At 40.2% G+C, this 72,089-nt stretch overlaps 1 pseudogene; it reads left to right on the forward strand.

The window, feature by feature from the left end:
- The window catches only part of LOC110297938 (E3 ubiquitin-protein ligase RBBP6 pseudogene), a 1,465-nt pseudogene extending 978 nt beyond the window's left edge, over positions 1-487 (forward strand).
- Positions 488-72,089: the final 71,602 nt, after the last annotated feature.

Here is a 72,089-nt window from a genome sequence, read left to right on the forward strand (position 1 = left end):
CAAACTGGTTATGCAAAGAGACCCGGAATACAGGTAACTCTGTCCCCACCCTCACTATCTCCACCAAGTGCACTCATTCAGCAGAACCTGCAGCCTCCTATGAAATCTCCCACATCAAGGCAGTGGGATCCTCTGAAGAATCCAGTGATATCTTCCTCAGCTCACTTAACTCCCTGTGTAACCTCATTAGCTTCAAATTCATCTTCCTTGGCTCCTTGGCCTGAAAGCCCATCTTCTTCCCCAGCTCCAGTACCTGATACAACTGCAAGAGTATCTATATTAGTCCATTCAGAAAAATCAGATGGATCCTTTCGGGATTCAGATAACAAATTATTACCAGCTGCTGCCCTTACATCAGAACATTCAAAGGGAGCCTCTTCAATTGCTGTTACTGCTCTTATGGAAGAAAAGCTTGGCCAGGTGCCAGTACTTGAAACTCAACCTTTGTTGGGACAGTCAATATTACATGAGCAGTTTATCCCCATAACTGGTCCAGTGAGAATAAATGCTGCTCGTCCAGGTGGTGGTCAACCAGGTTGGGAACATTCCAACAAGCATGGGTACCTAGTTTCCCCACCACAGCAAATGAGAAGAGAACAAAAAAACTGTTATAGAGAAATAAACCGCTGGCAACACTACAGCAAACCATCACAGAGGAGTCAAGGCAAATCATGACCAGCAACTACACTCTTTTTGCCTGTCCCATCACCTCCTATGCAACCTCTTCCCCTTCCTCTTCCTCTAGGTATACCTCCCCCACAGTTTCCTCCTCAGTTTCCTCCTGGCTAGCCTCCACCAGCAGGATATACTGCTCCTCCTCCAGGGATTCCACCAGCTTCTGCCAACACATCAACAGCTTGGGTTTCATCAGGAGTTCACACTGCCCATTCAAATACCATCCCCACAACACAAGTACCTCTTTTGTCCAGGGAAGAATTCTATAGAGAGCAAAAACGACCAAAGGAAGAGTCTAAATTTCCCTATAGTGGGTCATCATATTCAAGAAGTTCATACACTGACTCAAAGTCAAGGCCTGGCTCAACACATTCACACTCTTACTCTCAGTCCTTCAGCAGCTCACACTCTCACTCTCCTTCATGATCATCCCATCTTCCAGAAGAGGCAGAGGCAAGATCTGCAATGACCATTCATGGTCCAGATCTCATGGATATCGCAGATCTAAGTCAAGGTCCCCTCCCTATAGAGGATATCACTCATAGTCCAGATCTGCTCCTGCATTTAAGGGACAGTCTCCCACTAAACTCAATGTTCCTCGAGGAGGGAAAGAATGCTACCAGGAATGGGAGAGGAAGTACTGTGAGTGGTATGAGAATAGGCAAACGACAAGCAGTAGCAGTATGGTCTAGACCCTAGGCCAACAGAAAGGTCTTTTCTCCAGAGAGAATCTTACTTCTTAATATCAAAAATCCACCCTTCACAAGAGGGTACAGAGATGACTATGCTGCTGGACAATGTTGTAGAAATCAAGGAGGCAACTATCCAGAAAAATTTTCAACAAGACACAGTCACAATGCAAAAGATAATCCAAACTCAAAAAAGAAGGAGAGTGTAAATGTTCCAGGAGACAGCAAATAAACAAGCATATGTTGGACATCAATAGGAAGAGAGGCCCTTCCAGGAGTACCTTATAGAGGCAGGGGGAAGGGGGATAAGATAGGGGGCTTCTGGAGGGGAGACTTGGAGAGGAGAAAACTTTTGAAATGTAAATAAAGAAAATATCCAATCCCTCCACCTGTTTACCTGTATTTCTTTCAGTGAGTTATTGATACCCTCCTTAAAGTACTATTACCTTTTAGAGATGGGATTTTAGTACAGATTCCTTATTTTCAGGTGTGTTGGTGTATTTAGGGCTTGCTGTGGTGGGAGAATAGGCACTGATGATGCCCATGTATTTTGTCTTCTGTTGCTTATGGTCTTTAGCTTGCTTTTCTCCATCTTGATATCTCTTGTGTTTTTTGGTCTAGGTGACTTTATGGAGGAGTTTGCCTCTTTTGTCCCTGTGTTGTCTCAGGTCTCCTGGTAGGCCTGTGGCTCTGGTTATATCAGATCACTTGTGGGGCCTACCAACTGAGAGCTCTTCACTGGGGCAGAGAAGCAGTTGATCTGTTGGGTTGGCTGTAGTAGATCTCCTGGGAGGTCTTCAGACTGCTGGGTATTCAGTGGAGCAGTCCAGCTGTCGTCCAACTGCTCTGAGGGCAGCAGGTCCTCTAGAATGTATCAAGATATGTTGTCTTCATGGGAGCAAACCAACTAGAAGTGTGCTCAGCAACAAGGAGAGGGCAGAAGGTGTGGAAGTGAAGGAAGAAGAGTGGTATCCCGGAGGGTGTGGATTTTGGTTGGTGATGGTTCCAGAGTCTACCAGGCTCCCAGCAGCAGCAGCTCTGAGCCTTGGGAGTAGGAGGTAGTTGGGGAGGAATTCTTATCAAATGCTCTGAGTGCAGTGAGTCCTCTTGGATGGATCGGGAAGTGGTGTCTTCATGGGAGCTGACCAACTAGAAGTGAGAGCTTCCTGATCCCAGAGCTACTGAAGACTTCTAAGAAATCCAGAGACTCATCAGGGATTGATGAGACTCTGATAGATCCACTCTTTATTCTCTTTGACTAATACAGAAGGTGGTACTTGTAGTGGTTCTAGAGTAGCAGAAGTATAAAGATTAATCTTTTAAAAATCTGGAATTGGACTCCGCCGAACTTAGTCTGCACAGGTGAGAGTGAGGACCACAGAGGCAGACAGCTTCTGGGACAGGCGGGAGCCACAGAGCCACTGAGGCAGCACCCTTTTGGGGCCGCAGACATCCAGCACCCTCCCAGATGGAGGACAGTAGTCCGCTCTGCAGGGAGCACCATCTTGGCTCCAGGACTCCACCGAACTTAACCTGCACAGGTGAGAGTGAGCACCACAGAGTCAGACAGGCAGGAGCCACAGAGCCACTGAGGCAGCACCCTTTTGGGGCCGTAGACATCCAGCACCCTCCCAGCCGGAGGACAGTGATCCGCCCTGCAGAGAGTGCCATCTTGGCTCCGGGACTCTGCCGAACTTAGTCTGCACAGGTGAGAGTGAGGACCACAGAGGCAGACAGCTTCTGGGACAGGCAGGAGCCACAGAGCCGCTGAGGCAGCACCCTTTTGGGGCCGCAGACATCCGGCACCCTCCCAGCTGGAAGACAGTGGTCTGCCCTGAACAGGAGCCCTCTGCCTCAGGAGCAGGGAGCACATCTTGGATCCAGGACTCCACTGAACTTAGGAACTTAGTCTGCACAGGTGAGAGTGTGCACCACAGAAGCTGATAGCTTCTGTGACCTGCCAAAGCAACACAGCATCTGGGAAAGGTCCTGTTTTCGGCCTTCTTCTTCGGCCAGGAGGAGGTCCAAACGCCAGATATCTGTACACCTTCCCTTTAAGAGGAAAGCTTGTCAGCAGGGAGTGCTCTAACCACTGAAACTCAGAGGAGAGAGCCTGTCTCCCAGGTCTGCTGACAGACTGTACTCAGAATCACCAGAAGAACAACCTCTGAACAGAGACAACTATAACAACTCCAGAGATTACCAGATGGCGAGAGGAAAACGTAAGAATCTTACTAACAGAAACCAAGACCACTCACCATCATCAGGTCCCAGCACTCCCACTTCGCCCAGTCCAGGGCACCCCAACACACCTGAAAAGCTAGACCTGGATTTAAAAGCATATCTCATGATTATGGAAGAGGACATCAAGAAGGACTTTAAAGAACTACAGGAGAACATGGCTAAAGAGTTACAAGTCCTTAAAGAAAAACAGGAAAACACATCCAATCAGATGATGGAAATGAACAAAACCATACTAGACCTAAAAAGGGAAGTAGACACAATAAAGAAAACCCAAAATGAGGCAACACTGGAGATAGAAACCCTAGGAAAGAAATCTGGAACCATAGATACGAGCATCAGCAACAGAATACAAGAGATGGAAGAGAGAATCTCAGGTGCAGAAGATTCCATAGAGAACATCGGCACAACAATCAAGGAAAATGGAAAATGCAAAAAGATCCTAACTCAAAACATCCAGAAAATCCAGGACACAATGAGAAGACCAAACCTATGGATAATAGGAGTGGATGAGAATGAAGATTTTCAACTCAAAGGACCAGCAAACATCTTCAACAAAATTATAGAAGAAAACTTCCCAAATCTAAAGAAAGAGATGCCCATGAACATACAAGAAGCCTACAGAACTCCAAATAGACTGGACCAGAAAAGAAATACCTCCCGACACATGATAATCAGAACAACAAATGCACTAAATAAAGATAGAATACTAAAAGCAGTAAGAGAAAAAGGCCAAGTAACATATAAAGGCAAGCCTATCAGAATTACACCAGATTTTTCACCAGAGACTATGAAAGCCAGAAGATCCTGGACAGATGTTATACAGACACTAAAAGAACACAAATTCCAACCCAGGCTACTATACCCAGCCAAACTCTCAATTAACATAGATGGAGAAACCAAAGTATTCCACGACAAAACCAAATTCACACATTATCTCTCCACCAATCCAGCCCTTCAAAGGATAATAACAGAAAAAAAACAATACAAGGACAGGAACCAAGCCCTAAAAAAAACAAGATGGTAATCCCTCAACAAACCTAAAAGAAGACAGCCACAAGAACAGAATGCCAACTTTAACAACAAAAATAAAAGGAAGGAACAATAACTTTTCCTTAATATCTCTTAATATCAATGGACTCAACTCCCCGATAAAAAGACATAGACTAACAAACTGGCTACACAAACAAGACCCAACATTTTGCTGCTTACAGGAAACTCATCTCAGAGAAAAAGATAGACAATACCTCAGAATGAAAGGCTGGAAAACAATTTTCCAAGCAAATGGTATGAAAAAACAAGCTGGAATAGCCATTCTAATATCTGATAAGATTGACTTCCAACCCAAAGTCATTAAAAAAAGACAGGGAGGGGCACTTCATACTCATCAAAGGTAAAATCCTCCAAGAGGAACTATCAATCCTGAATATCTATGCTCCAAATACAAAGGCAGCCTCATTCATTAAAGAAACCTTAGTAAATCTCAAAGCACACATTGCACCTCATACAATGATAGTGGGAGACTTCAACACACCACTTTCACCAATGGACAGATCATGGAAACAGAAACTAAACAGGAACACAGTGAAACTAACAGAAGTTATGGATCAAATGGATCTGGCAGATATCTACAGAACATTTTACCCTAAAACAAAAGTATATACCTTCTTCTCAGCACCTCATGGTACCTTCTCCAAAATTGACCACGTAATTGGTCACAAAACAGGCCTCAACAGATACAAAAATATTGAAATTGTCCCATGCATCCTATCAGATCACCATGGACTAAGGCTGATCTTCCATAACAAAATAAATAATAGAAAGCCAACCTTCACGTGGAAACTGAACAACACTCTTCTCAATGATACCTTGGTCAAGGAAGGAATAAAGAAAGAAATTAAGGACTTTTTAGAGTTCAATGAAAATGAAGCCACAACATACCCAAACTTATGGGACGCAATGAAAGCATTTCTAAGAGGAAAACTCATAGCTCTGAGTGCCTCCAAAAGGAAACTAGAGAGAGCACACATTAGCAGCTTGACAACACACCTAAAAGCACTAGAACAAAAGGAAGCAAATTCACCCAAGAGGAGTAGACAGCAGGAAATAATCAAACTCAAGAGTGAAATCAACCAAGTGTAAACAAGAAAAACTATTCAAAGAATCAACCAATCAAGGAGCTGGTTCTTTGAGAAAATCAACAAGATAGATAAACCCTTAGCCAGACTCACTAGAGGGCACAGGGAAAGCATCCTAATTAACAAAATCAGAAATGAAAAAGGAGACATAACAACAGATCCTGAAGACATCCAAAACACCATCAGATCCTTCTACCAAAGGCTATACTCAACAAAACTGGAGAACCTGGATGAAATGGAGAAGTTCCTAGACAGATACCAGGTACCAAAGTTGAATCAAGATCAGGTTAATGATCTAAACAGCCCTATATCCCCCAAAGAAATAGAAGCAGTCATTAATAGTCTCCCAACTAAAAAAAGCCCAGGACCAGATGGGTTTAGTGCAGAGTTCTATCAGACCTTCAAAGAAGATCTAATCCCAGTTCTTCACAAACTATTCCACAAAATAGAAACAGAAGGTACTCTACCTAACTCATTCTATGAAGCCACAATTACTCTGATACCTAAACCACAAAAAGACCCAACAAAGATAGAAAACTTCAGACCAATATCCCTTATGAATATTGATGCAAAAATCCTCAATAAAGTTCTTGCTAACCGAATCCAAGAACACATCAAAACAATCATCCATCCTGACCAAGTAGGTTTCATCCCAGGGATGCAGGGATGGTTCAATATACGGAAATCCATCAACGTAATCCAGTATATAAACAAACTCAAAGACAAAAACCACATGGTCATCTCATTAGATGCGGAAAAAGCATTTGACAAGATCCAACACCCATTCATGATAAAAGTCTTGGAAAGATCAGGAATTCAAGGCCCATACCTAAACATGATAAAAGCAATCTACAGCAAACCAGTAGCCAACATCAAAGTAAATGGTCAGAAGCTTGAAGCAATCCCTCTAAAATCAGGGACTAGACAAGGCTGTCCACTTTCTCCATACCTATTCAACATTGTACTTGAAGTCCTAGCCAGAGCAATTCGACAACAAAAGGAGATCAAAGGGATACAAATTGGAAAAGATGAAGTCAAAATATCACTTTTTGCAGATGATATGATAGTATATATAAGTGACCCTAAAAATTCCACCAGAGAACTCCTAAGCCTGATAAACAGCTTCGGTGAAGTAGCTGGATATAAAATTAATTCAAACAAATCAATGGCCTTTCTCTACACAAAGAATAAACAGGCTGAGAAAGAAATTAGGGAAACAACACCCTTCTCAATAGTCACAAATAATATAAAATATCTTGGCATGACTCTAACTAAGGAAGTGAAAGATCTGTATAATAAAAACTTCAAGTCTCTGAAGAAAGAAATTCTAGAAGATCTCAGAAGATGGAAAGATCTCCCATGCTCATGGATTGGCAGGATCAACATTGTAAAAATGGCTATCTTGCCAAAAGCAATCTACAGATTCAATGCAATCCCCATCAAAATTCCAAATCAATTCTTTAACGAACTAGAAAGTGCAATCTGCAAATTCATCTGGAATAACAAAAAACCTAGGATAGCAAAAACTCTTCTCAAGGATAAAAGAACCTCTGGTGGAATCACCATGCCGGACCTAAAGCTCTACTACAGAGCAATTGTGATAAAAACTGCATGGTACTGGTATAGTGACAGACAAATAGACCAATGGAATAGAATTGAAGACCCAGAAATGAACCCACACACCTATGGTCACTTGATCTTTGACAAGGGAGCTAAAAACATCCAGTGGAAGAAAGACAGCATTTTCAACAAATGGTGCTGGCACAACTGGTTGTTAACATGTAGAAGAATGCGAATCGATCCATTCCTATCTCCTTGTACTAAGGTCAAGTCTAAGTGGATCAAGGAACTTCACATAAAACCAGAGACACTGAAACTTATAGAGGAGAAAGTGGGGAAAAGCCTTGAAGATATGGGCACAGGGGAAAAATTCCTGAATAGAACAGTAATGGCTTCTGCTGTAAGATCGAGAATTGACAAGTGGGACCTCATGAAACTACAAAGCTTCTGCAAGGCTAAAGACACCATCAATAAGACAAAAAAACCACCAACAGATTGGGAAAGGATCTTCACCTATCCTAAATCAGATAAGGGACTAATATCCAATATATATAAAGAACTCAAGAAGGTGGACTCCAGAAAGTCAAATAACCCCATTAAAAAATGGGGCTCAGAACTGAACAAAGAATTCTCACCTGAGGAATACCGAATGGCAGAGAAACACCTGAAAAAATGTTCAACATCCTTAATCATCAGGGAAATGCAAATCAAAACAACCCTGAGATTCCACCTCACACCAGTCAGAATGGCTAAGATCAAAAATTCAGGTGACAGCAGATGCTGGTGAGGATGTGGAGAAAGAGGAACACTGCTCCATTGTTGGTGGGATTGCAAGCTTGTACAACCACTCTGGAAATCAGTCTGGCGGTTCCTCAGAAAATTGGACATAGTACTACCGGAGGATCCAGCAATACCTCTCCTGGGCATATATCCAGAAGATGTCCCAACCGGTGAGAAGGACACATGCTCCACTATGTTCATAGCAGCCCTATTTATAATAGTCAGAAGCTGGAAAGAACCCAGATGTCCCTCAACAGAGGAATGGATACAGAAATTATGGTACATTTACACAATGGAGTACTACTCAGCTATTAAAAAGAATGAATTTATGAAATTCCTAGCCAAATGGATGGACTTGGAGGGCATCATCTTGAGTGAGGTAACACAATCACAAAGGAACTCACACAATATGTATTCACTGATAAGTGGATATTAGCCCAAAACTTAGGATACCCAAGATATAAGATACAATTTGCTAAACGCATGAAACTCAAGAAGAATGAAGACCAAAGTGTGGACACTGTGCCCCTTCTTATAATTAGGAACAAAACACCCATGGAAGGAGTTACAGAGACAAAGTTTGGAGCTGTGATGAAAGGATGGACCATCTAGAGACTGCCGTATCCAGGGATCCATCCCATAATCAGCTTCTAAATTCGGACACCATTGCATATACTAGCAAGATTTTGCTGAAAGGACCCAAATATACCTGTCTCTTGTGAGACTATGCAGGGTCCTAGCAAACACAGAAGTGGATGCTCACAGTCAGCTATTGAATGTATCACAGGGCTCCCAATGGAGAAGCTAGAGAAAGTACCCAAGGAGCTAAAGGGATCTGCAACCTTATAGTTGGAACAACATGATGAACTAACCAGTACCCCGGAGCTCTTGTCTCTAGCTGCATATGTATCGAAAGATGGCCTAGTCGGCCATCACTGGAAAGAGAGGCCCATTGGACTTGCAAACTTTATATGCCCCAATATAGGGGAATTCCAGGGCCAAAATAATGGGAATGGGTGGGTAGGGAAGTGGGGGGCGCTATGGGGGACTTTTGGGATAGTATTGGAAATGTTATTGAGGAAAATATGTAATAAAAATATTAAAAATTAAAAACATATCTGGAATTGGTTTGATAATTCACCAGCACCTTCAACTACTAAAACCTCTCCAGATTATTTCCCTCCTGGCATCTCAGAGAATATTGAAGACCCATGGTTGAAACTACATTTCAAGCTTAATGTAGCTAATTCCTTTGATTATGTTGGTGAATTAGGTGATTTGGTGTACAAAATTGTCTACAAGTTGGAGAAAAAAACCAGAAAATTATTTTCCTGGCTGGTTGTTCTTAGTATTTCCTGGGAAAAAAAACAATGAAGTAAAAGAAGGAGTTATATTATAAAATCAAACAGCTCCAGATGCAAGTAAGCAATCTAAAAGTTGCTAAGTGTGTCCTTGAAGAGCCTCTTCTGTCCAGCAGCCATAGAGGTGAAGTTGAAGAAAATCAAACTGAAGCTCTCATTATAAGGTTGACTGAATTACAGCCAAAATTATAGTCTTGGCCTCAGAGTACCTCAGCAGTTAAAGTAAGGGCATTAATTGGCAAAGAATGGGATCCTATGACTTGGTATGGGGATGTTGGGAAGACCCTGTTGAAGCTGAGAATTTTGAATCTTTAGATTCTCAAGGGTTTGTCCCACCTGATTAAGTAGTACCCTCAGCCCCACCCCTTGAAATAATGCATTTCTCACATGAGGATATTAATCCTCAGAGTCTGATAAATCAGCAGTGACTTTCACTGAAGAAAATGCCAAACGAGATAATACTGATATTTCTCAAGGCCCATCAATAGTTTCTTCTAGACCTATAGCAGACACAAGGCAAAACAGGCCCCTAGAGGGGAGGGAGAAAGTGTAGTCCATGAGAAAATGTGCTACACTACTAAGGAGCTTAATGAGTTTGCTAATTCATTCAAGCAGAAGTCTGGGGAATATGTGTGGGAAGAGATTTTAAGGGTGTGAAATAATGGTGGAAGGAACATAAAACTAGAGCAGGCTGAGTTTATTGACATGGGCCCTCTGAGAGGAGATTCTAGGTTTAATACAGAAGCTCCCATAGTTAAAAAAGGTGTCAGAAGTTTGTTTGAATGGTTGGCTGAAGTGTTTATCAAAAGATGGCCTACTGAGAAGGAGTTGGAGATGCTTGATATCCCTTGGCTCAGTGATGATGAAGAGATTTTTAAGACGTAGGGAAATTGCAATGCTAGAATGGATATATTGTGTAAAACCTTATCCTCCACAATGGGAAGGTCCAGAAGATATGCCCTTCATCAGTCCTATAAGACACAAACTGGTGAGAGGGGCAGCAGCACATTTGAAGAGATTTGTTCTTGCCCTTTTCCTTGTGCAAGACCTTAGGGTTGGAGATACTGCTGCTCAATTCAATGAATTTAATTGGGCCCTGAGGTAACAAGGGCCAGGTGGCAGCATTCAACTGCCAGAGACCAGGTGATCACATGTCTAATAGACAGCTTACACAAAACAATGTTTATAATGACATAGCCCGTAATGGTCAGCACAGGAGAGGTGAAATTTATAATGGCATGACTCTTATGAACCTTTGGTACTGGCTAATCATTCTTGGTGTTTCCAGGCATAAAATAGATAGGAAGCCTAATGCATATCTGTTTGATCTGTACAAGCAGAAAAATTCTCAAACGAAAAAAAGGCTACATTAGATCACAGCAAAAGGCAATCTCGACCAGTGAATTAATTTCTAGATTTGAACCAGTTTGCAGACTCAGAACCCCCGGAATGAAGGGGTGGCCAGGTTCCCCTGAAGAAGGATTTTGATAAGACACCTGAAAGTTTTGCTGTTAGCCTTTCTCCAATTCTTCTCCAGAGGGACCTATGGCCTTTTCCAAGGGTAACTGTATACTGGGGGAAAGGAAATAATCAGACTTTCTGGGGTCTATTGGATACTGGTTCTGAATTGGCACTGATCCCAGGAGATTCCAAGAGATACTGTGGCCCTTCAGTTAAAGTAGGGGCTTATGGAGGACAGGTGATTAATGGTGTTCTGACTGATTTCTGATTCACAGTAGGTCCAGTTGGTCCCTGAACACATACTGTGGTCATTTCCCCAGTTCCAGAATGTATAATTGTGATAGACATACTCAGAAATTGGCAGAATTCTCATATCGGTTCCCTGAACTGTGAATTCAGGGCTATTATGGTTGGAAAGGCTAAATGGAAGCCTTTAGAAGAGCTTCTGCCAAAGAAAACAGTGAATCAAAAATAATATCATATTCCTGGAGGAATTACAGAAATTACTGCCACTATCAAGGACTTGAAAGATGCAGGGGTGGTGGTTACAACCATATCTCCCTATAACTCTCCTATCTGGCCAGAGCAGAAGGCAGATGGATCATAGAGAATGACAGTTAACTATCAAAAACTAAATCAAGTAGCAACTTCAATTGCAGCTGCTGTACCTGGTATGCAGCTATTGATCTGGCAAATGCCTTCTTCTCAGTACCTGTCCATAAGTACCACCAGAAGCAATTTGCTTTCAGTTGGAGAGGCCACAGTATACCTTTACAATTTTGCCTCAAGGATATATTAACTCTCCTGGACTATGTCATAACTTAGTTGGAAGCGATCTTGATCATTTGTCTCTTCCACAAAATATCACGTTGGTGTACTATATTGATGACGTTATGCTGATTGGACCAAGTGAGCAGAAAGTAGCAACCACTTTGAACTCATTGATAACACATATGCATATCAGAGGATGGGAAACTAGTCCAACCAAAATTTAAGGACCATCTACCTCAGTGAAATTCTTAGGAGTACAGTGGTGTGATGCATGCAGAGATATTCCTTCTAAGGTGAAAGATAAGTTATTGCACCTGACCCCTCCCACCACCATGAAAGAAGCACAACATTTAGTGGGTCTATTTGGATTCTGGAGACATCACATTCCTCACTTGGGTGCGTTATTCAGGCCTATTTACCAAGTGACTCGGAAAGCTGCTAGCTTTGTGTAGGGCCTGGAACAGGAGCAGGCTTTTCAACAGGTCCAGGCTGCTGTGCAGGCTGCTCTACCACTTGGACCATATGATCCAGCAGACCCAAAAGTACTTGAGGTGTCAGAGGCAGATAGAGATGCTGTTTGGAGCCTCTGGCAGGCCCCTGTAGGTGAATTAAAGAAGAGACCTTTGGGATTTTGGAGCAAAGCTCTACCATCATCTGCAGACAACTATTCTCCCTTTGAAAAACAGCTCTTGGTCTGCTATTGGGCCTAAGTGGAAACTGAATGTTTGGCAATAGGACACCAAGTTACTATGCGACTTGAACTACCCATCATGATCTGGGTGCTGTCAGACCCTCCAAGTCATAAAGTAGGATGTGTACAACAACAGTCTATTATCAAATGGAAGTGATATATGTGATTGGGCCAGAGCAGATCCTGAATGCACAATCAAGTTACATGAAGAAGTTGCTCAAATGCCTATGGTTTCTACTCCTGTTACAGTGCCATCTGCTGCCAAACATGTGCCTATAGCCTTATGGGGTGTTCCCTATGATTGGCTGACTGAAGAAGAGAAGACTAGGACCTGGTTTACTGATGGCTCTGCACGTTATGCAAGCACCACCCAGAAGTGGACAGCTGCAGCATTACAACCCCTTTCCTGGACAACCTTGAAAGACACAGGTGAAGGAAAATCTTCCTAGTGGGCAGAGCTTTAGGCAGTACACATGGTATTACAGTTTGTTTGGAAGAAGAAATGGCCAGATGTATGATTATTCACTGACTCATGGGCTGTAGCCAATGGATTGGCTGGATGGTCAGGGACTTGGAAAGATCACATTAGAAAATTGGTGAGAAAGACATCTGGGGAAGAAGTATGTGAATAGATCTCTCCAAATGGGTAAAGTATGTGAAGATATTTGTGTCCCATGTAAATGCTCAACAAAAGGTGACTTCAGCTGAGAAGATGTTCATTAATCAAGTGAATAAGATGCTCCATTCTGTAGACAGTCAGCCTCTTTCCCCAGCCATCCCTGTCATTACTCAATGGGCACATGAAAAAAGTAGCCATTGTGGCAGAGATGGAGGTTATGTTTGAGCTCAACAACAAGGACTTCCACTCACCAAGGCTGACCTGGTTACAGGTTGATTACATTGGACTACTTCCCCAGGGAAAGGGCAATGTTTTGTTTTGTTTTGTTTTGTTGTCTGTGTTTTTGTTCTTACTGGAGTAAATATTTATTCTGGTTATGGATTTGCCTTTCCTACACATAATGCTTCTGCCAAAACTACCATCTGTGGACTCACAGAATGCCTTATCTATCATCATTGTATTCTACCCAGTATTGCTTCTGACCAAGGAACTCATTTCACAGCCAGAGAAGTGTGACAGTGGACCCACGAACCTGGAGTTCACTGGTATTCCCATGTTCCCCATCATCCTGAAGAAGCTGGTCTGATAGATAGGTGGAATGGCCTTTTGAAGTCATAGTTACAGTGCCAATTAGGTGGCAGTAGCTTGGAGGGCTGGGACAGAGTTCTTCAGTATACATGCTTTGAATCAGCATCCTATATATGGTACAGTTTCCCCATAGCCAGGATCCATGGGTCCAGGAATCAAGGATTGGAAAAGCAAATAGTTCCACTCATTATTACTCCTAGTGACCCTCTAGGAAAATTTTTGCTTCCTGTCCCCACAACTCTAGGTTCTGCTGGTCTAGATGTTTTCGTTCCAGATGGGGGTGGGGAGTGCTCCTACCAGAAGCCACAACAAACATTCGATTGAACTGGAAGCTCCTGGTCATTTTGGTCTTCGAATGCCCTTAAACCAACAGGCTAAGAAAGGAATAACAGTGTTAGGAGGGGTGATAGATACAGATTACCATGGGGAAAATGGATTGCCTCTCCACAATTGAGGTAAGCAGGATTATGTCTGGCGTGCAGGAGATCCCATAGGGCATCTCTTAGTACTACCATGTCCTGTGATTAAAGTCAATGGGAAACTACAACAGCCTAATCCAAGCAGGATGACAAAGGATGAGACACATAAGGAATGAAGGTATGGGCCAATCACCAGGAAAAGAGCCAAGACTGCTGAGGTGCTTGCTGAGGGTGAAGGAAATACAGAATGGGTAGTAGAGGAAGTAGTTATAAATACCAGCTAAGGCCACATAACCAGTTGCAGAAATAAGGATTATAAAGTAATATGAATGTCTTATTTTGTTAAGAATACATTTGTCTTTCTTCCAATTTCTTTAACATCAATTGGTATTTAAGTTGAGACACTGAAAGAGTGTTCCCAAGGGGCATTGCTCCATTGTAAATTTACAAATGGGTTTGCAAATATGTGAGAAATAGTTATATGACGTTAGGTGTCTTCATGACCTTGTTATTGTTTTTCATGTGTACATGAGATATTATTTGTGTCAAGATGACAAGGGGGTAGATTGTAGTGGCTATTCCTGGTTGTCAACTAAACTACATCTGTAATGAGCTACAATCCAGAAATGGAAGGCTCAACTGTGATCCTAATCTGTAGACAGAGAGATACACGTTTCTGACCTGCATCTTAGCATGAAGATCTTGAGGCATAGTGGCTATGAATTCCAGAAGATTAATAAGACAGAAAGATCTCTGAGTTCAAGGCCATCTGGGATTAAAGGCATGGTGGCACACACCTTTAATTTGGGCCATACCTTCTGCTGGACTCAAGGACATTGGAAGAAGGAAGATAGACTCTCTCTCTCTCTCTCTCTCTCTCTCTCTCTCTCTCTCTCTCTCTCTCTCTCTCTCTCTTTCTCTTTCCCTGTTTGCCTTGTGGGACTGAGCGACTGCTAGATCCTTGGACTTCCATACACAGTTGCTGCTGACCATTGTTGGGAGTTGAACTACAGACTTTAAGTCATCAACAAATTCCCTTACTATATAGAGACTACCCATAAGTTCTGTGACTCTAGAGAAATAGGATAGGATCCTGTTATCAAAATGGGAAGTAAGACTGTTATTAATTATATCATTCAGGTCTTCTCTATCCTGTCGTTGACCATTTGGTTTCTTTTGTGCAAAAAACTGTTGTAAAATTGTGCCTTTCATAACATCTTTTTATCTTTGTATCCTGGAATATCATGTATTTTTGCATTATAAATGATATTGCTATAATTTTATGTAAGGGTGTTCATAATTGTATTAGAATTAATCTAAATAGTAGACTTTTGCCTTAGGAAAGTTTTTGAATTTCATTTTGTTTTTACTCCTTTAATTTCTTCCCCTGGGGGAGAAAGTGCCTCAAACAGCACAGGTTGGCCTTGAATTTACTCTTTAGCTGAGGTTAGTCCTGAACTTCTGAACCTACTGTGTCTGCTTTCCTGCTGTTATGTCACGGGAACCTGCTAGCGAACCCAACTTTAGTTTTACATTCTTTGGTATGAAATCAACATCATATCTATAGTGTTGCTCTCATTCCCATAGTATACGTTTGACCTTTGTTTATAATTAATCTATATTTTCTGAATTGATTTAAGCTGTCTCTCCAATTTACAGATTTAACTCAGACTTTCCTTGGCAGCTAACTTGAAAATATTTTTCATTTTAATTGGTAAAACCCTTGGAACCTCCCCTTGAGCTGGATCCACTTTGGACCTGTCGATAGACCTTCTTTCCCTCAAGGGTCTTCTTCATTTCCATTCCTGTAATTCTTTCAGACAGGAACAATTATGGGTCAGAGTTGTGACTGTGGGATGGCAACCCCATTCCTCACTTGATGTCCTGTCTTTCTGCTAGAGGTGGGCTCTATAAGTTCCCTCTCCTTGCTGTTGGGGCATTTTATCTAAGATTCCTCCCTTTGAGTCCTGGGAGTCTCTGACCTCCCTGCTCTCTGACACATTCTGGGGAGTCCCCCCGAACTTCCTATTTCTTGAGGTTGCCTGTTTGCATTCTTTCTGCTGGCCCTCAGGGCTTCAGTCCTTTTCCCTCACCCAATACCAGATCAGGTTTCCCTCCCCGCTAACTCCCAACCCATCCACTTTCCCTCCCAGGTCCCTCTGTTCCTCCCCACTTGTGATTGTTTCTTCTCTCTCCCAAGTGGGACTGAGGCATCCTTACTTGGGCCCTTCAGTTTGTTGAGTTTTTGGTGTTCCGTGGACTATATCTTGGGTATTCTGTAAGTTTTATTGTTTTTCTTTTTCTTTTTCTTTTTGACTAATATCCACTTATTAGTAAGTACATACCATGCATGTCCTTTTAATTTTGAGTTACCTCACTCAGGATGATATTTTCTAGTTCCATCCACTTGCCTGCAAAACTCAGGATGACAGTATTAGTGAGGCTATGGAGTACTCACAAAAAGGGATCTATCCCGACCTCCCGCCAGAAGACCCAGCAAGCAGCTGAAAGAGTCACATGGATAGAAGTATCTGAGTCTCTGTTGTTGAATTAGGGAAAGCTGAAAGAAGCTGAGGAGAAGGGCGATCCTGCAGGAGGATCAGCAGTTTCAATTAATCTGGACCCCTGAGATCTCTTAAACACTGGACCACCAAACATCCAGCATATACCAGCTGATATAAGGCCTCCAACACACATACAGTAGAAGACTTCTGGGTCTGTGTTCACTCAGAGATAATGCACCTAACCCTCAAGAGACTGGAGGCCCTAGGGAGTTTAGAGGTCAGGTGCGGTGGTGGGTGGGGATATCCACGTGGAGACAGGTGGGGTGGAAAGGAGGTATGGGATGTGGAGCAGTTGGAGGGTAGATGGGGGAGGGCGAGGTATGGAATATAGAGTGTAAAAAATAAATTAAAAATAAAATTAAATTAAAAAATAAAAAAACTCTTATTCACATGGAATAAAAACTTCAAGTTAAAAAACTGCAATGATTATATCTAAAATTCCTAGTGTAATGATTATGTCTAAACCACCTATTACAACTATTAAATATGTTCAACTAGTGTGGATTTAAAAGCTAAGTTGGACTTCTGTGTTCCACAAACCTAATATCATCTAAGGGTGAGGGAACCCCTTACAGCTTAGTGAATAGGAGTATCTATGATTTGTCTGCCTGTGTCTGTGTATCTTCATATTCACATTTGAACTGTGCTTTGCAATTCTACCCCAGTAGTGTGAGCCACCTGGCAGATACACAGCTTCTTCATATACTCCCTGATTATGCCATTTGCACACACACCTCCCTAGAGCCCTGGGCCTGAGGTAGGAACTCAGGAACTAGATGCTGAACTAATTAATATGCATATAACTCAAAGGAAGGAACCTCTTGAAAGCAAATCATTTTAAATTATGTGAGTTCATAGTTCCATTCAACTGTGAAATGGAAGATAAAAATCTTTTATCTATCTTTTGGCTCAGGAGATACCTTAATTGTTGCAGTGCATCTGTAGTTTTGTCTACTACAGTTTCCAAAATCAAACCCTGTCCAGCTATGAACCCAGGTGTGTTTAACTACATGGTCTGTGCTTCTACCTTGAGCTCAGATCTCATCTTAGTTGAAAATACTTAAACTGTTGCCCAGAATCTTCAGTCTCCACCTTCCCATCATGCTTCACATCCTGTTGCCTAATCTGGTAGTTTTACCAACATAATTGCCATTTTTAATGAGCCCCACACATTAGGAATGGTGTGGGTTTATTGGCTCCTCTGAGAAGCACTAGGACCACTGGCTCGAGACTGTGCTTCTTGATATTCTTTCTCCCAGGGCTTCGAGTTCTGCTTTTATTTCCAGAGAGGAATATAGAGTTTTTAACTTTTATTTTTTGGATCATTAATTTCACTAAGTCATCAGAGAGCTTCCTCAACAATTTAGTTAAAGGGTCTTTGAAAGGGCTTCTGCCGAGGCTTCAAGCTCTGAGCCGAAAGCTTCATTAGAAATAGCACTGTCCATGGAAGAGTTATGAGTCAGCTATGGAACCAGGAATGAAAGATGAGACAGGAACTCTCACAATAGCACAGGTGGAATCAGCTACCTTTCCAAGTGCCGTGAGCAATGTTTGCAATGGGAAAACGCCCTACAAAGTTCATCAGAGTATAATGGGGAGTTTGCTATCTTCCTGCACAAGCCTTATACACAGCTAGGAAGACAGAATCTAAAAAGAGAAATTGTTTTCATCAGATTTGCCTGTAGACAAACTGGGACATTTTTATTACTGACTGGTGTTGTGTGGGAGAGCCAAGCGTACTGTGGATGGTAATATGCCTAGGCAGGTAGGCCTGGCTATATCCAGAAGTTGGATGAGCAAACTCAGGATCAAGCCAGTAAACAGCATTCCTCCATGACATCGGCTCTCCCTCCTGTTTCCGGGTTCCTGCCTCAAGTTCCTGCCCTTATTTCCCTGGATGATAGACTATAAAACATAAAACTAAACAATCTTTTCCCATCTAAGTGGTTATCACAGTGTAATGGCTGGTTTTGTGTGTCGATTTGACACAAGCTGGAGTTATCACAGGGAAAGGAGCTTCAGTTGGGGAGGTGCCTCCATGAGATCCAGCTGTGGACATTTTCTTAATTAGTGATCAGGAGGGGAGGGCCCATTGTGGGTGGTACCATCTCTGGGCTGGTAGTCTTGGATTCTATAAGAAAGCAAGCTGAGCAAGCCAGGGGAAGCAAGCCAGTAACATCCCTCCATGGCCTCTGCATCAGCTCCTGCTTCCTGACATGCTTCAGTTCCAGACCTGACTTCCTTTGGTGATGAACAGCAGTCAGTATGGAAGTGTAAGCTGAATAAACCCTTTCCTCCCCCAACTTGCTTCTTGGTCATGATGTTTGTGCAGGAATAGAAAGCCTGACTAAGACACACCCCAACTGGGTGTTTCTAAAGTAGTTATTTGACTATCAAATACTTATTACTTCAAATATTTATAAAACACTGATTAGTAAAGAAATTTAAGAAAATGCCTCACTTGATAATATTGCTATACTAAAATAATATATGTAATACTAAATTTGTAATACTAAATTATATATGTACAAATTATATAACACTAAAATATATTATGAATATATTTAAATATTTTACAAATATGTGTTTAATATTAAAATTAATTATAATATTATAACAGCATTTTTAATCAGCATATATATTAAATTCATGACCTCTTCTTGCATTGTTATTATTACAATACAATTAGTAAATATGTATATCTATATATCTCTATATAATATATATAAATATAAATAAAGCCTGTGGAGCTCATTTAGTGTTGCTTATATGCATATGTGTCTAGGGCTGACGACTTGGGATCAGATAACCTATCAAAGGGTTTGTCTCAGAAGAAGTCTGATTTTGCTTCTCTCAACAATCTTTAATAGCCTGAAGATCTTCATGTAGGAATGGGTCTTCATGAGATTTCCCCCAATCATCCTGACATGGCAACTCACCTTCTCTCTCTCTTTTTATTTTTGTTAGTTCAAGTCCTTACTCTCTCTTTTTTTTTATTACCTATTTTCCTCAATTACATTTCCAATGCTATCCCAAAAGTCCCCCATACCCCCCCCCCACTTCCCTACTCACCCATTCCCATTTTTTGGGCCCTGGCATTCCCCTGTAGTGGGGCATATAAAGTTTGCGTGTCCAATGGGCCTCTCTTTCCAGTGATGGCCAATTAGGCCATCTTTTGATACATATGCAGCTAGAGTCAAGAGCTCTGTGGTACTGGTTAGTTCATAATGTTGTTGCACCTACAGGGTTGCAGATCTCTTTAGCTTCTTGGATACTTTCTCTAGCTCCTCTATTGGGGGCTCTGTGATCCATCCAATAGCTGACTGTGAGCATCCACTTCTGTGTTTGCTAGGCCCCGGCCTAGTCTCACAAGAGTCAGCTGTATCAGGGTCCTTTCAGCAAACGCTTGCACTAGTATGCAATGGTGTCATCCTTTGGAGGATAATTATGGGATGGATCCCTGGATATGGCAGTCTCTAGATAGTCCATCCTTTTGTCTCAGCTCCAAACTTTGTCTCTGTAACTCCTTCCATGGGTGATTGTTTCCAATTCTAAGAAGGGGCAAAGTGTCTACCTTCTCATAGTTCTGCTCCTGTTTAAGAAGTCACATTGTTGAGAGTTAGTCCTTAGAGAGGAACCTGCCAGCTCAATTCCTCCACAGCCTGTGTCTGAAGTGTGTGATGGCTTCAGTGTGAAGGTCTTACCTTCAGCTTCTGGAAGGCATCCAAGGCCAAGAGCAATCGTTTACAGTGTCCTGAGAATCTCTTGGACTTGAATGGCTTATGTCTGGCAATAGAGTTTTTGTTAATCTATGCTTCTGATGGGGGGACATTATCATTCCAAGAGACAAAGTTCATTTTAAATACATATTTATTTTAATACACACACACAAAACATACATACACAATATACTTGCTAATAACTTAAAACTTGTGTTCTTTATAATTATAGACTGTATTTATTTTCTCATGTTAACCCCTTTATTTCTCCTTTATTGCTTTCTTTCATCATAACTGGATATTTTTGTGGTTTGACAATCTTTTATTTTGTGAAGATTCTTTTCACTGCTTTTTTTTTTTCACTTTTCATTACTTTGGCATGTCTAAGGTATGTCATATATAACCCATCTTATCCTGTCTTCCTCAAGTTTGTTGTGATGCCGTTGCAACTGTAATGGGAATATTGCTGCTATACTGCTCTATCCTTTCCCTTCTTTGGGGCCATTATTGTTATACTCAATGTATGTAATATATTATGAATTCTTCATGGCAACAGTTTTTAATTTAATACGATTTTCAGAAAAGAGATTAATATAGGCATGTTCAGAGAACTTGTGATTTTTTTTAAACTTCATTTCTCTTATTCAGTGGTTTCTAGTAGTCCACATCTATGTGTGTTTCTGTGGGCCCAGCGTTGCACTGTGTCTCTTGAAGGCAGCATTTTCTTTTCTTAGTTCCTGTTGATCTCTGTGTTCTGAGCATAACATAGACTCTTCTGAACTCTCTTCAAATTTACTGAAATTTATTTTTTTTCTTCCAGTATGTGAAATCTAACATTGAGTCCCACAGGTGAATTTTCCATTTTAGTGATTTTTACTTTTAAAATATGGAATCACAAACAATAAAAAGGGACTAAGAATTATTTATGTATACAAACATAATATAAAAATAATGATAAAAGAAAATAAGCTCATCCATTTGGGAGGTAGATGGGAATATAGGAGGGATTTGGGGGAGAAAGGAAAAGGCAGAATAATTTAATTATATTTGAATTAAGATATATTAGATAAGATTTGGAATCTCCATTTAGTCAGTTATTCATCTCATTAGAGTTGAAAATATTTATGCTTTTAATACATGAACCTCCTGGAAAAACACATCAAAACTCTATCAATTTTTAATTTGTTTACTTTTTGAATATACAATTGACTGAAAATGTTCTCTGCTAAGTTGACAACTGGACTTCTGACAGCTAGTTTATATTGCTTGTTTATGTCTCATGTTTTGTGTTGTTTTTTAATATGGAAAGTTTAGATAATAAATTTTAGAAACTCAAACTTTCTGCAAGCCAAGCTTGCTACTTTGTGTGTGTGTGTAAATATAGAATAATAAGGGAACTTACAGAGTGGTAGTTTGTGTTCTCTGGCTTTCTTCTTTGTACAAGTTCCTTATTAGAAATGACTAATGTCCATGAAGTTAGGGCATCATCATTCTCAGCCTCTGGTACACCTCTCTGCTTTGTAGGTGAGGGCTGTATGGTAAGGACAGAATCAGTTTATTTCAGCCTGTGCAACATGGATCTTGGAAAGGGGTGCACAATAAGAAAACCTGTGTTTCCGGAAATTACTATATTTCACACATGGAACTATGGGAAGGAGAACCACAGATCTGGGTTACATCTTTCTAGGTAGAATGTTCATCCTGGAGTGATGTGAGTATGAGATGGGAGGAGTTATAATTCAAAATACAGCCTCACCAGTCCCACTATAGAGATCCCTAGCGTGCTTCCCCTGTCTTTCTGGAGATTTTCCTCTGGCTGTTGTCCTTTTAATAAACTAGAATTGGTTTCTACCAATTATAGGCCACAGATTTAAATCATGACCTTCTCTCTGAAGGAACAGGAAACCACTAGACTAAAAACCACATATTTTATGAATTAAGGGATTTCTATTGAAATGTATATCCTATGGTTAAAAGTAGTAATGTTTTTGATTTTTTTTTTTAAGATTTATTTATTTATTATATGTAAGTACACTGTAGCTGTCTTCAGACACTCCAGAAGAGGGAGCCAGATCTCGTTACGGATGGTTGTGAGCCACCATGTGGTTGCTGGGATTTGAACTCTGGACCTTCCGAAGAGCAGTCGGGTGCTCTTACCCACTGAGCCATCTCACCAGCCCATGTTTTTGATTTTTAAATGGTTATTAAATATTTGTATCTGTTAGAAAAACATTTTATGAGTAATATGAACTTCTAAGGAAATAAGTCAAATACTAAGTTCTAGTTTCTGTCATTTAATGGTGAATAGGAGCTGTATACTATTGAAAAAAACGGGTGTTTAAAAGCATAAAATACACTATGCATGTAGGACCACATATATCTACACAGTGATACTGCAGGCATTTCATGTGTTCTGACGTTGTTTAAAATCTTTATGTTGTGTATGTTTGATGACTTGGTATTAACTAGTTTTGAAATTTTGAAATGTATTACATTTATTTTATTTGTATGTTTGCATATATGTGTGGATATGCATGTGGACATCAGAAAACAACTTGCCAGTCAGTTTTCTCCTTCCATCATGTGGTTGTTGGGGAACAAACTCAGATCATCAAATTTAACAGTAAGCACCTTTACCTGCTGTAGGAACTTTAGCAGTCTGAGTATTGATTTTTTAAATATGAATATATTTGGAAAAGCCATGGACTGACTGACTCCCCTACCCCCAGTGTGTGTGTATATGTGTGTGTGTGTGTGTGTGTGTGTGTGTGTGTGTGGTATGTAGTGTGTGTGTGGTGTGTGTCTGTGTGTGTGGTATGTGGTGTGTGTCTGTGTGTGTGGTGTGTGGTATATGTGTGTGTGTGTGGTGTGTGTGTGTATGGTGTGTGTGGTGTGTGTGTGGTGTGTGTGTGGTATGTGTGTATGGTGTGTATGGGGTGTGTCTGTGTGTGTATGGTGTGTATGGGGTGTGTCTGTGTGTGTGTGGTGTGTGGTATGTGTGTGTGTGGTGTGTGTGTTGTATGTATGTGTGTGTGTGTGGTGTGTGTGTATGTGTAGTGTGTGTGTGGTGTGTATGTGTGGTATATGTGTGGTGTGTGTGTGTGGTGTGTGTATGTGTGGTGTGTGTGTGGTGTGTATGTGTGGTATATGTGTGGTGTGTGTGTGTGGTGTATGTATGTGTGGTGTGTGTGTGGTATGTGTGTGTGGTGTATGTATGTGTGTGTGTGTGTGGTGTGTGTATATGTGTGGTGTGTGTGTGTGGTGTGTGTATGTGTGGTGTGTGTATGTGTGGTGTGTGTGTGTGGTGTGTGTGTGGTGTGTGTGTGTGTATATGTGTGTGTGTGGTATGTAGTGTGTGTGTGGTGTGTGTATGTGGTGTGTGTGTGTGTGTGTGTGGTGTGGTATGTGTGTGTGTGTGGTGTGTGTGTATGGTGTGTGGTGTGTGTGTGTGGTGTGTGTCTGTGTGTGTAGTGTGTGTCTGTGTGTGTGTGGTGTGTGTGTATGTGTGGTGTGTGTATGTGTGTGTGTGGTGTGTGTGTATGGTGTGTGTGGTGTGTGTGTGTGTGGTGTGTGTATGTGTGTGTGTGTGGTGTGTGTGTATGTGTGGTATGTGTGTGTGTGTGTGGTGTGTATGTGTGGTATATGTGTGGTGTGTGTGTGTGTGGTGTGTGTGGTGTGTGTATGTGTGGTGTGTGTGTGTGTGTGTGTGTAGGAGTCAGTGGAGGATACCAGTATCCTGTTCTATCACTTTCTGCTTTATTCCTTCACACAGAGACTCATGAGAGGGAGTTTGATTTGTAGGTAGCAAGCCGTCAGTCTCTGTCTCTCACAAATGGTAGGGTCACAAGAACATGCAACCATGTCTAGTTTTTTACTTGGGTATTGGGAGTTGTAACTCAGTTTCAGATCTCCATACTTGCTGCTGCAGGCACTTTTACTAACCAAACCACTCTCCAGCCTCTTTCTTTCTATAATCAAACTCTGGGTACAAATTCATCTAAGTTGATGTATGCTGTAGATGAGAGTGCTCATCATATTCACATCAGTTGTCTAACACTCACAATAGTTTCCTTCATTGACACATGGCAATTTATTCAACCAGTTCCTTTTATGAGAATGAAATGAATTTTCATTCTTACTTATTCTTCATACTGTCATGAACAAGCATCCTTCAACTACTTCCTGAGATGTTCTTCAAATTGAAAGTGCCAAGAGGAAGCATCTGAAATTGAAGTTTTTGGTATGTTCTGATCAATTCTCTTCTGGGATGGTTGTTTGAAATCTGATTGACTTGGTAAAATTATCTCGAACATTTTTAGGCACAAGCCATTGAAAAGTGGCCATTTCAGGTATGCTTATTATGCTCCCCCACACCCATATTTTTCTCCTTTTATTTAAAATAATTTTTTCTCACATAAAATATCTTGATAATTGTTTTACCTCTCTCTACTCCTCCCAGTTCCTCCCCACCTTCCCTCCCATTTGAATATACTCCTTTCTCTCTCTCTCTCTCTCTCTCTCTCTCTCTCATTAGAAAACAGATAGGCTTCTAAGAGACAATGGTAAAATAAGATATAGTAAAATAAAATATAACAAGGTAAAACAAAAACTAACACATCAAAATTGGAAAAAGCAAAGATACAGAAGGAAAAGAGCCCAAGAGAAGGCACAAGAACCAGAGGCACACTTGTTTGCACACTCAGGAGTCCCATGAAAACATTAAGCTGGAGGGCATAATATATGCACAGGGGACCTGGTGATGACTGAGTGTCAACTTCTGTGAGTTCATATGAGATTTGATCATGTTGTTTTCTTGGTGTCTAACACATCCTCTAGAGCTTACATTCTTTCTATTTCCTCTTCTACAGGGTCCACTGAGCTTTTACATCCTATTTGGGTTTGAATGGTCCAAGGTCTCTTAGTCTCTATGTGTGCACTATATGCTTGCCTGGGACCTGCCAAGAAGTTCAGAAAATGATGTCAGACCACAAAAACGGGAGTTACATACTGTTGTGAAGCCACCATGTTAAGGATGCATCCCTAGGTCCTGTGCAAGAGCAGCAAGCACTCTTAACCACTGAGCTATCCCTCCTGTAGTTCAAATTGATACCAGTGTTCACCCACTGTGTAGCATGCAGAGTCAACCCTGGCCTCATCAATTTTATTGTCTGTCCTGACATGTTCCTGGAATCAACTTTTTTTTCACTATACTAGAGAATACAAGTTTGGTAGACAACCTGTAGCTTTCACCCGCTGCTTGGATACAAGCACTTCTAAGCCACCTCAGACTTCTACTGTGATGGACTATTGTCAGATAAATGGAAAAGCCAGACTGTGGGTTAGCCACCTGCCTGCATGATATGTTGATAACAATTGTTGACTCGTGCAAACCCCCAAAACTGGCTTTGTCCAAAGGCACAAAAGCTTCTTTTTAGGAAATATTTACCATAAAGAAAGTTGTGAATGATTAGATTATGGTTAGTTATTGTTAACATTTTTGAAAATGGTAGTGTGTGTTTCCTTTATAGATGGACCTGATCAGAAAGAAAGTCTCAGGTGCTAAAATATTCTAGGCCTATATTAGATTGTATGGAGGTTAGAAGCTTCAAGGACTAGGCCTAGCTTAGCAGAATGAGGCAACATGCTTAGGAGATGACAATTAATATAGGATAATAAAAGCTACATTTACACATGATTTAAAGGAAAGTGAAGAGTTTTGATATCCCACTATGAAGTGTCACCTTCCAGAAAAATGTGGACATAGCTCTGAACTTCAGTCTGCCAAAAAGCTGTCTAGCTTTTAGCTTTGGCCAATCCTCCATTATCTCTGAGTGCATTTCCTGATGTCGTAAAAGGCATATCAATACTGATGTTATGGCATTCTGTGATTATTAAATGGTATATTTCTTTAACAATACGCTCAGGCTTAGCATTCTCTCAGTCATAGATGGCTCTGTGTAGATGACTATATCGGATATTCACTAGGGTTGGATAATGATAGACGACAATATTTATCTAAAGAAAGTAGTTCTTGATGAAATAGATTGTGTGCATTATGAAACAAGGGTGCTTTATATGGCCCAGTTCTTGCAGTTTTCCATTGCTGTCCTTTCATGCATTGAGCATGCGTAAACTTCACAAAAAATGTTTCAGGAAAATTATTCCCAGTTGGGTTCCCTCTGTTTATCATAGAAATGTTCATGATATGCTCCAGTCAGAGGTAAGCTTCAGCCTGGTGGGTATAAGAATATTATTTTAATTTATTTCAATTTGCATCTTTGTGTCTCCTGAAAGTCTGTAAACGTTAATATCTTTACTCACAGTATCTGCCCTAGAATGCTTGAACTGTTTGATTGAGTGTTGTCTCCTGTGCTCTTACGATGGCTCCTCAGACACAGAGAGCTTGAGGAAGAAAGAAACAGAGGCACAAGGGTAATCTGTACAGAAAGCAGTACAGCCTGGGTCTCCTCCCCCTGACTCAGACCCACCTCATGCCATCTGCAAGGTTTCAAAACACTTAATTGTGCTTCACAAATAAGATGCCTGAGAACAGATTTGCAGATGAATTAAATTCATCAACAGAAGACATTAGAGGGTGAAAAACACAGACACCAAGCCAGCTATTGTCTCATCGACAAATCTGGTTCTCTCTCTCTCTCTCTCTCTCTCTCTCTCTCTCTCTCTCTGTTGAGTGCACACGTGCACTCACTTTCTTATGAAGTGATGTCTCACTTTTTTTAACCTATACATTTTATAGCAATTAACTGAGTGAAAATAGTTTCTATCACCTTAATATTTATTGGTTATAATTGGTATATTCCAATTACTATTTCTAATATATACTTATATATTACATATTTCAGTAGATAATATGTAGAATATTCAATGCATTATTACTAATTATATTCATAGTATATTTTTTATGTATGTGTGTATATGTGTGGACATATGTACCTATATAATCCTTGTTAATTATATTCATAGTATCACATGTTTATATGTATATCTATACATTACATTCTCACTATATTTACTCTTTTAGAAGAACAGAACTTCTTCCTCATATTAAATACTTGAATGCCCAATGATCTACCCCTCTGATTTTCTTCCCTTCTTCTTCTTATCCTTGGTGCCGAATCATTAACAATCTACTCTCAATATTCATTGAAATGCTTACACCGTGGATCCCAGTCAAGACTTCTCTCAGATGTGGTCCACCCCATTAGGTATCCTTTATTTTATTTAGCACAGCATCCTTCGGGTCATTTATACTGTTGTCACTGAGAGGATTCTTGAATCTAGGGGGCCTGGTTAACCCTATATTATGTATACAGAATATGCTGTACAACGGCTTTCCTTTCTCTGCATCCCCATCAGATCTTGCCATTTTTTCTATATCTTGCTAATAAGCATTCTTGTTAGGCTGAAGTGTCATCTCACTGTGCTTGGATTTACATTTCCCCAATGGTTAATGACAATGAATATGTTTTAATATACTTATTATTCATTTCATCTTATTTACTTTTATTTTAATTATACATATATCTATGTCTTTGTATGGGTACGTCTTAGTGAATATGGGTGCAGGTACCTACAGAGCTCTGATAAGGGTGTCAGATTCACAGAATCTGAAGTTACAGGCATTTGTGAACCCCTTGTCTTGGGTGTTGGAACTAAAATCAGGTCCTCTGAAAGAACAGCCAGTCCTTGACCACAGTGACGTCTCTGCAGCCCCTCTGGGTGCTTGCCTGTGCTGCGGTGGGGTGGTGGTTATTTCCTTTGATGTGCAGAAGGATTAATTTTGCATTGTCCCATTCATCACATTTTTCTTGTTCTTGCTGTACATTTGGGGTCAGATCCAGAAACTAATCACCCGGGCTAACATTCTAAAGTATTTGCTCCCATTGTCTTCTATAATTATATAGTTTCAAGACTTACATTTAAATCCTTGCCTTTTAACAGTTGATTGTGTGTGTAGTAAGTTATGAAAGTCCATTTTCATTCTTCTCCATATGAATCTATAATTCCTCTTTTTCTTGTGCATATTTTTATGAAATAAAAGACCAAAGGGAAGTTTGCCTTTAATGATTTCAAACTTTCTGGTCAGCCTGTCTTTCCCCTTGATCATTTAATTTTCATAACATCAAGTGAAGTGTCATGAGAGGTAAATAGAGGGACAGTAAGGTGAGTAGCTTGCTCACAATCATAAGCACACTTAGAGTCTTATTCAGGATTAGAATTTAGATACTCTAAAACCAGAATTAATTGGTTCTCTAAAAGTACTTGATTATACTATTTTCTTTAACAATGGTTCATCTTGAGGGCTTTACATTGTAGTGTAGTGACTTTGACAAACACTAATATCAGCCTTTGGACTAGCCTTTCCCAGGTTCTAAAATAAATGAATATGCTTTTTTCCCACCTGATACTCATATGAGTGGTAAAAACAAATTTATTTACAGGCTCATTCTGATGCTATCATTTTTTAATGAATAACTTATCTCTATTTTTTTCAGTTAATTTTCAAAGCACAGTTTAAATTATTTTAGAAGCTTGAAGGAAGAAACTCTCAGTTAGCATTTTGTGCAGTAGTCTATGATCACTTGAGAATAATCCAGATTTCTTAGCAAAATAAAACAAAGCAGAAAACAAATGGAGTTTCCATGACTAAAAGGCAAATTTCAACTATTTGGGTACTCTACCTTTTAGGGAAACTTTATTTCTTAGCTAATTGTCTCTGAGTAGAACCCCCTCCCCCACACCCATGCCAAAGATGTAAAATATTGCTAGAAATTAAATTAAGTCATGCAAAATAATTTTAAAAATAAATCTTCATTATCCTTAAGTACTATGCAGTAAAAATATAAAAATGTAATAACTGTATAAGAGGAGATGTTTTATAAGAATAGAGAATGGTGTGAATGACAAAAGGTAAAGGAACAATTGCTAATGAAGGTATCCAGTTTCCTTTTTCAGTAATGAGAGTTTTAGTTCTATGTTCCATATGTTGCCCAGAGTCCCTATCAATAAGGAAACCAGTTGTTCTTGTTGGCTGGTGTGGCAGATTGAATTAATAATGTCCCCCAAAGGCCTGGCATTTGAACACTTGAGTACCAGATGGTGGTGCTGTTGGAGGAAGTCTAGGGGTTATAGCACTAGAGGTAGGCAGATTGTAGATGAAAAGCCTTGCTCTACTTCCACTTCACTCTCTCCACATCATGCTTGTGTTAGAAGGTATGAGATCTCAGCTTCCTGATCCTGCCACCTGCCTTTTGCAGCCTTGCTTCCCCACTGTGATGGCCACATCCCTCTGGAATTGCAAACCCAAATGAACCCTGATTTCTGAATGTTGCATTGACCATGGAGTTTTATCACAGCAGTAGAAAACAGAGCAGGTTACCATAATGGTGTCCTTATTGTTTTCTTCATCTCCCCTTCCTTGCCCCTCTACTTTCTAGGGGCATTTCCTATACATCCTACTCTGAGCTGAATCTTCTTTTTTTTTTTTTTTTTTTGATCTACTTCTGAAGAACCCAGATATAGTGAAGATGAAAACAACATGTGATCATCACATGAACAACTGGTTTCCTTATTGATAGGGACTCTGGGCAACAGTATGGAACATAGAACTAAAACTCTCATTACTGAAAAAGGAAACTGGATACCTTCATTAGCAATTGTTCCTTTACCTTTTGTCATTCAAACCCTTCTATATTCTTATAAAACATCTCCTCTTATACAGTTATTATATGAGAAATTAACCTGGATTGAAGTCATCTGGAGATACAGTTTGAGAAAACACTTCACAGTTATGGTCTAGCTGTATGGCTCCTATGTATAGACCCAGAGGATTTCATGTCACCATAACAGGGAGCTCTCTTATGTTTACACATTCTCCCTTCACAACAACCAAGACATAGAATCAGCTTTCATACCCATCAACAGAAGAAGGGATAAACATTGACAAACATTATGTAGTCCATACAATGAATAAAGTTGGTGTTCATTGTATGATGTAGAATAAGGCTGATGTGGAACAGAAAGGATATTGGTACAGAGCATCATGATCCCAAATCAATACATGACCTAAAAGTAGATGAGGGAGGCTCTCTGGAGAGTGGAGGGAAAAGGGAAGGAATGGAGATGAAGAATATGAAAAATTATGTACATATGTGAAAATATCAAAAAGGAAACTATTGTTTTAAACACTATAGTTTAAAAGGTTTTATGATTCTAGATAGATGGCTCAGTGATTGAGCAAACAGGCTGCTTACAAAGAACTAGAGTTTCATTCTGAGCCCCATATTGGGTGGGTCATAAACACTTATCACTCCGACTCCAAAGGGGTTTAATGCATCTGGCCTCCATGGGAATCAACACACACATAATTGAAGATGACACAGACTTTTCTTCCCCATTTTTTGTTAGATATTTTCTTCATTTACATTTCAAATGCTATCCCATAAGTCCCCTATACCCACCCCCCACCCTGCTCCCTTACCCACCCACTCCCACTTCTTTGCCCTGGCATTCCCCTGTTCTGGGGCATATAAAGTTTACAAGATCAAGGGGCCTCTCTTCCCAATGATGGCCGACTAGGCCATCTTCTGCTACATATGCAGCTAGAGACATGAGCTCAGGGGGGTACTTGTTAGTTCATATTGGCCCAGAAACTTAGAATAATCAAGATTTGATTTGCAAAATACATGAAACTCAAGAAGAAGGAAGACCAAAGTGTGGATACTTCATTCCTCCTTAGAATAGGGAAAAATACCCATGCAAGGAGTTACAGAGACAAAGTTCAGAGCTGAGGCGAAAGGATGGACCATCCAGAGACTACCCACCCAGGGATCCATTCCATAATCAGTCGCCAAACCCAGACACTATTGCATATGCCAGCAAGATTTTGCTGAAAGGACCCTGATATAGCTGTCTCTTGTGAGGCTATGCCAGTGCCTGACAAATACAGAAGTGGATGCTCACAGTCATCTATTGGATGGAACACAGGGCCTCCAATGGAGGAGCTAGAGAAAGTACCCAAGGAGCTGAAGGGATCTGCAACCCTATAGGTGGAACAAAAATATGAACTGACACAGGCTTTGAAAAAAAGGAAATACTTTATTAGATTTTGATTCCACATCTGCTTTTGGATATTCTTTTACACAAGCAAAAATATTCTCTATAATTTTAAAGAAATTTTCAAAGGGTCTTATATTGTTTGACTCATTTGCTTGCTTGCTTATTTGTTTGCTTAATTGTTTTATGCTGAGGATCAAACCCAGAGTGTCAAACACACACTGGTAAGCATTTTACTTTCCAGTGGGGGTATACCTCTTAAACTCCAATTTCTTGATTATGACAGAACTTGACATATTAGAATAGAGTGTAGAATTAAGAAATAACCCCGAAATTTCCTTAAATAAAAAAGCAACTTCAGACAACCTTTTTAGGTAAACAGTTCTTTGTAAGAGTCTGGCTGCTCTCTCGAAAGGAAAGTCAGTCAAGTGTATGTGTAAATCTTGGAATCTTATGTTCAGTGGCTTAAGCCATGACTTTCAAGGTAGGTGATGATTTGGGATGGTAGAAATGATGTGACCATGGTTACTTTGGCTTGGAGTCAGCACAGCATGTATCTTGGCAGAAGCCTTGGAAGCGAACTGGTTTATAAACAAGCTGTTTGCTCACATAAGCAATCCATTATCTTATGAGAAATATTTGCACAGACAAGTAAATTGTGTGTTCAGATGGATTGACACGCAGGCGTATTTTGCTGCAATGAAGCACATGATTTATTGGTTTAAAAATAGTCTTGGAACTAGTGTCTGGACCTTGCTAACACACGTGTTCTGCTTTCATCTCTGGTGGTGGAGGATTTGCTCCAGGGAGAGGGAAAAGGGATAGTATTGGAAGATCTTCCAAGAAATGGATAAATTACTAAAAACAAGAAGCAGTCACATTCTGCTGATTAGAATGAATAGAGAATTCGGGGTGGAATAAAGGAAAGGGTTTTTGCTTAGATGTAACAGAAATGGGACTACATCTTCTGTCCTCTGTTTTAAAATCACTCACCCTTGGGAAATCCTTGAGTTTGGATTAAATTGTTTGATTTTGATGCTGCAGGCTTATGTCCTCATTATGTCTGGCTTCTCCCAAGTAGAGCTTGTTCATGTTCTTCTGTTAATTTTCCATGTGAAATTTTAGTTTTTAAGAGACCATGAAATGCAAAATATTACTCACTAAGCAACTTTACTTCTCAACTTCCCTTCACGATTTAAATACATTTCATATGTTTAAACACCCAGACTTACATTTTAAACATTGATTGGAAAAAATGAGAGACATGACCGTAGGAGAGTGCTATGTGAACATCTGGGCTCCAGTGGGGCTTCTGTTCCTGGAGCCAGAGGAAATGCTTGCTTCCGAGCTGGGCACAGCCAGCAAGCAGGTCAATAGAACTTTAGGGACCTAGGATTCACAGTAACAAAAGCATCATTGTGACTTCGGTCTGAGGCTTGTGGATAGGAATGTCTGTGTCATTCAGAACTGTTTAAGAAGAAGCACCACTGTGGTCACTTCTTTACTGTGTTCAGGTTTCTGGTAGTCTTATATTTATTTTTATTCTTGAGTGTTGGTTCCTGGTTTAGTTTTCTGCTAAAATGTCTCTTTATAAAAATAACTCCCACATAAGTACTGTACATATTTCTTAATACAGTGTGATGATTTACAAATGCGTTCAATCGGGAGCTTTAAAGCCAGGAAAACTGTTATCTTTGCCTCTGTGGGCATCATTTGTTTGAATGCTAGTTTTTCCCTCTGTAAAGCACACAATGAATTCTTATAACACAGTGTGCCACAGTGTGCACTTGAACTGAAGCCTTCTAGTTAACTCTGCATTGATGTTCTTGGCTAGACCTCTGTCCTCCCTCCTTCCTACCCTTCAAGCCTCTTTTGACCACCGTTCTGTTCCCTGCTTCTATTGTAGCAATTGTCCTTTTACCTTTTGCAGAAGGCAGGGAATATGCAATGTTTATAATTCTGTGGCTGTGTTAGTTCACATCAAATGATCTCTGCCTTAGATGTGTTGCTGCAATGAACTTCATTCATTTCCTGTGTATATACACCATGATCTTATTCTCTTTATCCACTTTTCTATCTGTGTACATCTGTCCTCCCTTCTTGCCTTCAAGCCTCTTTTGACTACTGTTCCATTCCCTGCTTCTATTGTAGCAATTTTTTCCTTTTACCTTCTGCAGAAGCCAGAGAAGTGCCATGTCCCAGGCTGTTGTTAGGAGTGCTAATCAAGTTCTATTTTTTTTATTAGATATTTTCTTTATTTACATTTCAAATGTTATCCGATTTCCTGGTTTCCCCTCTAAAAGCCCCCTATCTTCTTCCCTCTCCCCCTGCTCACAAACCCACCTACTCTGCCTTCCTGGCCCTGGGAGTCCCCTACACTGGGGCATATAACCTTCCCAGGACCAAGGGCCTCTCCTCCCATTGATGGCCAACTAGGCCATTTTCTGCTACATATGCAGCTAGAGCCATGAGTCCCACCATGTGTTTTCTTTGGTTGATGGTTTAGTCCCAGGGAGCTCTGGAGATACTGGTTAGTTCATATTGTTGTTCCTCCTATGGGTCTGCAAACCCCTTCAGCTCATTGGGTACTTCTCTAGCTCCTTCATTGGGAACCCTGTTCTCCTTAAAATGGATGGCTGTGAACATCCACTTCTGTATTTGTCAGGCACTGGCAGAGCCTCTCAGGAGACAGCTATATCAGGCTGTTGGGCTTTGTTTCTTCTCTGTGTATACAACTGTTCCATTTTCCCCATGATGTTTACCAAAGAAACTGCTGCTTTTCCAACATGGGCTTTGTTGAAAATAGCTTCTCTATGGATGTGTGAGTTTACTGTCAAGTTCCCTGGTCTGATACATCTATTTGCTTGTCAGATTTTATGCAAATGTTGAACTTTGGGGGCTAAATAGCTTTGTAATATATTTTTATTTGATCAAAATGCTGAAGGTTAAGCCCTCAGCCTTGCACATACTAGGCATTCTGTTACTGAGCCACATTAAATATGATTATGGCTCCAGGCTGACCTCTGCCCCTCCACTTTGTCTCATTATTGTTTTGGCTCTGTGTACTCTTGTGGTTTTGGAGGAATTTTAGGATTTTGTTTTTTGATTTCAGTGAAGAATGTATGTGATTTCTTCAGGGGCCTTATATTAGATCTCTAGATTGATTGTGATAGTGTATATATTTTAACAATACTGATTCTTACAGTCTGATCATGAGATATCTTTCTACTTTTTATTTCTTCTTTAATTTCTTTCCTTGTTGATTTTTATGATTTGTGTGGTACAGCGATTAATTAATTTATATTTATACACAGAGAGACACGGATGTGTGTCAGTATGTACATATCCACATATCTAAACCCCAAGCAATGGCTTATACTATAAGTACCAGGATGTAGTAATGGTTTCTAAGATTGTTACCTGACTGAAAAGAGGCATGCTATAAACCTAGTGTCTCCTGGTCCCCATTCCTAATCAATCCCACATCTATCAAGACAAATGAGGTTTGCATACTTGATACTTTCAAGGCCACACAAGTCACTGAGTGACATACATTTCTGCAAAGCTTAGTAGCCTGGGTTCTTCAATTATCCAACTGTGTGTTGTGAAAGGATAATATCTTTTCCTGTTTCTTTCTCTGGCCCTGGTCACAGAGCATTTGACTGGGTACCTGTCCAGCACTGGTGATGCCCTTGTTGCCTGTATCATAATGACTGTTCTCCTGCTCCAGTGTTACGGCCCCACTGGTCTCTTGTCCCTCTTAGGTGTTTCACACCAAATCACATCTCTCTCTGCAACCCCTGTAAGAACCACAATAAAAGGCTTCACTCTCATCACTACAATGCTACAAACTAAATGTTCTTCTCCAAATTCTTCTACAATTAGTCCAACCATGACGTGCAGTATAGGGCTGCTGCAGCAGTTGAGTTACTCTTAAAGAAAGAAGTAACCACATATCTGGATTTTATGTGTCAAATCATTTTTCATAGGAACTCCCTTAAGCATATGTGTTTCCCTAAAGAGGAAAAAAATTGGCAAAAAAACCCCTTAAATCCTAATTTTTACCTCTTGGTCTCTCTCTTTCCATCTCCTTGTCTGTCTCTTTCACTATCTCTTTCCAAAATTCTCTTGAAGCAGAAATATATGATATTTAGGACTAAATTTCTTTGTGTTTTGATATTGTGTTATTCACATACATATTTACTGTTTGAAAACTTTGAAATCATTTCCCAAATGATATTCACCATTCCTCTTTGCTTTTTTTATGGCTTGGAAGACCCCAGTGTTATTTAAAATCCAGGTCTTTCTTTTGAACCAACTGGGAAATGACGCCAGATTCTTTCATCTTTAACACACAATATGTACTGGACTGCATTCCTGCCCCTGCCCTGGGATCTCTCTATTGATAATAAGAAGCAAACAATAAAACAGAGGGGGGAGGGTATAGGGGACTTTTGGGATAGCATTTAAAATGTAAATGAAGAAAATATCTAATAAAATTTTGAAAAAAATGGTTTATTTTTTTGTTTAATTTGTAAGTGATTTTATTGATTTCTGACTTTCCAGAAACTACAAGGTCTCTTATTTTCTCATGCTTGCCTGACCTTTTTGGTCCAATAGGGTTGAAGCATAACTCATTTGCTTCTAATCAGCTTTGCTCAAGGACTTCCTTAACACTCTGAGTTATATATACAAAGTCACTATGCTGTGCTTTCAGAACACAAGACTATCTCACAATTTCCTTCTAACAGGATTTTCTCATCCCCAAGCCTGAGACTCCTTGTGTGCAGTGGGGATGGGTGAGGTTCTAAGGTGAAACCTACTTCACATTATTTCCATTGTATTGTCGATCCATCTGTTTGACCCTTTTCCATCTTCTTATTATAACATCAGTTACCTCCTCTGTGATGATTCAGCCAATGTTTTAAAATTAAGAGATATTCAGATCTTAAGAAAACCATTAAAATAATCAACTTCATTACTACTGTCAGAAAAATGGCTCCATGTACAAATGTACCTAGGGTAAAAATAAGGATAGCAATCACATTCTCAAGCAATTATGAGTTAAATACATTAAGTGGACACTTTACTGGTGATAAAAAGAATTGATAAAAGAATACGCTAAAAAAGCAATTCTTTTCATTTTGGCAAGGGTCTGGTACAGCTAAAAAGGGAAGCATTGTGTACCTGAGAAAAAGTCTTGGAATGGGGTCATTGGGTGATTAAAACTGTCATATTAAGAGGAATTTTATGACTGGTATTTTCTTTATTCATAGTGAAATGATATCTCCTCTCTCTCTCTTTCTCTCTCTCTCTCCATATATATATATATAATATATATATATATATATAATGTAATTATATATATATAATCTTTGCAAAAGGACAAAACTATTTTATTTTTTAAAAATTTTTTATTAGGTATTTTCCTCATTTACATTTCCAATGCTATCCCAAAAGTCCCCCATACGCTCCCCCCCACTCCCTTACCCACCCACTTCCACTTCTTCTCCCTGGCGTTCCCCTGTACTGAGGCATATAAAGTTTGCACGACCAGTGGGCCTCTCTTTCCAGTGATGGCCGACTAGGCCATCTTTTGATACATATGCAGCTAGAGTCAAGAGCTCTGGGGTACTGGTTAGTTCATAATGTTGTTGCACCTACAGGGTTGCAGATCTCTTTAGCTCCTTGGGTACTTTCTCTAGCTCCTCCATTGGGGGCCCTGTGATCCATCCAATAGCTGACTGTGAGCATCCACTTCTGTGTTTGCTAGGCCCCGGCATAGTCTCACAAGAGAGCAAAACAATTTTATAATGTCTTTGAGATGAAATATTTATCTTCATTTTTCTTTTTACCAAATGTGGCTTAAAATAATATAATTGAATATATATATTGAGTATATACATACACATGAAAAAATGAAATTACTTTCTAAAACCAATTTCCAGTGTATTATTGAAAACCTAAGAGTCTGAGATTTTTATCTTTGAGTAGATATTTGGAAATAAGTCTATACATTGAAGAAATGAAGGGCAGGCTGCTGGTATTGGGGCACAAACAAGCCAGCATCCAGGTAATCTGTTTTTATCCTACTTGAACTTGAACTCACAATTGATATCTCAGAAACATAATAGATACTGAATCCCAGCCCTAAAGATTGATTGACTATACACACAGGCTTGGCATTCAGCAATGATCTGACGGATGATGCCATAATCGAATGATAGTGTTGTCTTCAGAATACTTCTGAACAGGAGTGTTGGCTTGCTTTATAGCTAGGGAGAAAGAATCAGGAAGTAAATATTTTGATAGTGAGAAGAAAGAGCTGAGATCATGTGTGTGTATTTTCCTTCTCCTTCCTTTTCACTCATGGTGCTGCCCACAAATCAGAAGGTAAGCTGATATGATGTGATTTATACTTCAAAATCAATTCGGTACTTTCCAGGAAGAGCACAACTTCTGAGTCTTGCCTGATTCCTAAACCAAGTAATATAATGAATGTTGTAGCACTTAAGGAGGAAAATAAAATGACTATTGAAATTCAACATCTGCATATTTCTCAACAAAATAAAATAAAACCCTTCTACACTAGAGAACAAAACCAAGCCAGGTGCTGAGAAGACGTATAAGCTGCCAGCATTGCCTTGGGAAACCACTGTGCAGTTGATTTCACAGAGCCTTTGGAATCTGGAAGGAATGAAGTCCCTAAATTCAGAAGAACCAACAGAAAACATCTTATGTGTTTTCCTCTCATAAAGCTCATTTCCCCAAAGATTGAATTCTTCTTGGGACTTTGTCTATTGTCTTCCCAGAACCCTGTATTCTACCTTCCCTCTGTGTTCACAGTCCAGAAAGGATGATGGCAGCAATTTGAGAAGTTTTGCTGACTGTGGAACAGGGAAGGTGGCCTATAGCTAGAGTGGGAGAGGAATTGAGACTTTCTTTTTTTTATTACATATTTTCCTCAATTACATTTCCAATGCTATCCCAAAAGTCCCCCATACCCTCCCCCCAACTCCCCTACCCACCCACTCCCCCTTTTTGGCCCTGGTGTTCCCCTGTACTGGAGCATATAAAGTTTGCATGACCAATGGGCCTCTCTTTCTAGTGATGGCCAGCTAGTCCATCTTCTGATACATATGCAGCTAGAGTCAAGAGCTCCGGGGTACTGATTACTTCATAATGTTGTTCCACCTATAGGGTTGCAGATCCCTTTAGCTCCTTGGGTACTTTCTCTAGCTCCTCCATTGGGGGCCCTGTGATCCATCCAATACCTGACTGTGAGCATCCACTTCTGTGTTTGCTAGGCCCCGGCCTAGTCTCACAAGAGACAGCTATATCAGGGTCCTTTCAGCAAACGCTTGCTAGTGTATGCAATGGTGTCATCGTTTGGAGGCTAATTATGGGGTGTAACAGAGAGGAAATCTCAGTGCATGCACTGAGACAATACCATTGAGAAGGAGCCTGGGAAGAAGCTCCTCAGTACCATGCTAGATATTGGCTATATTATGCAGGCAGCTCAGTGTGCAGAAGGAATCTGGAAGTTGATTGGGTACAAACTAGAAATGCTGGTATCTAAGTGCTAAGAACACATGAAAACTTATTTTTGGTAGTTTTACTTTCCAAGAAAAATCACAGTCATGCCAATTAGCAACAAAATAGTCAAAGCATTGGGTTTATGGAAGGTGTGTTTGTTTGTTTGTTTGTTCGTTTGTTTTTGCTTTAGCAGAGAAGAAAGTTGGTATTAGATGTTTAAAGAAACCTGACTGGTACAGAATATTACCAGACTGGCAGAGAATGTCTGGAGCAGGTAGCAGCTCTAACATTATAACTCAGAGGTTCTAGGGCATCCCCAAATTCCAGTGGGTCTCCATAATTAAATACAGAGAAATGTTTATAAATTGTTTCTGCTCATAAGTTTTCAATTTTTTTAGAAATTCATACATTTATAGAATGGGATATGATCATATTACCTCCATTTTCTCCTCAAGTTATCCCCAATCTCTTACTGTATACTTCCTTGTAATTTCATCTCCCTCTTTCTTTTTAGATAACCCATTAAATCTAGTTTTTGCTACCCAGCCCTGTAGCTACATGGGAATAGGGCACAAACATCATCAGAGGAATCCAAACACTGCCTATTCCTCCCTCAATTACCATGAATAATTGGTCCTCAGTAAAGAGTGGAACCAGGAAATCACCTATCCCATTATCTTAGTTACTATTCTATTAATGTGAAGAATGTGAAGAGACATGGCTGCCAAGGTGACTTTTATAAAAGAAAGCATTTAACATGGGTTTGCTTACACTTTGAGAAGGTTAATTCATTATCATCATGGCAAAAAGTAGACAGGTATAATGCTGGAGGAGTAGTGGAGTGCTTCACATCCCGATTCACAAGTAGCAGGCAGAGAAAGAGACTCTGTGCCTGGCTTGGGCTTTTGAAACCTCAAAGCCCATCTCTTGCAGCACACTTCCTCCAACAGGACATACATACTCCAAGTCTCCTCCTAGTCCTCCCCAAACAGTTCATAACACCCCAACACACATCTACGGTTGGACTGTCACAAGTTAGATATTGGGCAGCAATTTTGCACATACCCATAGCTCATGAGTGCAATAGCCAGCTGTGTAATAAAAATGAGAATGGAAATTAGACAAATTCAATCTCAACAGGCTGAGACTGCTTTATTGGAACAGAGAGGAGACCCAGCCTTTCTGCAGGGTGAAGGTTGAGCACACTTAGAGGAGTTGGAGGTAGGTATAAATGCCAACACAGATGCACACATGCACACGCACACACTCACACACACACCAGGAAGTTACAGCTAATTTTGTGGTTTGACTGGAAGAAACTTTGGTTGTTTTAGATCCTTAGGCATATTGTTTTAGCAGGTGGATCAGAACAATCAGCCTGAGTGGTAAACAATTCTTTACGGCTAGCAGTTCTTGTCCTACACAGCCTGACAAAATTCCTCATGGCCTAAGGTTATTATCCAACAATGCCAAGTCCAGAAGACAGCATATCCAGCACTCAACTGCCAACACTTACCTTCTTTTTGTCTCTTCTTCTGCAATGCTTCTGAGCCTTGGTGATGGTCAGATTAATATAGATGTTCCATTAAGAGATGGCCACTTGGGCACCTCAGCACTTTGGCTCATTATTCACTTCTCTATTGACTGTCACCCACTGCAAAAAGAAGCCTTTCTGACCAAAGTTGAGAGTAGCTCATTCATGTATTTTAGAACAGTTTGTCAGATTTGTTGATAGATGACTTGAATGCCCTATTTCAGCAGCATCAGAGCAGAAACTGATGTGAGACTCCAGTTTTCTACAGACAGTCCTCAAAGGCCTGTGGACTGCAGACCATGACGGACGATCTGATGACTTTTGTCTTGCAGAGTACACATACTATTCCTAAAATACTTCTATTAGCATATACTGTTTGTTTCCCTTGCTTATAAATGGGTTAATAAATATTTTACTCAGCTTTAATTTCTTTTTTTATTTCTTTTTATTGGATATATTATTTATTTCCATTTCAAATGTTATTGCCTTTCCTGGTTTCCCCTCTACAAATCCCCTATCCCACCTACTTCTATGAGTGGTGTTCCCCTTCTAACCCACCCATACCTACCTCACCCCCCTGGCATTCTCCTACAGTGGGGCATAGAGCCTTCACAGAACCATGGGCCTCTCCTTCTACTGATGCCAGATAAGGCCATCCTCTGTTACATATGTGACTGGAGCCATGGGTCCCTCCATGTGTACTCTTTGGTTGGTGGTTTAGTCCCTGGGAGCTCTAGGGGAGTCTGGTTGGTTGATATTGTTGTTCTCCCTGCGGGGTTGCAAACCCCTTCATTTCCAATATTAGAGATACTGCCATATATAGCCATATAATCAAAAAAATCTTATTTCAATTATTTTATGAACACATAAAAGTCCTGAGACCAGAATGCTTGAAACTGACAGGTCTGAGAACTCAGGTCTGACTGCTGTGCAGCAGGGAGGGCTCACTTGGGCGAGTGTACACTGAAGCAGAAGCCTGTCAGTGCTTTCATAGTGTCTTCATAATGTCTTTTCAACATGTGCAAATGTCTGGACTCTGCCATGATGTAGCTGCAGATTAGTTACATTAGTCAGTTAGGTTTTGCCAGACAACTGAACAAGGGAAGTGAAAGCAGGAGAGAGCTGTTGGAATCGATGCTGCATCAGGACAAAAGTGAGGCTTTGAGGGACCCCCAAAGGGCAAAAGGTAAGGGACAGTGGGCTATTCCAGTTGAGGGATGAGAAACACCTTTGGGTCCGCACAGTGAACACAGTACACAGGAATCATAAACAACAGAGGTAGGGCGTGCCCTGCCTGGAACTGCTTCTAGGAAAGCAAGCACGTCCTGATCCAAGAGTGGAAACCAGGGGATAGCAGGCTGCAGCAACTGTCAGAATTAAAACCTCATCCTCTATACTAAACTGAAGGGTATTATATCCACTCATATTGGATAGGGATGCTCATAGCTCATGCCCAAGAAGAACCAGTGACCCCACTGCAGATATGCACAGCAGTGAGTAACCCTGTCTGTCAAGTCACCTCAGGGAAGGCTCTCACCCTTTTAAGTCACAGCTTTATTGCTTTGAATTTATGCCTAGCTACAGGGTGTTTCTGAAATTAAACTGAGATGACACACTTGAAGGGCTTTATTTTCATTCTTGACGCCTGATAAATACCCAGAAAACATTCCTTTTTAAGATCATTCTTACACAAAATGTTCTCTTTTAAGGAAAGGCATCATATCCCACCTTGTTGTGCTTTTGTTATGGAGTGAGAGCTATGCCCCATCCATAAAAAAATTGGATTTGTGCGAGACACTCATTCTCTACTTCACCTAGCAATTTTTATATCATGTTGGTAAATGTGCAATGGACATTTATACCTCTAGAACATTTTCCAGGACTTCATGTCTAGTCAGGAAACAATTGGTCAGCTGTCCGCCTATCTTTCAGTGTTTCTGTAAAAGGAGGTTGAAAGCAGAGTACAGATTTACAAATGTTTGGATTTTTTTTTTTTTGAGTCTGTGAGTCAATGCAACACTATAATTAAATTGCTGACAAATTTGAACTCGATTTCATTTGATGCAAAATGTCTCACTTCCTTTAAAGTATTTAAGACCAAAGCAAACCTATGGTTTAAGCCCGAGTATTGGCATTTTAGCCAAGGATTTCTATATTTGAAACCTAAATTATATCTTACCATGCTACCTTAAGTTTGTCGACTTCGAGTGAAGTGTCTGGGAACATGTAATTTAAGGATGTAAATCTCACTTGAAAATGAAAAACACTTCAGTTTTGACAACTTGAACCAAACTATGTATTTCCATAAGCTAATCCATGATTGCCAGCTGGAAATGTGATCTGTTTATGACTGTCCTCATTTTCTGTTGCTAAGATGAGATGGCTAGAAGTTAGAAAAGTACAGAAGTGAGAGAGTTAATAACATTTGCCACCTTGGGATGTGTTTATTGAGTGCGTACTGTGGAATGTTTGTGTATCCATTCATAGCCCATGGCACTCTCACCAATAATCTAATAGTTCTGTTATACCAGCTGGAAAACCTCAGAACAGAGCAATTATCTCAGCTTTGCAGCCACCCAGAGAGCAAGTCAGGAGCCAAGATTCACACCTGAAGTGAAAGCTCAGTGGCCACATAGTCACTGTCTGAATGTGAGGGCAAGGTGTGCCACTTGCTCTTCAATGCAGGAAAAGCCCCCTCCCTGTTTCTAGGTGAAAGTGGAGCCTCTTTCAATATTTGGTACTTTTTGACATCTTTATTTTAATAAAATATTGAAAAATATTTATTTTATATTGATTTTGTAATAATAATTTTTTTATTTTTATTATGACTTCTGAGGAAACATGTAATGTCCTAGGTGAACATCTGGCTGTGTCTTACTCAATCAAATACGAGCCCAATTAATTAGCACTTAAATTAGATCTCTGGAAGTACCCTTTTCTCTTCTTCTGGGCTTGGTGGATGATCACAGAAAAAATCTTCTTACAGCAGCTATCTCTATTAATATAGGTAATATTTGTCCTGGATGACATGCTGCTTTAGAAAGAAGAAATGTGGACATCATCAAACAGAACAACTGTTTCAAAACTGACAAAATGTTGTGATACATGATTGTGGCTTTACTGATTCACTCATCTACCTTAATTGGACTGAAATAATATATCTTTCTTGGGGTGACATAAGTTAATATTTCTGTATATAACAGAACAAACACAGAAGTGGACCATTTCCAATGTTCCTTGAATCCTGCTTTGCTTGTGAGTTGCTGGTACTCATGGGGAGATTCATTTTCTCTGTGTAAAGCAAGATGCTACAGCTGGGTGCTCTGCTGACCTTTCAGACATTGGTTCTAGAGTGTTTTTTTTTTTTTTTCTTCACTGATACCTGGTACACAAAAGAGACAATTTGTCCTTTGTCTTATATCTGCTTAAAAGCAACTCATACATTTGTGGGTCTTCCTTTAATTACACAAGAATTTCAGTTTCCATGTTTTGTTTTTTTTTTTTTTCTGAAGAACACACATGTGAAAATCAGGACTTAGTGATCTAGAGTGAACTTGCTACTGTGTCCCTCTATCTGGATTCCCTCATCATCATAATCACTGAATATCCCACTCAAAGGACTTGATACCTTTATACTTAAACATCATTGAATTAAATATTGCATGTTTGACCTGTATATGAATATGCAGGAATAGATGGTTGCCTTTGAAATAAACTGTCTTTAAAATATATTTTATTATGATGTTATGACCCTTAAACTACAAACAAATATATGTAAATAGAAAATAGTATTCTTCAAGTCTTCAAAAAAGATTGTCAAGGTTTATCTTTGAATATTCTGTTTTTAGAAATTTAGCATTGTGTATAGGTCTTTTGGTCTGCATGTATGTCTATTGATTATGTATGTGTGGGAAGCCTACAGAGACCAGGAGATGGTGTCAGGTCTCTAGAATTAAAAGTTACAGATGGCTGTAAGTTACCATGTTGGTGCTGGAAATTAAGCTTGGTTTCTCTGGGAGAGCAGCTACTATTTTTAACCACTGAGCAATCTCTCCATCTCCTCTTGGAATATTCTTATAAAGTTTCTCATAAATATCTTTCATCACCTGTTCAGGATAGACTAAAAAAGAACCTTGACTCAGGGTATGATACTTAAAGACACATAAACACACACACACACATGTACATATACACATATACATACACACACATACACACAGATATACACCTATATACACATACATATACACATATACATGCACATATACATACACACATATACACATATACATGCACACATACATATACATATACACATATACATATACATACACACACAGACACAGAGACACACAGACACACAGACACACACACACCTAATTCCTAGGAATGTGTTTTCCTAGGAATGTGTTAAACACACCAAAGATTTATTTCTGGTCTCTTGGCTAAATGAACAATATAAGTGGACAGTTATTGATTACCCATCTAAGCTGACTGATGCTAATTCCAAAGAGATGTGACCTTTACACTTATCTCAGCCAGTTGTTTTATGAGTTCAAAACATTATTACTTCATTAGGACTAATAGAATTGCTTTCTGGTTTTCCCCAAAGCCTCTTGTGGTCAGTTGTTATGAAAGCCCAGAAGCCAAACTGTGATCTTAGATTCTGCTGTGGTCTTTTAATGTTTGGAGGCTTCCTAGTTAATTAAAACTGTTCTTTTCCCAAATGCCTAATGTGAACTAGAGGACCTCTGAGAATGTGGAAGTAACTGCCATGCATCCTTGCTAGTTATGAGAATGTGTATGCTGGTCCAGAGTAACCACTCCCGACATGTAAGAAAATAAACCAGGGAAACAAGTCTAAAAGCTGGGCTACATCTGACTCCTGCCTCCATAAGAAAAATATAGAGCTTGTTTTTTAAATGTTATCAGAGACAAATGGACATCTTCTTAAATGCTACCCCTGTTTCTTCTTTGTGACAACTTTTGGGAATGTTTTTGGAACATAAAAATATATTGGTACATGGGAAGTTCAATCTAGAGCTTGGATATATCATGCGCTTAGTTGACTGCTCCGCGCCATCATTTCTGCCTGCTATTTTAACATTTCTCTTAGAGTGTTTGTTTATATGTATGTCTGTGCACCATCTGTGTACAGGGTTCATGGAGGCCAGGAGAAGGTGACAGGTCCCCTGAAACTGGAGTTATAGATGGTTGTGAGACATTAAGTAGTTGATAGGAACCAAACCTGGTTTTGCTGCAAAAAAAAAGTGCAAGAACTGCTAGAGCTCTTAACTACTGAGCCTTCCAGGACTTCCATCCCTAATTTAAAGCACTGAATCATGAAGCAAAATTTGGAGTGAAGCTCCTACTGTAAATGGTGACTTCCCAAATCAATACCCATCAGTCTGGTGCTGTGAGGATAAGTCTGTAATTAAAAGTCAGTAATTAGAAACAACTTAGTCTCATCTTTACCACTCCTGAGAATCTGGACTTCAAGTCAGAAAATAGTGTTCAATTCATTTCCATGTAAGTGTGGCACCTTGAACTGTACGACTTGCATACTTCTCAAAACAGATCATTATAGCTAACATATTTCTCTACTTATGGCCAGGGATGAAGATGTCCATTTCAATTTACTCTTAGAGCAGAGGCTTGCATGCCAGGAGACTGCCCCTGCAGCTCTGCTGTCTCTTCATTTCCTTCTCTAATTACTCCCTGATTGTTGGGCAAACTATCCAAGCTGTAGTGGAGAGGAAATCATTGTCTTTTTATCCTCTCCCTGGGGAATTCATTCTACTTGTTTACTTATGTGTATGGCTGACTGAATAAAGTGATCCCTAATTAGCATACATGAAATAATCATTGGTCTACCTGGAGCCGTAATTAATGCATTAGAAAGAATTTACTGTCAGGAAAATAGGTATTAACATAAATGAGCTTATTTTATCCGTGCTGAAATACAAAGGACACCTTTAGATACAATCCTTATTAAACAGAACAACAATATTTGCTAATAATGTTAGCACACATCAGCGAGAATGTAGGTTATTGTACATAAACTACATCCTATATAACATACCACCACAACAAAAGTCTGATTTGACTCATTGATAGAGGTATCCAAAGATTTAAAATAAGGGAAATTAATTTATTTTTCCCACCTTGCTACTTCTCAGATCAATCAGTAATCAAGAAAAATCCCCATAAACCAGCCTGATCCTCTCTTGACTGTCTCTCCCCAGATAATTCTAGGTTGTTGCCAGTTGACATTAAAAAAAAAAAAAAAAAAAAAAAAAAAAAAAAAAAAAAAAAAAGATCATGGCTAGAAAGTTCTTTTTTTTTTTTTTTTTTTTAAATACGGCTAGAAAGTTCTTATGTCTTATCAGCACTACAGAAATTTTTATTAGTATGTACATACATCTAGATGAAGATGATCATCTCAAGGGTTTTGGAGAAAAGGCTGGGAGTTTCCACGGGGCTCACATGATACCTTTGTCTAACGATGTTGTCCTCCACCGTGAATTCTGGGGACCAGGAAAATGTGCTCTCCACCTGTGTTCTGGGGATCCAACTCCCATCACATCATCACACACTCTGGCCAGCCCCTAACTTGCTTTTTATTTACTTCTTCAATCATGTGTATCTTCTTGGGGGCCTTCTACATTCTGTGGCCGAATTTCCAACATCAGCTCCCCAATTTCCTTTTCTTCTCTAAGTTACCCCATCCAATTTGAACTTGATGAGCCCTAATTTTTGTCAAATCCAGATCAGCTTCCACCTCCCTCTGCTCCACAGTTCAACTGGAGTTGCTGCCTTCCCAGCTCTCTCCACTGTCTTTTGTCATACCCACTCTTCCAATGCATGCAGTCATTTTTTTTTCTCTCCCTCCCTCTGGCGGCTCATTGCTACCTCTCAATCTTATTTTGTATCTACCTGATCAAAGCTTTCCTCATGTCTGGAACTATACTCAGTAAGTGATCATGTAGGTCACTCTCTAACCCAAGTTAACCATTTCTACACTCCCTTCTATTTATGCTGCATACATCTAATACATGATGTCACCATACTGTTATCTGATTCTCAAGGCTTCTCTAGAGTAATATCCTGAATTATCAACATAATTTCAATGAGAACAAGCTAGTGTCCAGAAATGCCCACAGCCAGGAGCAGCTCCTCACAGGTTGGGTTGCCTATGCCTCTTGAGATAATCACTCATATTCACCTTTCTCTTTGTTTTCAAGATGATACAAATATATATGCTATACACACACAGGCACACACACACACACACACACACACACACACACACACACACACACACACACATGGAATGCACAGAGGCAGCATTCTAACATTCTGTCATTAAGCCTTATGTGTATTAATCCTTTGCCATTTTCATTGTGCCCATGATAAAATCAGATTTACTAACTGATTTTCTTATTTCAGATTTCATTTTCATCCCTCAAGTTCATGATATCATCCATAGATCATTAGACTTGAGGAAATTATTGCTATTTACATTAGTCTGATGACTCTCTTAATAAGCTTCTTGGGTGAGTGAATCCCTGTTAGACAGTGGGTGTGCGTGTATCTTATCAGCACTACAGAATTTTTAGTTGGACCATACACACATTTAGATGAAGAACATCATCTCCAAATTAAATAACTTAAAAAGAGAGTGGGGGTAACTTTTTAAGATGTGTGGCTCTGGGCTTAGAAAGACAGCTGCAGCTCTTTAGCCAAAGAGTGCCTCAGAGACTGTGGCTCTCCTGAGTGATTGTCATGGATCATCGCAGAGTTTCCAATCATTCAAGAAACAACTGTGTAAAAATCAACAGTTAAGACTCTGCTTTTTGCAAAGCATATACTTAGTAAGAAACTTATCTGTGAAGTTGATTATTATTATTATTATTATTATTATCTGCCACTGTTAATCCCATTAACAAGCAGAAAAGCTGGCCTAGTGTTCAAACTGCTGATAGTCTCAGTTAATTAAATGCTATATGAACACAGAAATTTTTTAGATAAACAAAACATTACAATTCATATGAACAATAGAACCACCATTAAAAAGGAATACACTCCTAAAACTCCAAGTATTCTGAGATAAGAGGCCAGATACAACCCATAATTATTCTATTTATATAAAATCAATGATCTGGAAAACATTATCTGTGATGACAGAAATCAGAAGGGTGATGGCCCCTACGAGAGGGAAGCATTGATTTACCAGGGTCAGGGGATTTTTTTAAAGTTTAATACATTCTGAGTCTTCATTTGGATGATAACAGTTTAAGAAATTTCATTTGTTAGTACTCATCAAGCAGTATACTGAAGTCAAAGAATTCATTTCAATACAGTGGGAGAATTTTGAAGGGAAAATTATATTAAGTTAGAGTTGACAATTCTTTGTTAAAGTGGTTTTTGTTCACTGGTCCGGAATGATACTGTGGAAATAAAAACAAACAAACAAACAAACAAACAAAACCAAACTTTGTGAGCTGAGTTCAGAACTCCACAAATGGAAGGATGAGTGATGTCATTCCTATTTTCTTGTTGCATTAAAGCCAGGGAAAATATTATTTTCACCTTGGTTCTCCCCAAAAAGAAACAATTGGAAGACTTGAGGGCCAATGCTTATTTGGGGATATAATCTTAGGAAAGGCAAGGTGTAGATTTAGGAGCAGAAAGCAGTATGTGGCTACTGGCCACTGCATCTTGATTTAGCTGTGACAAGAAACTCAGGTGACACAGCATATATAGAGGGATGTCTCCTGACAGCCAGAGCAGACAAAATGTCATTGAATGGAAAAAAAAAAAAGCTGTGACTATGGCCTTTCTCTCATCTTCACACATATCGTTTGAGCTTGTCAAATTCTTGTATCTTTGGTTTATTATTTTTAATTTTATTTAATTTTTTTACACTCCAGATTTTATTCCCCCTCCCAGTCCATCCTTTGTTCTCCATCCCATACCATCTCTGCAGGGCAGCGGGCATGGAAAAATAAAGTGGGTGGGAGAGAACCTGTGTCCTGCCAGAGTTCCTGTGCTCTGGGTAGGCAGATGAAGAGGACTGCCACGCGCTCTCCATGTGGTCCCCGTGGGTGTCTGGCTGTGTGAAGCCATGGAACCCCATTCTGAAGAGGGGAGGACAGGGTGAACAGGGGGCAGTCCAAGGTCTCTGGACCTCACAGACTCTGGTTCTCAGTCTCTGACATCCCAGACTTTGCTGTTTGTCGCAGAACTGCTGAGAACAAAGTGGAGTTCCCGGGGTGTGGGGAGCTCGGAGGGAGGTTAGACATGGTTCTTTAGGGAAAAGCCTATTCCATCATTTAAGTACTGCAGGCCTTGATGAGCAGAGATGGTCTATGGTTTTAGAGCTTTATTGTAGAAAGAGAGAAAGAGAAAAGGTAGAAAAGGAGAGGCTGGCCATGGCCAAGTGGAGAGAAGGGGGAAGGGAAGAGGAGGAGAGCTAGAGATGAAGATAAGAGAGCTTAAGAGAGAGAGAAAGGGCCAAGCAGTCCCTTTTATAGTGGGCTGGGCTATCTTGCAGTTGCAGGGTAACTGTGGGGTAGATCATACCTGGCTATTGTCAGGTAACTGTGAGGGTGGAGTCAAGCCAGAATGCCAGGAGCTTTGGACTTTGTGTGACTGAAAATCACAGGACTATGGAGATGGGGGCTCCATGGTGTCAGGTACCTGTGTGTCTGGGAGCATGGCTCACTGTTCTATCCCTTGTAGAGTTTCAACTACATCTCAAGAGTAAGTCTTGCTCAACTAGGAAACAGGCTGCCTCTCTTGGTCCCACACTCATCCCCATCCCTTGTCTCTCTACAAGAACGTCCCTACCTCAACCTCCCTCCTGCCCCAGTATCTTTTGTTTAGACCAATGGATCCCTTTAACATGCATTTAGGAAGCAGGATTCCACACCTGTGGTGTTGTCCTTCCTCTAAGAACTGGAGCAGATGTGCAGCCAGCCAGCTTCAGGTAATGAAACGAAAAGAAACTGGACAGTAATTTACAGGGACTTCTGAGACAGACAGTAAACAGATGGTAGTCCAAATCACAGCTCAGAGTGCAGATCTGAAAAGCTATATCTGCTGCCTCCAATAAGAGAAGGTTGGTGTCTTTCATTCTTTATAACCAGCTCTTTAAGATGGCTCTGTCTCTGGAATGTTAAATGTATACCCTGGGCATTTGAAGTAAGGCTCTCTGTGTCTCACTAGTAACACAAATCAAGGATGCTCAGATTGTTTTCAGGATTGTGAGGATTAAGGTGAACACAGGAGAAATTTTATGACAGTTCCTGGCTCACAGTCAGAGCTTTCTAAATATTAAATTTGAGAATCACAAAGTATTTTTTATAAATATATTCTCATTTGATTCTTGTAATAATTTCAAGAAGCAGTATTTTATCCACCTTTTCTAAACAGAATTTACATAAGAAGCTCAAAGAAATGAAATATTCTGACAGTTTTAGTATTGCACATCAGAGACCAAGGCACTTCGCTCACATGACAAGCCAAACGGTGTGCAGAATGGGGATCCTGGGCACCAAGAGTTTTGGAGAATAGGACTCAGTCCTCTCTGAAGGGGTGGACATTTTTATAAAACAGTTTAATAACACAAATAATGTACCATAACACCCTAAATATTTTAGTGAACATTTTATCTTTGAATATATCCTATTGATTTTCTTCCACTCATGAAAAATAGTTTGTCATGTCATAGATGAAATGTCATAAAATTTATTTCTATAATCCAGAATCTGCTTATGTTTCTGTGTGTATAAATATAGCAAATGTTTCTTGAACAGAATAGAAACAACCATGTTGGCTCTTAAAAGATGTGTTCACTTATACTTGTTCCTATTGTTTCATTTCTTTGGGTTGAGCACACTCAATGGGAAAGCCCCCTGTTCCATGTGTTACAGAATCAAAGTAGTTTTGAGCACCAAGTGAACATTTTTACACCTGGCACCATGTCACTTGCTCTAAAAATACCATTCAGATTGTTGTAACCAACGTGTGTGATGTGTGTATAAAACAGAAATCTGTTTCATGTTTAATCTTAGTCACATTGTCAAGATGTCTCATTAGATGAACAAATATTTCAAAATCTACAACAATCTAAACCTGACATCATTTTGATTCTAGGTGATATGTGCTATGTGTGCATGTCTGAAAGGTGTTTGTATGTGAAGGTGTGCATGCATGCCTCTGCGTGTGTGTGTATGTGTGTGTGCATGTGTGTGCGTCCGTGTACATGCACATGCGCATACAGGAGTGTACAGAGTTCAGAGGTCAACCTTACCTACTGTCTCCTCAGGTGCAGTCCACAATGCATTTTGTGAGACAGGGTCGCCCACTGTCCAGATGATAAGCCTGTGGCACCTTTGCTGAATTTGTTTTTAATGTGGGTTCTGGAGGATCAGAACAGGTGTTACATAGTTAGGATATTGATACGTAAGCCATATATCAGTCTGGGCATCCATGAACCAAGTGATTCAAGGCAACCCCCCCCCCATTTCCACTTGTTAAATTGTTCAAGACTGTCCACAGAAGAGGTCTCTCAAAGAAATTTTGACAGTGTAGATCTGCTCCAGAAAATGATGTAAGACTGACTATGCCTACGTAAAACGACACCATGGTATGCAGGGCCACATTAGTAAGACACACTAGGGCAGGTCCAGGATTGGTTTTCCTGTGACTATAAAGTATGCTGGAAATGTAGCATGTATATAGATCCACCATCATGGAAAATAGGAATGTGTGGAGAGGAAACCCAAGAGTCAGAAGAGACAGCTCTGAAAGTGGTTGTCTCTCCAGAAAGGAGTGGCCTTAGATGCATTTGTTCCCTTAAGGTTGAAAAGCTTCCAGTGTCCTGGCTTGTAGTCTGTACTGGCTGCTTTTGTGTGTCAACTTGACACAGGCTGTAGTTATCACAGAGAAAGGAGCTTCAGGTGAGGAAATGCTTCCATGAGATCCAGCTGTGGGGCTTTTTTATCAATTAGTAATCAAGGGGGGGAGGTCCCCTTGTGGGTGGTTCCATCATTGGGCTGGTAGTCTTGGGTTCTATAAGAGAGCAGGCTAAGCAAGACAGGGGAAGCAAGCCAGTAAAGAACATCCCTCCATGGCCTCTGCATCAGCTCCTGCTTCCTGACCTGCTTGAGTTCTAGTCCTGACTTCCTTTGGTGATGAACAGCAGCATGGAAGTATAAGCCGAATAAACCCTTTCCTCCCCAACTTCGTCTTGGTCATGATGCTTGTGCAGGAATAGAAACCCTGACTAAGACAGAGTTTATCATAATTCACAACTGGCTCCTTAATGTAGCTTCTGCCTACTCTGTTGTTCCCATGTCTCTGGAATGTCATCCACACCCCAAGACATTCAATCCAAGCCCCTGTGTCTCTCATGCTATTTGAAAAAAAGTTTTCCCTTTTCTCTGTTCAGTGAATTTTTCACTATTGTATGTAAATCTTAAGAGTGCTAATGGCACCTTCTTCAGCAAAGGTTCAAACCTTCTTCCCAGACAGAGGGAGAGAAAGGAACTCACTTCATTTCAGTTCAATACTGGTGTGGCCCTGCCTCATAGTGCCGCCATCTCCCTTAGTGTGGTTCTTTTCTGAGAGAGCCTTCTGTACCCACTGGTATATTTTTGATATCAAGCATCTAAGTCTTCATTATCTCTTCTGTTGTGTAAATTTGTTTTATTTTTCAAGGGCTTTCAGCTTAGAATTTTCTTTTTTTCTTTTTACTCCAGTATTCTAAAATATCAACCTTGGAAAATATCTTGAACTTAAACTTAACCAAGGTCCTTTTACACTCTAATTTTGTCTGTCCAGTCACTTGAGACCCCCACTGGGCAAGGTTTTCATTTTATCCTCTAGCTGTGTGCACAAAATTGATTTAGTTCCCCAAGGAGAGACAGCACTGAAGATCTCTTTACCTTTCTCTGTTTCGTCTTTAAGAGACTCCTGGGCTTTGTCTTTTATTTAAGCAGTTGGTTAGGGCAGTAGTCTAGAGACCTCTTGGCTGATGGTCTCAGGTATAGATCTTGAGTATGTAAAGGACCCATGGAAAAGCCAGTCGGGCCCCAATGTCCTCCACCAGCAATCTCCAGCTCAGGGGAAAGACTCCTTATGTAAGTGAGGACTGCAAGGCAGAAGGGAATCTCTAGCCATCTGGCATTTTCCCACGATTTATTTAGAGTCTGAAGTATACAACTGAGGCAGAACTTGAGACAAGCTGTTGGTTTGGCTTTCCCAGGAGGCACCACAGCCTTGACTCTGATCTGAAGTGACAAAGAGCTCTGTGCTATACAACAGCTTTGCTCTGGTAGTGCTCCGTCCTGGAATGAACTGCAGAGGAAGTCAAGGAGGAGGCTTGCTGTGGTTCAAAAGATGGAAATCTGGCCTGTCTCCATCCTATTTCTGGATGTAGTTGATTTTCTTGAAGGAACGTTTCTTCATTTTTGGTATATCTTTAGGACTGCTTAAAAATATTTAAGTTTTTAAAAATATCCCTTACTAATTGCTGCTTCTCTAGGAAGCTGAGCTGAGTTCCTCGTGGTGTAAATCCAGGAAGCTGATGTAGAGCAATGAATATTTATCTGGTGATTTATTCTTCTAAGGCCTAATGTTGGAACTTTCCTACATTATTTCAATACATTATTTCCTACATTGCAAATATTTTCATATTTGTAATAATTATAAGAAGTTGGTAGTCATATTGTCTCATTGTAGATAAGAAGGCAAAGTCCTAAGATGCTAGTAATTTGCATATGTTCCTTTGCTCATTGACTTCTTTAACTTGAAACAAAACTTACATATTCCATTTGGGTCACATTGTGCCTCTCTGATAGGTTCCATCACACACTGTATAATACTGGATTCTAAGAATGATAAAACACCCACATTCATACCATACCTCGACATACTCTTACAAACACAGACATATACAGGCCCATACACATAAACACACAAAGACAACACATACAGAAAACCCAAATACACATACAAGCACACACACACACACATACACACATACACACATACACACACAGAAAGAGAAATACAGACACAAAAACGAACACAGACAGACACACACACACAAATACAGAGATACAGGCACAAATACACACACACACATACACATGCACTCTCACATTCACACATTGAACTTAAAGATTGGTGACCAGAAATTTTCTGTGCATGGTTCTGTTACAGTGGACATCTGGAGAACTTGTCTATACAGCAAGAATTTCACTAAGGAGCCACAGGGCAAGATAAGCCAGCTGTAGGGGAATTATATCCTCATGTAGAAAATCCAACCTTTTCTTTTTTTTGCCAACAGTTTTTAGGATTTCCATATTTTGAGTTGATTCTGCATTCAATGTATAATTGCAATACAAGATTGAAGATGCTGTTTACAGTGCAATTTCAAAGTGGTTTATACTCTTGCATTATTGAAATGGTTTTCTGGAAACAGCTCACTGCACTCAGAAGAACCTATGTAGCTAAGCATGGGGACTTCCAGGTCCCTTCCTTAAAGCTGCAACACCATCCAACTGAAGCATACCCGGTTGCCACTGGCATTTTAATTTACTGCACTGGTGATTAAGTTTCTCAGGGCAAGGTGGTGCCTTCTTTATTGTTTGCAACTACCCTAGTGTGAGGGCTGAATTGACAGTCATATTAATAGAAGCAACTCGGTTCCTAAAGACAAATAAGAAAGTATTTCCGAAATGTTGAAAGGTTGAACAAACTCTACCTTCCAGTACACACCGGCAATCCAAACACTTTGGAGTGTAAGGCAGAGAGAGAATCAGCGGTTCCCGTACCACTTACACTGCATAGGAAGTTCTGGACTCGCCTGTACTATATGCAACCCTGTCTCATCAAACATATGTAAAAAAATGAAAACAAACTCAGTTATTCTGCAAGTAATGGTGAATGTCACTGTGACAGCAACATAGGAACCCACAGGATTTATGAACATAAGATAGCCCCAGGACAACTTCAGTCAGACTTGTGAAGACTGGAGAAAGAGCCAAGCTTGTTCACTCGATCTTTTATTACCATAGAGATACAGGAAAATGGCCAGTAGATGCCATTTTTTAGTGCCTAGCAAGTGTGACGCTAGGGAGAAATGAATACAGCCAGCAGGCTCATTTCTTATCCTGAGGCCCCTGCTGGCCTATGAAGGGACAGAGTTCTTAGTACAGTGATAATTTTAGAGTGTTCTCTTGTTCATATTGCATTGTTTCATTTTAAGGAGTATTTTGATCAATTCAGAAAGCTCTATCTAGAACTATATTCATTACATATGTCTATATGCAGCGTATTTGTTTGCATAGATGTGATATTAGGTCACAAGCCGAAGATTTGGGTTATAGATCTGTTGTAGGTAGACTGCTAAGATGTCCTCCAATGCTTCCCAAACTTCGATAACCTTTTTGAAGAGACAAAGGGGCAGAAACAATGAGGTGCTCAAGTGTTATGGCTACTATCCTGTGCTTTCATTTCACCAAAGAGACTTGAAATGTAATCATGTTTCCCAATCAGTTAGGCAACTGAAAGCGGGTATGCTGACTGGGTTTTGTCAGCTTGACACAAATCTATACATATCTTGGAGGTTGAGACAATGCCTTCATAAGACTGGCCCACAAGGAAGCTTGTCAGGCATTTCCCTCACTAATGATTGATGTGGCAGAGCTCAGATGACTGTGGGAGGAGCCATCTCTGAGCAAGCAGGCTGGAGTTGTAGAAGAAAACAGGCTGAGCAGGCCAGAGAGAGCAAGTCAGTAAGCAGCCCTCCTCCATGGCCTCTGCTTCAGTGTCTGTGTCCAGGTTCAATGCCTTGAATTCCTACCATGGTTTTGCTCATTGGTAGAGTATAATCTATGAAGTGAAATAAACCCTTCGCTTCCCACTTTGCTATTGGTAGTGGTGTTTTATCACAGCAATAGAAACCCCAACTAAGAAAGTTGCATTGGCTGGGTGCGGCTTCCCTAATAAACATGAAAGCTTTACCTTTGAGCCAAGGATCAGAAGCACCAAATTCAAGTTCAGAACTAAAGAGATGAGGCTTTCTCCTGCTGAGCTTGAAGGAATGAATAACTGAGATGTTGCGGCAAGCCAGGCAGACTCTAGAAACTCACTGTAACATGCCAGGCCTTGTGATGTGAAGTTTGATAGTAACACCTGCAATCTTCTGTCTTTAGTTTTGAACCCTTTTTTTTTTGATACTGTACAAACAATGCTACAGGGACTACTTAGTATACACACTAAGTACAATTATTAAATCTATGCAAGTATATTTATATATTAATATATAGAATAGAATATATATAATATAATATTTAATGTACTTAATTATAAGTATATTCAATACTTTATCATATTATATTTTAGTATATTCCTGTATACTTATTAAGTATAATAAGTGTAGTAGCCACCAGTCAGAAGGCAAGTACAGAGTGGAGTCCTCCTTGGTGGCAAGAGACTGGTGTGAGATTGGAGAGCACTGATGTGAAAAGCACCCTGTGCTCTCTGTGATGACCTCAACAGAGAAGTTAGTGGTGATGAATCTGACTTCTACTCTGTAGGAACTGGGAGATAATAACTTTCTGCCACTTTAGTTATCAGTACTGTATGCATGTATGATTTGTGTGTACATGCAGGCTCACATGTGCAAAGCATGCATGTGGGGCTGAGAGACCGGGTTTCAGGAGTCAGCACTGTCCTGCCATCTGCAGTCTAAGCACTTTCACCTGTGGCGCCATCTTGCCATTCCCCTTTGGTTTAAAGGACTAAGTCCATAGTACCTGGTTGTCTTAGTTACTTTTCTCACACCTAGGACAAAAATACCTAAAGACACAAATTAGAGAAGAAGAATTCATGTTTGCTCAGTTTCTAGGCAGGCAGTCATGGCAGCCTTGCAGACAACCAGAGTAGCTCCTACCTGTGGCAGCATTAATATGAGGCAGCTTGTTCATGTCTAGAAGACAAAAACAGAACAAAACAAATAAACAAACAAACAAATCCCAACCAACCAACCAACTAAAGAAACAAACAAACAAACCAAAAGTACCAGAGAGGCTGGCTAACTAATACTGGGGTCACACCATCGCTCACATGCCCAACATTTACAGCTTCACAGCCCTGCTTCTGCAAACTAGACCCCATGTACAAAAAGTTCCACAACACACCAAAACAGCCAAGTTGCTGGGAACCCCATGTTCCAAGCATGACCTGTGACAATGCTTGCGCACCATCAGGAGAAGGCTTCAAAGCTAAGAGACAGAAGGCTGAACTCGTGACTGTCAAGCCTCATATAAGAAGAGCTGACTGGTTGCAACTGAACATTGTCATCCGTTAGTGCAAGACTCCTCCAGACCTCAGTGGGCTGGACCCAGATGCAGGGGCTGTTGACAATCACTTTTTCTGAAAATACGCCCTGTCGTAAGAAACTTTTGTCAGGCCTTGCAAAGAAGTTAATACTATTCCTTGAGTCGGTTTAAACTGTCCATTCAAACTGTTTCTCTACAATGAGCTCAGACTATTAGGCTTGACCTGCCTCTATTAAAATAGTGTAAACCACCTTACGCTGCCTTGGATTTCCGGTGGAATCAGCTCTTATAACCTAAGTTAAATACATAGCTTTAATCTTAAATTATATACCCCTCAATGCTTCTGACCTAGAATAGGGGGGAGGGGGGAGACAGAGGGCAGTAATCATTTTCTCTGAAAGCAGCAAATCAACAGGTTTAAGGTAACCCTTAAACAAAACAAGTATCCACGGTATATTTTGGAAGCAGCATGTGGGTATAGGGTGACGCCATCTGTTTCTGGCTTTGTGTGCTGTTTTGAGGCAGTTGGTGTCGGTGTATAGTAATCCCTCCTGTAAGATTCTATTGAGGATTTCTGTAAAATGAGTTCCTCATTTCCATCTTATTCCATGTTTTCTGTCTTGTTTATTAAACACAGAAAAAAGAACGCCCTTTATTAAGGATACATGGAAGACACAGGGAGAAATGTACAGAATTCAAATTTGGGCTCACCTTGCTCTAAATCCCTCCAAGAGGAGGAATCTTTTTCATTCTTGAGTACAGTACCAACAAAAGGGCTAACCATCCCAAGAGATGTGGGCTTTCATCCAACCATTTCCATGCAAATACTGTATTTGTAATTAGGGCACAGTGAATCTTTTATGCACATAATAAGCAACAATCTCTAACATGTACTTACATGTGGAAGCAAATTTGCCCTTTCACCCAAAGAAGCTGATAAGCCAGTAGATGAAATAAGCATTTTCATAAAATCTTAGAATGCCAAGTGTGAGCCACATGGGACAGAAGAATGTCTGAGTGTGTCAAACTGTTCTAGAGTCTGACACCCATTCAGTGCAGATGCTGCTGTGAGTCTTATTTCAGAGATATGGACACGTGTGTTGTTTTTTTAAAAAAAAATCTCAAATTGGATTTTACTAATGAAGACTTGGGAGCTAGATTATGGGATGAAAGCCTACCAGCTCAGAGAAGCACAGAAAGCCAGCAGACCTTCCTCCTCTGCTGACATCCCAAAAGGAATTTCTCTTTCTCACTGCCCATCTAAAAAACGACTCAAAGTCAATGTCCCTCCTTTTACTTTCTGTGCATCTCTGTATCCATCTTCCAGACTCCCTTTTACTCTCTGTTTTTTCCTATGTTCACTTCCTGTCAACTGGTTGCTTGCTGTGCTTCTTGACCTATGGCAGACTTTATTTAATCTTTGGGTTAAAATTGTGTACTAGGGCTGAGCCACATCACAACTTGAAACAGGTTCTTCCAATAAACAACATATTCTTGGGGTTCACACTGTTTTTAAATATCCTGCAACACATGGGAGTGCCACTCATGTGGACTTGACTCCAGTCTGGACCGTGCCACCACAAGTCATTTTATAAAATCTATGCTTTTGCTCTAGTATGTTAGGTCTTCATCCAGTAAATATATTATTGGTTCCAAATGCCAAGAACAATAGATTGACCCTTAATCATCCTGGACCATCCTGGACCATCTCCAGAGTTCAGTGCAGCAGAATCTGACGTCATAGACAGGATTATAAGATAAAACTGAGGAAGCCCTGCCCAGAGAAGCAAATAACCAAATAACCTAAAGAGTCACAAGCAGATGTGGTTACAATCTCCAAACTCCCATTTTATTCTCCTGGTTTTTCATTGTTTTGGTGGGTTTTTTTTTTTTTTTTTTTTGGTTTTTCGAGACAGGGTTTCTCTGTATAGCCCTGGCTGTCCTGGAACTCACTCTGTAGACCAGGCTGGCCTTGAACTCAGAAATCCACCTGCCTCTGCCTTCCGAGTGCTGGGATTAAAGGTGTGTGCCACCATGCCCAGCTTCTCCTGGCTTTTTCATGGGACCTGATTATGACATTCTTACTGGAGGATGGGATGGCAGAGGCCTGTTAGTGTAAAGTGCATACAATGCACATCTGATCTTCTCAGACTCAGCAACAAGCTTGTGGAGTCCGCCTGACCTACAGCCCAGTGCACCTCCCCTTTCCTTGCCAGTGTCAACACTTAGAGAACTTAGCTACCCCAAGGGATACTTAATCCCATCTGAGCTATTATTAATTCCACTGGAGCAGTGCTTCTCAACCTTCCTTTAATAACAGCTGTGCATGTTGTGGGGATCCTCAGCTATAACATTATTTTCGTTGCAACATCATAATTGCAATTTTGCTATTGCTGTGTATCATAATGTAAAATATCTATGTTTTCTGATGGTCTTCATCAACACCTGTGAAAGGGTCTTTGCCCTCCCCGAAAGGGGTCTTGACTGACTAATTGAGAAATGCTGCACTTGAATGTCTGGTTATCATAGGCAGCTTCAGGAAACGTGTGAACAGAAAACTTGAAAACTGTCACTTCTAAATTGGCTGTGATTTAAAAGAGACAATAGTGTTCTAAAATGTTTTGTGAAGAGACCCTTTCACCAACTAATTCCTGTTTAGATACACGCCTGCATAATACCAGCTGAGACCCAACAGTGCTGGATTTGACTAAGACACCCTTTCTGTTTACAGGACACTTAATCAGGAAAGGAAGAGATCTGCTTCTAATTATTAGGACCAAAGTGACTTAGTTATCACAGAATTGGAGGTCAAGAAAGAGCCCACTGATCTGGCAAGGGATCATGGGAAAGTCTGGCCTTGTATAAAAGTCTCTGAGAAATTTTCTAGGTTACAAATGTTACAGGAACATACTAAGTATCAAGTTTCTTTACAGTGTTTCATGTTCTTTCTTTGTGCCCCAAATCTGTCTGCCCACACCCATTGGTCTCCTTCCTGCTTCTGTCACATGTCCTTTTCTTCCCCTTCCCTTTCTCCATCACCATTTTTTTTTTCCTGTCTCATAGTCTGCTTTTCAGTTTATAGCCTAAACTGTCAGCCACAACCATATATTTGTACATATATTAAAAGTAAATGACAGAAAAGCTGGTTTTGTCCTTATGACCCAGGTTTATACAGCTTACAGACATCCCTTGAATTCATTCACAGACGGCCTTGCCTTTGTGAAGATTGCTGGTGTTTGCTGAGGGTGACCTTCTGTTGTAAACAACAACTCTGTCTTCTGAAACTGCAGAAGACCCTCAGAGAAAATATATGTTATAAAGTTTCTCAGAATATTAGTAACATTTTTTTTTCTGATTGTGAATCAGTGTCCAAAAAAAATGTGATCTTTTATATATATGTTGGAGCATCTTCTGAGTATATGCCCAGGAGTGGTATAGCTGGTTCTTCAGGTAGTACTATGTCCAATTTTCTGAGGAACCACCAGACTGATTTCTACAATGGTGGTACCAGCTTGCAATCCCACCAACAATGGAGGAATATTCCTCTTTCTCCACATCCTCCTCAGCATTTGTTGTCACCTGAGATTTTGATCTTAGCCATTCTGACTGGTGTGAGATGGGATTTCAGGGTTGTTTTGATTTGCATTTCTCTGATGATGTTGAACATTTCTTTAGGTGCTTTTTGACCATTTGATATTCCTCAGTTTTAGCTTTGTTTAGCTCTATACCTCATTTTGATAGAGTTATTTGCTATGCTAGAGTCTAACTTCTTGAGTTATTTGTATATATTGGATATTAGCCTTCTATCAGATGTAGGATTAGTAAAGATCCACTATGGTCTTAGCAACCTTATTTATAATAGCTGGAAGCTAGAAAAAACTCAGATGACCTTCAACAGTAGAATGGATATAGAAAATGTGGTACATTTACACAATGGAGTCCTACTTAGCTATTTAAAACAATGACTTTATGAAATTCTTAGGCAAATGGATGGAACTAGAAAATATCATCCTGAGTGATGTAATCCAGTCACAAAAGAACACACATGGTATACAATCACTAATAAGTGGATATTAGCCCCAAAGCTCAGAATACCCCAAATACAATTCACAGACCACATGAAGCTCATGAAGTAGAAAGACCAAGATGTGGATGTTTTGGTCCTTCTTAGAACGGAGAACAAAATACTCATGTCAAAAAATATGGAGACAATGTGTGCAGTAGAGAGTAAAGGAAAAACAATCTAGAGACTACCCCACCTGGGGATCCATCCCATATACAGTCACCAAACCCAGATACTATTGTGAATGCCAAGAAGTGCATGCTGACATGAGCCTGATATAGCTGACCTGAGAGGCTCTGCCAGAGTCTGACAAGTACTGAGGTAGATGCCCAGGAGTGGTATAGTTGGGTTCTCAGGTAGTTCTATGTCCAATTTTCTGAGGAACCGCCAAACTGATTTCCAGAGTAGTTGTACCAACTTGCAATCCCACCAGCAATGGAGAAGTGTTCCTCTTTCTCCACATCCTCAGCAACATCTGTTGTCACCTGCATTTTTGATCTTAGTCATTCTGACTGGTATGAGGTGGAATCTCAGGGTTGTTTTGATTTGCATTTCCCTGATGACTATGGATGTTGGTAAAGATCTTTTCCCAATCTGTCGGTTGCTGTTTTGTCCTGTTAACAGTGCCTTACAGAAGCTTCGCAATTTTATGAGGTCCCATTTGTTGATTTTTGATCTTAGAGCATAAGCCATTGATGTTCTGTTCAGGAAATTTTCCCCTATGCCCATGTGTTCAAGAAATTCATGCTGAAAGGAGCCTGATATGGTTGTCTCCTGAGAGGCCCTGCCAGATCCTTACAAATACAGAGGTGGATGCTTACAGCTAACCATTGGACTGAGCAAGGGTCCCCAATAGAGGAGTTAGAGAAAGGACTGAATGAGTTGAAAAGGTTTGCAACCCCATAGGAAGAACAACAATATCAACAAACAAGACACCCCAGTGCTCCCAGGGACTAAGCCATCAAACAAAGAGTACACATGGCTCCAGCTGCTTATGTAGCAGAGGATGGCCTTGTCAGGCATCAGTGAGAGGAGAGGTCCTTGGTCCTATTAAGTCTTGATAGATGACCCAGTGTAGGGGAATCAAGGGTGGGGAGGTGGATGTGGGTGTGTGGGTAGAGGAAGACCTCATACAAGCAGGAGGGAGGATGGGATAGGGGGTTTCCCGGAGGCAGGTAACCCTGGAAAGGGGATAGCATTTGAAATGTAAATAAACAAAATATCCAATAAGGAAGAAAGAAAAAAAGAAAGAAAGAAAGAAAGAAAGAAAGAAAGAAAGAAAGAAAGGAAGGAAGAAAGGAAGGAAGAAAGAGAGAGAGAAAGAGAGAGAGAGAGAGAGAAGAAAGAAGAAAGAAGGAAGGAAAGAAGGAAGTCACATTTTTTATATTACTCGATTTCTCCAAGTATCCAAAGCTTTACAAAGTTAAAAAATACTTGAGTGATTAGACATATATCTTTAAATCAGTTTCTGTCAGCCTGAGTAGACCGCTATAGACATAGGGATTTAAAAACCTCAATCATCAAACACATGTTGTTCCTCCATTCTATATTTAATAAATGTGTTTTCTCCTGCAGAGGGAGCCTTCTATGCAACCAAACAGTGGTTGGTTCCTCTAGAATGGCATATCCTGCTTGTTGGATTCAAGGGTAAGTAAGGCTGTTGGTGACTTGTGAGTTCAACATCTGCATCCTGATAAAAGCTGGACAGGACAGAGGAATCCTTCTGGCTGGTATAAGGTTTATGTCTCCAAGTTCTGAGACAGAAGTCTGTAGTACCACCAGCAACAGAGTAGTAAAGTTTTGGTGGGAAACCAAGAAAGTGTCCTGAACCAGCCTGTATTGTTTGTGTCAGTGAGTCTCCAGGATATTGATCGACAGTAAAAGAAATCTGTCCCACAAGGGATGCTCAGATTTTTGTCTGGAAAGTTATGGCTTTGGTGAGGAACATTAATATTCCTATGTAGGCTAACTCAATTTAAATCCTTTTATATGGAAAAATATATACATATCTCTTAGTCAGGGTTTCTATTCCCTTACAAACATGATGACCAAGAAGCAAGTTGGGGAGGAAAGGGTTTATTCAGCTCACACTTCCACATTGCTGTTGTTCCACATTGCTTCCACATTGTCACCAAAGGAAGTCAGGATGGAACTCAAGCAGGTCAGGAAGCAGGAGCTGATGCAGAGGCCATGGAGGGATGTTCTTTACTGGCTTGCTTCCCCTGGCTTACTCAGCCTGCTCTCTTATAGAACCCAAGACTACCAGCCCGGGGATGGCACCACCCATAGTGGGCCTCCACCACCTTGATCACTAATTGAAAAAAATGCCTTACAGCTGGATCTCATAGAGGCATCTCATAGAGGCCTTACAGCTGGATCTCATAGAGGCATCTCATAGAGGCCTTACAGCTGGATCTCATAGAGGCATCTCATAGAGGCCTTACAGCTGGATCTCTCTCATAGAGGCCTTACAGCTGGATCTCATAGAGGCCTTACAGCTGGATCTCATAGAGGCCTTACAGCTGGATCTCATAGAGGCCTTACAGCTGGATCTCATAGAGGCATTCCTCACCTGAAGCTCCGTCTCTGTGCTAACTTCAGCTTGTGCTAAGTTGACAAAACCAGCCAGTACAACATTTATAATTAGATTCAAATAAAAAAGTATGTTCCTATATGGGTTTCCCAAATATCCAAAGCATCAGATCCCTCTCCTCAATCCAATTATTTCTCTCTCTCTCTCTCTCTCTCTCTCTCTCTCTCTCTCTCTCTCTCTCTCTCTCTCTCTCTCTCTCTCTTTTAATTAGGTATTTTCTTCATTTACATTTTCAATGCTATCCCAAAAGTCCCCCATACCCTCCCCCCCCCAACTCCCCTACCCACCCACTCCCACTTCATGGCCCTGGCATTCCCCTGTACTGAGGCATATAAAGTTTGCAAGACCAATGGGCCTCTCTTGCCAATGATGGCCAACTAGGCCATCTTCTGATACATATGCAGCTAGAGACACGAGCTCCGGGGGTTACTGGTTAGTTCATATTGTTCCACCTATAGGGTTGCACACCCTTTTAGCTCCTTGGGTACTTTCTCTAGATCCTCCATAGGGGGCCCTGTGTTCCATCCAATAGCTGACTGTGAGCATCCACTTCTGTGTTTGCTAGGCCCCTGCATAGCCTCACAAGAGACAGCTATATCTGGGTCCTTTCAGCAAAACCTTAGTAGTGTGTGCAATGGTGTCAGTGTTTGATTATGAGGCTGATTATGGGATGGATCCCCAGGTATGGCAGTCTCTAGATGGTCCATCCTTTCGTTTCAGCTCCAAACTTTGTCTCTGTAACTCCTTCCATGGGTGTTTTGTTCCCAATTCTAAGAAGGGGCAAAGTGTATACACTTTGGTCTTCGTTCTTCTTGAGTTTCATTTGTTTTGCAAATTGTATCTTGTATCTTTGGTATTCTAAATTTCTGGGCTAATATCCAGTTATCAGTGAGTACATATCATGTGATTTCTTTTGTGATTGGGTTACCTCACTGAGGATGATGCCCTTCAGGTCCATCCATTTGCCTAGGAATTTCATAAATTCATTCTTTTTAATAGCTGCATAGTGCTTTAGTTCACCTTTGGTTTTACTTTATTTTATATATTTGCATGTAATTTTACTTCAAAATTGAAGCCTAAGATTCCCATTTAGATTTCATGCTTCTTGGAGGCTTCTCAGTAGATTGTGAAAAATGAAATCTGATATCTAATAGATAGTCTATGGGTTTATTCAATGAATACGTATAAATAACTCACATGAGGAATTTTCATGGAAATTCATTTTATGTACCTTGAAATCACATTTCTTCTATTTTAAACTAATCCCATGCAGATATTAAAAATTAATTTTTCAAAAATTAACAAATATACAAATGCTCTTAACAAGTATAGTTTCTTCCCTTCTTTTTTTATATTTACATTTTAAATTTTGACCTATCACCTTCTTTCTGTATGTGTGTGTGTGTGTGTGTGTGTGTGTCTTCTCTTCCATCTCTTTCTCTCCCTTGCTCCATCCTACTCACAGAAACACATAATTTTATTGTAATTATTAAGAGCATATCAGATAAGGCTATACTAGTGAGGAGCCTGTTAGAAAAGTCAGTCAAAACCTTTGTAATTATAATTCACTCAAATAGAATTTAGATCTGCAGTGAACAAGGTGATCCAGAAATGTGGAAAAGCATTGATTTATCACTGGGAAATCTAAAATAGAAGGTAGTTTGCAATGCAATGATAGGCCAGTTCATATTAGACTTAGTAAGCTGGCAGAGCCACATGGCCAGTCATAGGCTCTGTTAGAAAGCAACACACATACATGTTTATTCTTTATAACACATAACATTGGTGGAGGCATCAAAAGGTTAGGTTGCTGTGGCTCCCAAATTCAAGGGGAAAAGGAAGGAGTGAGGCCAGGCATCCTGTGATGCTACTCCTCAATTTAGAATTTCCTCTTCTTTAGATATGAGTACATGAGGAAGCAGGGGATATCTGGAATTTTCTTTTTCTTTATTTTTTTTAAATTTTAATTAGGTATTTTTTTCATTTACATTTCCAATGCTATCCCAAAAGTCCCCCATACCCTCCCCCCCAACTCCCCTACTCCCCTACTCCCACTCCTTGGCCCTGGCGTTCCCTGTACTAAGGCATATAAAGTTTGCAAGACCAATGGGCCTCTCTTGCCAATGATGCCAACTAGGCCATCTTCTGATACATATGCAGCTAGAGACAAGAGCTCCGGGGGGTAGTGGTTAGTTCATATTGTTGTTCCACCTATAGGGTTGCAGACCCCTTTAGCTCCTTGGGTACTTTCTCTAGCTCCTCCATTGGGGGCCCTGTGATCCATCCAATAGCTGACTGTGAGCATCCACTTCTGTGTTTGCTAGGCCCTGGCATAGCCTCACAAGAGACAGCTATATCTGGGTCCTTTCAGTAAAACCTTACTAGTGTGTGCAATGGTGTCAGCGTTTGGAGGCTGATTATGGGATGGATCCCCAGGTATGGCAGTCTCTAAATGGTCCATCCTTTTGTCTCAGCTCCAAACTTTGTCTCTGTAACTCCTTCCATGGAATTTTCAATTAAGTGTTTCCCTGGCATGTCTGTTTGTCACCTTCCCAGGGCAACAGACTATCTACAATTTAACAGCTTAAATCAAAAGAATGTGTTTTGTTCTTTAGGAAACTGCAACTTTGAAACCAAGGTCTTAGTAGGTCTGCACTCCTACTATGGTTTAAATTTGTCCCATACTGGTAATTTTATCCTTGTTACAAAGTTGGATCTTTAAAGAGTGGTTAAGGCATTAGCTTTCACCCTCACAAATTCATTAACATGGCTATGGTAGGTGCAGCTCATTTGCAATTGGTGGATTCCTAATAAGAGAATAAATTTGTTCAGTTTCCCAATAGAAGACCTTCCCAATACCTCTACTTTCAACCTTGGGATGTATGATGATGTATTTGACTAGATTGAATCATACTTAGGAGATTGATAATGGACCCTTCAAAGTGTGTCTGTGAGAATTGGAATTAGAGATAACAATTTGAGATAAAATATTTGCCTTTAATGTGAACTTTCATCATCAAAAAGACCAATATTTGGAAGAAATGAAAGGAGAGAAGAAGGATACAGGTTGTACATAGAAACTAGGGTTTTCTCAGCAAGTACAGCTGTCTCTCTTTATTGCCTGTGGCTATCAGATCTGAGATACCTCTGTCTTCCAATGTGACTTTATACCCATAGATCCACAGGGATACTGTTTGAGACAAGGGCTGAATCTTGTGTCTCTTTGGTTCTGCAGTTTCAAGCTTTTTAGACCAAGCAATTCCTATCCTCTGGCTCAGCAATATGTAGATGATCTTTATTGGATTTCTATAGCAAACACTATGTGACCCTGTCTGACTAATTTTCTTGTGTAATTGTACAACTATATATACATATATTTGAATATATGATCATGTTCCTCTTGGACACCTGGTACTTAAGAGGTTTCTTTTTTTTTTTTTCTTTTTCCCTTTATTGTGATTATTCTTCATTATCTTGTTCCTGAGATGTGGGAACTGTTGATAGAAGAATATGAAGAAGTTTGGTATGGCAAATTTCATGTAGCTTAGACTGCTGCTAGTGGAGCTTGTAGGTTATTCTGAAGATAGATCATCATGAAATCAAAGACTCTGCTCATGACACATCTTACAGAAGTGAGGATACTATTGGAAACTAGACAGAGGCTGTCCATGTCACATTCTAGAGAAAAGTGTGTGACCACTTTGTTCAGGTTTTGAAATATTGTGCTTGGCTGACTTAAAATGAACAGAGTCAGACCTGGACAGATGGATCAGTAGTTAAAAGCATTTGTTGCTCTTGCAGTGGGACCAGGTTTGATTATCGGAATCCACATGTTGTCTCATGTTCTTCTGTAACTATGACTCCAGGGAATCCAAAATTCAATGGGCACTGCATTCACATGGGAAAAAGGCATACATACAGGAAATACACACACACATGATAATAATAAAATGCTTAGCGGAATCTCCTGAACTAACTAAATGTAGACAGACACAGATAGACAGACGAAGGGGACTGATACCAAAGAAGACATTTCAATGCAAGGTATGGTACTGCTTTTAGCTAGACACACAATAAGAATGAAAAAGAAAAAAAAGCAGAGCAAAAAGATTCATTTTGACCACAAATAAAGCATACTTAAAGTTGGGAGTAGGGATGAAGGGATGACTCAGTGGTTAAGAGTACATACTGCTCTTCCAGAAGACAGCAGTTCTGTTCCCAGGAATGATGTTGAGCAAATCACAGCCACCTGTAAGTTCAGTTCAGGGGATCCCATGTCAGTTTCTGGTCTCCATATTTATCTGCACTCATGAGCATGTTCAAAGAAACAGACATTCATGCATATGCTTAGAAGATTAGAAATAAAGTCAATCTTAAATTTAGAAACAAGGGTTGTGTAGTTGCTAAAGAACTTGGTGCCCTAACCCAGTAGTAAGTGCATTGTACAGGGACAAGAAATGATGTCCTGGGGACATTTGAGCAGATTTCAGGCCCAAATTAAAGAGAATTTAGAGGCATTGTACCAAGTCATTTGAAGTTTTTTACTTTGAGAAAAGAGTGCCAGGTTGTCCTACTTTCCCATGAATGACTACAAAAGTATCTTGTGTTATTTAGCTTTACAAATGGAACTACTGTACCTGTAATCCAAGGAGCCAGGCAGATGATTGAGCGTGTGGCAGACATTGGCATCCAATACTTGCTGCCAATTTTTCAGGCATGTAAAATAGCTGAGTTACTGAGTGGTAGGAAAAGTAGAAAATCTTAGCAATGTGTTCCAGAGCTGGAGTTAACTGTAGACTACCTGTGATGCTAGGAATTGTAAAATGAAGTCTGCATCTCAGTGGGGATCCTGGGATGTTGTAGACATCAACAACATGAGATGCCTTTCAAAGAAATCACATGCAGTGAGCTAAACCAGCCATGAAGCAGGAGGGAGGCTGTAAGAACTACATCTATCAAGGCTACAGGAATGGGCTGCCCAAACCACTTGAGAAGTCACTCTACTATCCTGTGCATTGAATGCAAACCACAGAGCTATAGCATTTAATGTTTATATTGCTTGGTTTAGGACATGCTTTTATACTTTCAAAAATATTAGTTTTCATGTGCATGTGTAAGCAGATGCCTGCAAAGGCCAGAAGAGGGTACTGATTACCCTAGAGCAGAAGTTATAAGCAATTGGGAGCTGCCCTAATGAGGGTGGGTGCTGGGGATGGAACTTGGGTCTTTTGGAAGAAGATCGAGCAAGCGCTTGTAATCTCTGAGTCATTCCTTTGATCTGTCTAGCCATCAATCTATCTAGCAATCTTCCTTCCTTCCTTCCTTCCTTCCTTCCTTCCTTCCTTCCTTCCTTCCTTCCTTCCTTCCTTCCTCCCTCCCTCCCTCCCTCCCTCCCTCCCTCCCTCCCTCCCTCCCTCCCTCCCTCTCTCTCTCTCTCTCTCTCTCTCTTTCTTTCTTTCTTTCTTTCTTTCTTTCTTTCTTTCTTTCATCTTTTTGAGACAGTGTTTCTGTGGGTAGCCATTGGGTGTGCTGGAACTCTTTGATGTAAAGCAGGCTGACCTTGAACTCAGAGATCTACCTGCTTCAGCCTCCCAAGTGCTGCCTTTTCTTTCTATGTACATTTTAGAATCTAAATGGTTTCTCTTTGCTATTGTATATTGATATTTTGTAACTTCTTATCAATTTTTATACAGGCTAACCTGTGCAATTTTGCATCAAGTGTCAGAGGAGGTTTTAGAATTGAATTATTGAATAAACACTTAAGGTTAAAAAGGATGGAATAGATACATTTTATGTTGCTGGATGAAGATGAGCCTTTGAATGAAGGAGAGAAATTTATGGTTTTGATAAAACATATTTATTCAAAGTCCATGTGCTGAAAGTATGGTCTTAGTGGAATGTTCATAGGTGGGAACTTGGGAGGTGACTGGATCATGAGGGCAAAAATCAGTGTATCGATTGATCATTTGATGGCATTGATGAGACTGGTAGAAAGTAGGAGGTGGCAATGATTAGAATAATTAAATTACTGGAGGCCACCTTGGTGAGGTCCATCTTGCCCTGCCCTCTTATTCTCCCTCTTAAGCCTACTACCACAAGGAGAGCAGCTTTGCCTCAGAATGTCCTTCTGCTCTTATGTTCTGGCTCATATCAGGACCACACAATGGAGCCATGCTTCACACCACTGATGAAGTGCAATACAAGGCTTACAGTAGATTTTGCTTTCATTTTAAACTTGAGCTTTCAAAGACTATGTATATTCTTTATTACATTACTCATTGGATGTCTCTTTTATTTTCCTCTTTGGGATAGACAGGGAATTTTCTATTAAGGTCTATTGCTGTGCACTTAATTTAAATTTGGTCTTGGATAAGAACTATGCACACATTTTCTCAACATTCAATCAACAATGTATAAACATATACTGAGGTCCTAATGATTGTTTGAAAGACATGGCTACCCTCGAGATCAACAATAATACCATTTCTTGTTAAAGTTTTGATCCATCATTTAATTTGTTGGTACTGTGAAAATACCCGTTGTATATAGAGGAGAGTTGTTCTACCGAGATACGGACCAAGGTTTGGGATTCACAGGGAGAAAGAATGGGATGTGTGTTCCTCCCATTCACATATATGTACACTTTATTGCCACCTGGCTTTTAGTTAGTAAAATTAATTTATATTTACTTATTAATTTGGAAATGCTTATTTAGTACTTAATAACTAGACAACACTTGCTTTCCCATATACTCAATTAAATTTCCTGATGCTTTCTCAGAGAGCCTATTATTGATTCTCCATTTCTGCAAATAGATTTTACCATCATCTTTCTTCTTTTCATAGGAATTGCTTAAACTGATACATTAATGTTGCCTCAAAGATATCTAGATAAATGTTTACTGTTAATTAGAGACTGAACTGAATGACACTCAACACCCCAACCTTGTCCTTTATTTAGGCAAAAATATCAACAACAAAAAGTTCTTGTTATTAGGTTCTAATGTAGAGCATTCATGCATAGCTATAATTGCACAATGCATAGTGATGGATTGTGCATCAGTTGTTATTTTCAGCAGCATGAGAGTGGAAGGTACCTACCTCAACTAGTGCTATATTAATTTAGGTTTAGAACAGGAGAGGACATTGGAAAGTGGAAAGCAGTTCTGAAGAAAACATTGGGCAGCACCCAGAAAACCATTCCTGGGCTCGATACGGAAGCATTTCCTCACCTTTCCATCATAGAAATTGAAGCTGCTGTTTTGAGATCGAGCAGAAGAAAGGCAGAAGTCCTCAGTGGCAGCTTGAAATACTGCTGGTGTTAGGGGTATAGAGTGCTGCTTCTTCTTCTTCTTCTTCTTCTTCTTCTTCTTCTTCTTCTTCTTCTTCTTCTTCTTCTTCTTCTTCTCTTTTTCTTCTTCTTCTTCTTCTTCTTCTTCTTCTTCTTCTTCTTCTTCTTCTTCTTCTTCTTCTTCTGGCATTTTTATTAGATATTTTCTTCATTTACATTTCAAATGCTATCCTTAAAGCCCCCTATACCCTCTCCCCACCCTGCTCCCCAACCCACCCACACTCACTTCCTGGCCCTGGCATTCCCCCGTACTGGGGCATATGATTTTTGCAATACTAAGGGCCTCTCTTCCCATTGATGGCTG

Source organism: Mus caroli, unplaced genomic scaffold (genome assembly GCF_978045245.1).
Source record: "Mus caroli unplaced genomic scaffold, Mus_caroli_1 scaffold_8, whole genome shotgun sequence".
In the NCBI taxonomy this organism is placed as follows: domain Eukaryota; kingdom Metazoa; phylum Chordata; class Mammalia; order Rodentia; family Muridae; genus Mus; species Mus caroli.